Below are 59,922 nucleotides of genomic sequence, written 5' to 3' on the forward strand. Positions count from 1 at the left end.
AATGTCTTCAGACATTGCCAAATGTCTCCCTGGGAGGTTGGTGGCCCGCAGGGCGAAATCACACCCTCCTTGAGAACCAGTGATGTATATGAATTGTATGATAGCCCTTCCCAGTTTTCCTTTTGTTTCCTACAGACAGTAGCATTAAAACTCTCTGCTCAGGGTCTAGTTTTCTTCTTTTACACCACTTCTTGGCGATCATTCCACTCCCCTGCTTGTAGACAGAGGGAACTTCTCTTAAGCAGAGTAGTAGCAGGGGGTGGGGAAAGCGATGAGCTGCCCGCCCTGTGGGTAAGCCGGCGGGCCGACCAGAGTTTCCGGGGCGGGCAGTCAGCTGCCATGGATGCCCCGCCCCACAGCGCGGTCTGGAGGCGGGACGGGGGGCGCGGGGAGCGGCCGTGGGCGGACCTGGGGGCGGGACCACGTCTCGGACCGCCCCCGTGCGACGTCAGGGCGCCATGGTCCCGCCTCCCCCGGCCGGGGTGGCTGGCGAGCGCTGAGTCGCTGGGCACGCGGGGCTGCCGCGCCGTGCCTCTCGTGGTAGGTGTCTCCGGGGCAGCGAGGGGGGGCCTGGGCTGCAGCTCCCGGCAGGGGGCCGCCTGCGGGTCGGCCTCGGGCGGCGGGGAGCCCTCGGCCCTCGCAGCTTCTTCCCGGGCCCGGCGCAGCTGCTCGGGTTCCGCGGCTGGGTGCTGGTAGGGAGGCGGCGCGGGCGGGCGGGAGGTTCGCGGATTCTCACCCGCCCGGCGCTGCGAGCGCTTTCCCCCGGGTGCGGCGGACACCCGGCCCCCGTGACCGCGATTCTCGCTTCGGACCTTGCGCGGGGGAGACGCTCAGCGTGCGTGTGTTTTGGGGGGGAGGCGGCGTGTCTCCGCTGTCTGAGCCCCGGACCCCTCCCCGGCGCGCCCCACACGCGGGCGCCTGGACGCGCGGGGGACGCGTTGAAGTTAACTTGCAGCTGCTGTGGAGTTACGAGGCGTATCTAAAGTGAAGGGGTTGGGGGTAAGAAATCGCTGCCTGGGGAGGGGGGCGCCGAGAGCATGGGATAGGGGCAGCCCTGGTGAACTTGGGGGTCACCCGCAAGGAGGGGGGGCGGAATTTGACCAGAGGATCCCACCGCCCAGTAACCTCCCCTTCTCAGTGTGCACAGCTGAACGGGAGATGCCTTGTGAAGCTGGGACGTGAGTGGCAGCAAGGGAAAGGGGGCTTGGTCACCAAGGTTGGGCACGCCTGACCTGGCAAAGCCTGTTATTATTATGTGGGACAGAGGTCGAGGTCTGGCTTTTCCACTCAAAGGCTGGTCCCCTCGGGAGGAAGGGTGGGAACCATCCGATTGAGTGCAGTAGTTAGAAGGGCTGATCACCTTGTCTACTTCCCCTTTTACAGACGGGGAAACTGAGGCTCAGAGAGGTCTTGTGCCCACGGCCCTAGGTCCAACAGCTAGGATGTGGCAGAGCTGAAACTCACCCTTATGTGGCAGAGCTGAAACTCACCCTTAGGACCCCTGACTTTATGCGTCTTATAGAGGTGTTGGGGCAGGAGGGCTGGTAAACTCCTACTCATCCTTCAGAAGCCTCCTTGGGCAGCACCTCCTCCTGGAAGCCTTCCCTGGCACTCCCCAGGCATTGTTGGGTGCTTCGTGTTTTGAATCCCACAGATGTATCTGGCCCTTTCCCTCACTTATTAACCTCTTTGCAGGTCTGTCCCCCATTCTGGGCTGTGGGCACCTCTCCCCATATCCCATCTCAAATCCCTTCATTCAGCTGCGTGTCTAGATGGTTAGGCCAAGCTTCTGTGTTTGGACAAATTTTGGTGTGACTCACTCTGGTTTAGTAGTGATGTGGCCTGGGCGAGTCATTCCCCCTCACTCAGCCTCAGTTTCCATGACTGTGAAATCGGGTTTATTGTGTCATTTATAAATGAACCGTTTTAACTCGTCGAATCCCAATTGTATAATATTGATACTATTATTTACTTAATATATATATCACCTTTTTTAAAATCTCATGTAATTTTTTTATAGTAGCCTTATTGCGATGTAACTCATATGCCATACAGTTCACCCTTTTAAAGTATTTAATTTAGTGGTTTTTAGGATTTTCAGAGTTGTGCAACCGTCACCACTGTCTAATTTTAGAACATTTTCATCACCCAAAAGGAAACCCTGGGCCCATCAGTGGTCACTCCCAGTCCCCCCACCCCCCCACCCCAGCCCCTGGCAACCACTAATCTACTTTCCACCTCTGTGGATATGCCTGTGCTGGACGTTTCCTATAAATGGAATCATGCACTACGGCCTTTTGTGATTGGTGCTCTTCACTTAGAATGTTTCCAGCGTTTGTCCGTATGCTACTATGCAGTACTTCATTACTATTTTATTTCAGCATTTCATTCTTTTTAGTGGCTGAATAATATTCCATTGTATGGTTATACCACATTTTATTTATCAGTTGTTGGGCATTTGGGTTGTTGCCACTTACGGGGCTGTTACGAGTAGTGCTGCTGTGAGCATTCGTGTACAAGTCATTGTGTGGCGTATGTTTTCAGTTCTCTGGGGTACAGCCCTAGGAGTGGAATTGGGGGGTCATATGATAATTCTGTGTTCCACCTTTTGAGGAACTGCTAAAACATTTTCCAAAGCAGCTTCACCATTTTATAATCCCAGCAGCAGCAGATGAGGGTTGGGGTATAATCTTAAACAAATTTAGTCTTCAGCAGTCCTAATCTTTGAAATCACTGGCTTTGATGTGCTAGTTAGAAATTAACGTACATGAAATTAACATACATGAAACTAACACACATGAAATTAAACTCCTCCTTAGCAGAGTAACTGGGAATGCCTCTGGAACCATCAGTTAGGGAAACAGATCAAGCCTGTGGGCCTCTTAGCTGAGGTACGTGTGCACTGTGTCCCTTCTGTTCCTGAGCGGGACCAGAGGAGGCCATGAGGAACCCAGGGGCTCGCAGTGGCCAACCCAGGACCCAGCACAGGATCTGGTGGTGCCTTTAGGGACCTCTGCATGGGATGAAGGTAAAGCGGGGGCGGGGACAGCTCAGACCTTCCCACACCAGGCCAGCGGGGGTCCTTTGACAGCTGAGGCTCCATGTGGAGGCCAGGGAGACCCTTGGTGGGTTTCCTAGACTGCAGCCCTAAGGGAAGGCCTGTCCCTTGGCTCGGAAGTGGGGTCTGGTCCTGCCTGTGTTCCACCCGCTACACTATGCTCATTCTGAAGGTGACCTCCTCTGGTGGCCATGTGGTTCCCTTAGATATACCCTAAGTGAGCCACTGCTTATTTCCAGAGCTGCCACCCGTAGGCCTGAGGACAGCAGTCCTGAGCGACAGATGCCCCACCCGTGACACGCTGGACACACACACACCCCCGTCCCTCCTCTCGGGTGTCGTCCCCCCACCTGGGACGCCCACCTCTTCCCACATGCTCTTTGCCTTCCATGAGGCCAGGCTGCAGGGAAGATCCTTGGTCAGAGGGTGGCAGCATCACAGGATAACAAAGGGGCTTGAAGGTCATCCGTTCTTCACGAGGTTCAACCTATAACCTGCTGGTTCGGGAACTTCAACCAGCCTTGGGCTCTGCGTTCCCGGGTCCCAGCCACCGGCCTTCTCCCACCTGGGCAGCTGCCCTTTGGGAGGGCTGTGGAGACCAGGCCTTCTGGTGGCCGTGTCCAGCCCCTCCTGCTTTATTCACTTGTGCATACTTTCACTCTCTTGGCCTTTTAAAGTCCCAATTTCCTGTGCACGAAGAAGGCAGCCTGGGGAAACGGAAACAGGGTTGAGGAGGCTAGTCAAGGGGCTGCCCCTTGCTGGGCCTCAGTGTACCCTGCTGGGGAATGGGCATGGACTGAATGCAGTACCACTTTGGGAATCATAAAGTGTTCAGATGCTTTATCGACGTGACTCTGTGGATCAATTTGTAGCAGGAGTGGCAGATCAGAAGTGGCTGGTATTGACGACTTGAAAGCCCGGGTGTGGCCTGTGTGGCTTTGATTTGCCCTGTGGCGGCGTGGAAGCTTCTCTGGGTAGCTGGCTCCTGGCCTCCCCACTTAACGCCCGTTCCTACTGCCTGCAAAGCCCCTTGCTCTCTGCAGACACATCCACCCTGAATGGGGCTGCTCCAGAGAAGGTTCTGGGATGCCTGCCCCTTCCCATGCCCCTGCTTGGGTCTCCTCCACCCTGGGCTGCTGCGGCCCGAGGACGATTTGTGGGAATGATTCATTCAGAGCAGCCCGAGAGCTGGGCCAAAAATTGCAGGGAAGGACCGAAGAGGGCAGTGCCCACGTGCCCTGGGGGACATCTGGGGCTGCCGCCTGGAGAAGCTGCTTGTTATCCTGCATGCTCAGAAGGTGGGCAGCAAGGGCAGGGCAGCTGCCCTGGCTGCCAAGTGAATTTTGCATCAACCAGACTTTTGACCCACGTGGCTGTAGCCAGAAGGTGGGCAGGTGGCCAGAAAGTGGGCTTGGGTGATAGCATCCTCCAGGGCTCAGGCCTGTGTTAGAATCCGGCCAGTCCACTTAGGGGCAATGGGTCTGGGTTCCCTAGCTGCCTTCCTATGCCTCAGTTTTCTCATCTGCAGAATAGAAGCGCAAATGGGACCTACCTCCTGCAGTTGTTGACGGGAGGGATTGGGGATAAAATATTGCGGTTGGCCAAAATATTCGTTCGGGTTTTTCCGTAACATTTTTTTTCTTAATTTTATTTTATTTATTTATTTTTATTTTTGGCTGCATTGGGTCTTCATTGCTGCACACAGGCTTTCTCTAGTTGTGGCGAGCAGGGGCTACTCTTCATTGCGGTGCGCAGGCTTCTCATTGCGGTGGCTTCTCGTGTTGTGGAGCTTGGGCTGTAGGCGCACAGGCTTCAGTAGCTGTGGCACTCAGGCTCCGTAGTTGTGGCTCGCGGATTCTATAGCGCAGGCTCAGTAATTGTGGTGCACGGACTTAGTTGCTCTGCGGCATGTGGGATCTTCCCGGACCAGGGCTTGAACCCATGTCCCCTGCATTGGCAGGCGGATTCTTAACCAATGCGCTACCAGGGAAGTCCTTTTCCTTAACATCTTATGGAAAAACTCAAACGAACTTTTTCGCCAACCTAATACCTACCCTTCTATCGGGCAAAATGCAAGGCCCCAAGGTTAGACAGGATCTTCGGAGACACTTGAACGTGTCCCTTTGTGAGCCTCGGCTTCCCCATCTGTCCAGAGGCAATAATTATAAATAAAATGTCAACAGGGCTTACTGGGTGCCAGGCAATGTTCTAGGTACTTTATGTACTTGAACTCATTTAATTCTCCCAGCAGCCCTCTGAGATGTATACGCTGAGGCACAGAGAGGTGAAGTAATTTGCATAAGGTCACCCAGCTAGGAAGTGGGAGAGACAGGGTTTGAATCCAGAGTCTACACTCTTAATTTTCATCTTACCCCCTTCTTGATACCCTGTCTCAATGCCTAGCACACAGAAAACGCTCAGAAAATGTCAGTTGCTATTATTACATTATTATAGAATTATTCTTACATATTATGTGATTGTAAAATTATGTTATTAATAATTGTTCATCCCTTTTCCTGCCTCTTTGCCCACATTCTTTCCTGGACGGACAGAACAAGCAGGGTTCTTGGCTTGTGAAGACTAGATTCCTACCCCCCTCCCCAATGTCCCCCCACTCCCCCTACTCTCATGAGCAGTTGGGGGCTGGACAAGAGCTTGGAGGCAACTGAGTCCCAGCTGTGCTTCCACATTGCTGTGTGACATTGGGCAAGGTGCTTCCCCTCTCTGAGACTCAGTTTCCCCACCTGTGGAATGGGCAGGTAGGGCTGTAGCAAGCTGCTAGTCAATGGCTTTGCCCTGTAGGTTGGTTTTTGTGTAGCTCCCACAGTGCTGTATTTTATTTTATTTTAATTAATTTTTATTGGACTGTAGTTGCTTTACAATGTTGTGTTAGCTTCTGCTGAACAGCGAAATGAATCAGCCATACATATACACATATCCCCTCCATTTAGGACACTACCAGTGCATTAAGTAGAGTTCCGGGTGCTATACAGTATGTTCCCATCAGTTGTCTATTTTATACATAGTATCAATAATGTATATGTGTCAATCCCAATCTAGTGCTGTACTTTTTTTTTTTTTTTTTTGCGGTACGAGGGCCTCTCACTGTTGTGGCCTCTCCCGTTGCAGAGCACAGGCTCCGGACGCGCAGGCCCAGCGGCCATGGCTCACGGGCCTAGCCGCTCCGCGGCATGTGGGATCTTCCCGGACTGGGGCACGAACCCGCGTCCCCTGCATTGGCAGGCGGATTCCCAACCACTGCGCCACCAGGGAAGCCCCTAGTGCTGTATTTTAAAACGAGAAAACATTCAAATATTTTTAGAGAATAATTCCAGTGTCTCACTTCTTATGGAAACTCAAGAGCTTGGGCCAAACTAGAGTGGCTTGAAGCTGGCGTATCGATGGCCTGGGCTGTCCTGGTCGCTCCCCACGGTCCCCTGGCCCCGAGAGCCCCCTGGCCCAGTGCACGCCTTCAGGGCTCTGAGGACACCAGGGACCTGCCTGGGTGTCACTTGAACAAGCAGATCCATTGCTTTAAAAAATAATATAGGGCGTCCCTGGTGGTGCAGTGGTTAAGAATCTGCCTGCCAATGCAGGGGACACAGGTTCGAGCCCTGGTCCGGGAAGATCCCACATGCCGCAGAGCAACTAAGCCCGTGCGCCACAACTACTGAGCCTGCGCTCTAGAGCCTGTGAGCCACAACTACTGAAGCCCACGCACTACAGCTACTAAAGCCTGAGCGCCCTAGAGCCCATGCTCCGCAACAAAGAGAAGCCACCGCGATGAGAAGCGCACACACCGCAATGAAGGGTAGCCGCTGCTCACCGCAACTAGAGAAAGCCCACGCGCAGCAACAAAGACCCAACACAGCCAAAATGATTAATTAATTATTTAAAAAAGAAAGTTAAAAAAAATTGATATATTTTTTAAACCACTGGTTTTGATGTTCTCCAAGAGTCTTTCCAGCTCTGCTTTTCTAGGTTATTGGAGGCTGTCTGAGGCCTCTGATACCTCTTCTGCCACTGTAAACCCTCAAGGCTTTTAACACACCCTTGTCCCCATCCCACACTCCCCGGGTGAGGAGCCCCTGTCTCTGGGCCCCAGGGTCCCGCCTTACCTGGTCCAGGTCCCTGCTTAACCCACAGAGCTATTTGGGGCCGGCCGAGGTCCCTGTGCCATGAGCACTGGCGGGTGTGTGTCTGTGTACCAGCGCATCCACACCAGCTGCACAGCTGCTGGGACACCATCCCATACCCTCTCCCTGTCCTCACAGGGTACCAGGGAGACATTTTTGTTATTGACAGCTCCACTTCCTGGAAACTGAGACTCGAGTCACTTTCCCGAGGTCACACAGGCCTGAAGTGACAACACCGGGATTCGAACCCAGATCTGCCCAACTCCACTGGCTGCCCGAGCGAGTCATCCATCCATCCCATCACTGCACGGAGAGCCGCGGAGTGATGTCTGCAGTAATTGGCGTGTCCCCTGCACCTGGCCCTGGGCCTGGGTCATACTGGGCACTCAGTAACTTGCTGAATAGGGACATGCTACAGGTTCTCAGCTAGAGGCTGGGTGCAGGATTCAGGAAGCCACCAGGTCCCACTTTTTCCTCAGTGCACCTTCTGGTGGAGGCAGCAAACAAGAAAAAGGGTAAATCACATCTCTGACCCGAGGTGCTGAGCTGGGAAATTGGGGACCACACCTCTCAAACTTTTAAACACTTTCACGAATCCCCTAGAGCTCTTGCCAAAGTGTAGATTCTGATTGAGTCGGGTGGCGACAGGGCCTATGACTGCCTTTCTTGCCAGCTCCTAGCAGGCTCCAGTGCTGCTTGTCTAAAGACCACACTTGGAGCAGTGACAGCCTATATCAGAGGTCAGGAAACTACAGTCCCTGGGCCAAATCCGGCCCATTTGCTTGTTTGTGTAAGTAAAGTTTTATTGGAACACAGCCACGCTCTTACTTACATTTTGTCTCTGGCTGCTTCCACGCTACAACAGCAGAGTAGAGTAGTTCCAACAGAGACCCTGTGGCCCACAGGACTGAAAATACAGCAATTATTGGGCCATTTACAGAAAGTCTGGCAGTCTCAATCTACTCATCTCTTGGGTTCCTTCAAGTAATAATATTTTGTGATTTGGTGAGTATAAGGTGGTAATAAAAAGAATGATTGCAGTTAACATTTGAGGGCCTCCAGGGTACTTAGCTCTTTACGGGTAGTTCACTGCTGTATCCATTTTATAGGTGAGAAAACTGAGGTTCATAGGGATTGGGTCGCTGGCCCAGAGACTGGGGGCCAGGAGCTGGGTGAGGCCGGTTGGAACCAGGTCAGCTCATTCTTTTTACATGAGAGCTTCTGCCTGGACATTTTTTACGGAGCACAGAGAAGCTTTTGTTTTGATTTCAACCCATCCAGGGGTGCTCAGGTACCTTCATTTCTTTATTTGTCCTTCCATTGAGTCAACAAATACCCTCGCAGCCCATGCTGGGAGTTGGGGGCCTTGCTGAGTCCTGAGAAGATGTGGGGGATGCCTAGCCCTTCGCCTTGCGGTGCAGGAGGCCATGCAGGCTGCTAAGCACTTTGAGGGACATTGACACAAGAATGGGAGGCAGTCAGGGAAGGCTTCCTGGAGGAGGGGGTATAAATTTACCAATAGGAGTTAGCTGGGTAGAGGAAGGCAGGAAAGGTTTTCTAGGGGAAGGGAACCACAGCCACAAAACTGTGGGCTTTGTAGGTTAGAGTTCATGGCACTGAGATTTTAGTATGTTTGCATGTGTATGTTGGGGGTGGGAGGGTGTTAAAATTGGCCAGGTCAGAGAACCTGGATTTTACCCTGGAGAATGAAAGAGTTTTCCTCTCCAAGTCCCCTTCTACCCTCTGATGACTCCCTGGACAGAGTCTTCTCTAGGTGCTACCTCGATGTTTCTCTCCAGAGTCCTGTGGATTAACAAAGAGCAGACCCCCACTGGGCCCCCCTGGGGTCCTTGGGCAGGCGGCAGTCTCCAGCTAGAAGGCAGAAGGATCGCTTCCTTTGCGTGTGTTTTTGCAGTTACTTTTTAATTAGAGCGTGTTTTTAATTTAAGCTGGGGGGTAGAGTTTCCTTTGAAAATGTTTTAACGATATTGCATCCATCTAACAAAAAAAGTAGGTGAGAGTAAAGGGGGTTCTGGCTGTAGCCAGCGTCATGAATGAAGGTGGTCTTCAGCAGGTGGGAATTTGGGGAGCCCCGTGGCAGGAGGGGGCCAGACCAGCAGCAGCCTTCCTCTTAATATTCTGCTCTTTCTCTGAAGCCGCAGGGGCCTTGACCTGGGGTGGGGGTGGGGAAGGACTCCGTTAGCCATGGTGGTGCAGGCGCGGGTCCTGGTTCTCGCTGGGCAGCTGGGGTTCCTGTTCCAGGCTACTCCCTCTCCGCGTCTTGCTCCTCCCCCACGCCCTGTGTCTGTCTTCGTCTCTGTTTTTGTTGCTCCCTGTCTGTCTCTCCGATCCCTGTCTCCCTCTTGTTTATGTCTCTCCCCTGACTCTGTCTCCCCTGTCTCTGTCTCCCTTCATCTCTGTCTCTCCTTGTTTCTCTCTCCCCACATCTCTCTCCCACCTCTGTCTCTCCGCATCCCTGGTTCCCCCATCTCTCCCTGTCTGTCTGTCATCTCCCTCCCCCACCTACACTGCTTCCCCTTCTCCCCACACGCACACACCCTAACACCGCTCTTCCTTGTTTTCCCTTCCTCCATCTCCGTCCCACTTCCTTTGGCCGTGAGTGATATCCTGCCTCAGAACCATCAGAGCCCTTGCAGAGCCCAGGGACGCGGCCAAGCATCCCCAGTGGAAGTGTGGGAGACTTGGCATGGGCCACTTCCCCGGTGAAGAGAGGGAGATTAGGAGGTCTGTGGAGGCCATGCCGTAGTCCAGGGTTTGGAATCCAGCCCTGGCCCCGGGCCCTTCGCCCGGCCCAGCTGGCCCCAGGGCCGTGGGGGCCCGGGGTGCGGAGAGGAAGCCTGGGTTACAGCAAGAGGGCTGAATGCCGCTTTGGGTTTGATCGAGGATCCTGGCTCCCAGGAGTAGGTGCGAGGCCCATGGCATGTCGCCTTCGCCCTTCCTTGGGCCACCGAGAGGCTCTGAGCTCCATGGGCAGGCACCAGGCACACAGTAGGCCAGCAGTGCATATTTAAGGGCTGAGAGTTCGGGGGAGCATAGCCAGCTTAGAGGTTGGGTCCAGCCCCTTCCTTTCGCCAATGCAGAAACTGATGTCTAGAGAGTTGAGGTGATTTGCTGAGGATCATGCAGACAGGTTTGGAGCACAGAGCAGAGTCTGGGTCCCCGACCCCCAGCAAAACAGGGAGAGCAGGTGGGTGCTCTGGTGGCCCTCTGTAGGTGTCCTGTGAAAACCACCTCTTAGGAGGCGGGAGACTCGGGTTTGAGGCCACCTTGCCCTCCTGCTGGGGGACCCTGGGCAAGCTTTTCCTCCCTGGAGGTCCTCTCTGTCTCTACACACCCTCCAGGTGATGATGCACAGTCCTGAGGATTGCAGACGGGGTCGGGTCTCTGGGCTCAGAGCTGCTGACCTCACAGCGGGTGGACAGCGTGCTTGTTCTCAGCAGGGTCTGTGGCTGCCCTGGCCTCGGGAACCTCAGTCCTCTGGTTATATGTTGCCTGGTCTGCGTCACACGGAGGATGCTGTTGTAATCACAGGCCTGTTGTGGGTTCGCTGGGGAAACCCAGAAGGAGAAGACGTAGCTCCCTGTTGCCTGCAGAGGACTGAGGGATACTCCTCCTCCCCCGACTCCAGGCCCCGAGATCGGCCCCCGCCCGCCTCTTGCCTCCCCACCCCTTGTGAGAGGGTTCCTGGTAGTGCAGTGCCTTTGAACAAGCAGCAGCACCCCCTGGAGGGCTTGTTCTACACAGCTTGCTGACCCCATACCCAGAATCCCCCATCCAGCAGGTCTGCAAGGGGCCCGAGAATTTGCATTTCTTACCGGTTCCCAGGTGCTGCAGGATGCAGCTGTCTGGGAACCCAGTTCGAGAACCACCATGGTAGTGCATGCTCTAAAACCAGGCAGTGTAGGCTTAAGACCCTGCTCCACTATCTCCCTGCCTTGAGCTCTCAGGCGAGGACTTACCTCTCTGTGCTTCGGCTTCCTCGTCTGTAAAATGGGATAATAACAGCACCGGTCTCGTAGATTAGCTGTGAGAATTAAATGAGCTAATACGTGTATACTGCCTAGAACAGTGCCCGGGCACGGAGTAAGCGCTATATCCATGTTTGCTGTTATTACAATTCCTGTTGTTGTTATTTTTGTTACAATTATAATTTCGCTTCTCCCCCACTCCCACCCCCAGACTTCTGCTTACGGGGAATCCTTTGCCGGTCTCCTAATTTCCAGCGCAAATTCACACCTCCAGGCCTCTGTGATCAAGCTCTGCCCTCCCCCTGCGGTGCTTCCCCTCCCCTCTGCACCTGCTAAAACGCAGCCCATCCTTTTAGACTCAGCACAGATTCCTGCTTGGGCCTCACCACGCCCCCCACCCCCCACCCCCCCACGGCCCAGCCAGAATCCACAGCCTTCTGACTTCCCTGATCACATGACTTACTTCCCTAATCCAGCTCTCACTTCATTCAGCCCGTCATCCAGTTACTTGGGCATCAGTCTCCCGTGGTGACCCACAAGATCCCTCAGATCCGACTTCTCCAGGCTTTGATGGCACGAGGAAGGTCCCCTTGGAAACATTACCCCCAAAGTACAGCCTTGATGTGTTTCAAGAAGGCCGGCCCCACCGGCAGCCTCCCAGGTTGCGAGGTGGAGCCCTGTGTTGGATGTGAGATTTCCCTAATTCGTAAGAGTATGAACTTGGCGTCTGAAAGCCCCAGTTCACATCTGAGTTTTACCATTTAGTGCCGTGCCGCCTTGGGTAATTTTCTTAGTTATTTGTACCCTTCACAGCTTCAGTTTAAAGTGACACTATCATCATTGATGTCAGTAGGTTTTTGTGAGGATTCAGTGGGGTCTCATTTATGCAGCGAATATTGAGCACCTTCTGTATGCCAGACCCCATGCTAGGCACTGGGGATCCAGCAGTGAGCGAGACACACCATCCCTGCCCTTGGGGCGCTGACGTTTTAGGGGGAAAGACAGATGCACAGGGAGATGTATTAGGGTTCGCCAGAGAAGCAGAACCAATGGGACCTATATAGAGAGACAGATGTATTTTTTTATTTTTGCGGTACGCGGGCCACTCACTGCTGTGGCCTCTCCCGTCGCGGAGCACAGGCTCCGGACGCCCAGGCTCAGAGGCCATGGCTCACGGGTGCAACCGCTCCGCGGCATGTGGGATCTTCCCAGACCGGGGCACGAACCCACATCCCCTGCATCGGCAGGCGGACTCTCAACCACTGTGCCACCAGGGGAGCCCGAGAGATGTATTTTAAGAGGAGATTTATTGCAGGAATTAGCTCACCCATTTATGGGGGCCGAGAAATCCCATGATCTGCCATCCGCAGGCTGGAGACCGAGGAACGCCGGTGGTGTAACTCAGTCCAAGTCTGAAGTCCCGAGAACCAGGAGCATCTGTGTGTGAGGCAGGAGATGGATGTCAAGCAGGTGCATCTCCAGCAGAAAAAGAGCAAATTTCTTCCTCCACGTTTTTGTTCTCAGTCGATTGGACGATTCCCACCCACATTGCTGAGGGCGATCTTTACTCCGTCTAACAATTCAGACGTTAATCCTTTCCAGAAACACCCTCACAGACACACCCGGAATGTTTGACCAGCTATGTGGGCATCCCTTAGGTTGCCCGTACAATTAACAGGTTGACACATACCATTAACCATCACAGGAGAAGGACAGGAATCACAGTGGCATTGTTCCAGGAGGATGTGCTGGGAAGGAGGTGGTCCGTGTGAAGAACTCTGGGCACAGTCTGGCAAATAAGAGGCCCTCAGCAATTGGTCAGCAATTGGTAATTGTGATTATTGCTATTGTTATTACCGTAATTGTTAGAGGAGATGAGAAGGGAAGGGAGGTGTCATAGGAAGAAGGTATAGTGTCAGTGACAGTATAGGGACAAGAAGGCATTTGGTGTCACAATCATGATATTCGTAGCCAGTGTTTACTGATGCCCCAGTGTGTGCCAGGTATTCCGCTGAGGGCCTCCTAGGGACAGAAGTCATCTCACCCTCCAGGGAGGTGCATTTTTATCCCCATTTTCAGATGAGGGGAATTGGGTCTCTTAACTGGGGAAGTGGAGGGATGGGATTTGAACCCGGCCCTTCTTCGGGGGGCCTGCGGGCTCCATAGGTGAGTGGTGGGAGGTGAAACTGGTGGGGCCGGGGCAGGTGGGGAAGGCTGGACTCTTGCCTTGAATGCCAGAGGTCGTTTAGCATGTCTTCCTGCTGGAGACCCTGGGTGGTCCTGGGCTGCTTGGGGCGGGGAGGTCCACAGCACATCATCTTCTCATCTTATGGTCCAGAAAAACCAGTGTGGGGTAAAGCCCCACACGGATGGGTGAGAAGGGATGGCTCTTCCCTGGCCCGCTTCTGGTGAGGTCGGCTGGTGGGTGGCAAGTTCCCCATGGGGCTGGGGGTGTGGCAGGAAGTGGTGGGCACAGCCAGACCCATGGCGGAAAGCCCACATTGTGGAGGGTGAGGACACCCAGGTGTGTGCACCTTTACTGAAAGGATGTGATCGCTTGCCGTCACTGTCTCCCAGCTCTGCTGTCTGGGACCTTCTCCACTTAGGACTAGGGACAGCAGGAGCCCAGATGAAGCGGGTAATGAGGACTCAAGAGGTTTCTCTGTGTCTCCATCCATCCATTTCTCAAATACCTAAATCCCTATGACTTGCCAGTTTCTGAGCAAACAGCTGCATCGTTATCTTTTTGTGTGTGATGTCATTGACCCCTCACAGTGACCCATGAGGCAGCCATCGAGAGGAGCCCTTATTTGGTGGAAAGATGGGGCTTTTGGGCCAGACGCACTTGAGCTGGCTCGTGCACAAGCTGTGAAACCTTGGGCCAGCCCCTTCCCCTCTCTGGGCCTCAGTTTCCTCACCTGTAAAATGGGGATCATATTAGTGACCATGTCTTGAGTTCCTGGCACGATTATAGATAAGGTTATGTGGTGCCTGATGCATAGACATGCTCAGTAATTCACAGCGATCAGGATTGTGTTGTTCACCCATTTTATAGATGAGGAAACTGAGACTCAGAGAAGTTCAGGGACTCTCTCCACCGCATCTTGCCCCCTGGCTCTGTTCCTATTGATGTCTGGGCAAGTCTGCAGATTCAGACACTCTCCAACAAGGTCCCAGGCCCCCTCAGAGCCCCAAACCATTTTCCTTTAAGGAAAGGCCATTCACTCACTCTGAATCTGGCTTCCAGAAGTCGGTGGACTGTGAGGAGACGGTTCTCCTCATGGGTTCCTCCCTTTGATTTTTGAAGTGTTCTTGTTCTGAGCAGCTCTTGAAGCTCTTTGAAATTCTTTCTCTTCCACCTGCTTCAGGAGCACGTGAGAGGGAGGAGGGTCTCCCAGTCCTGGGCTGTGTTTGCCCAAGAGGGAAGCAGCAGGGCAGGTTGATGTCCCAGGAAACTAGATCCCCAGGGATGTGCTGCTTGCAAATTGTGCTCTTAAGACCCCCACCCCTGTCCCCCGCTCAGGACTAAAGACCTGTCTTATCTGGGAACATTACATCAGCAAGTATTTATTACCCGCTTGCTTTGTTCTTGGTCAAGCCTTTCTACCTTTTTGGCTGTCTGCCACTGCAAAACCTCTACAACAAAGAAATGCAATCAGAAAAGCCATAAACTACAATGAAGGGGCAGGGGAAGGGGGAAGTTAATCAAAGACTTTCTAAGCATGAAGTATCAGAGCAACCTTCTGACCTCTGGTAAGGATATTCTCTGGTTAGTTTTGCTTGAGGAAAACTCAGATCCACACCCTTGGGGCAGAAGTGAGAGTGGTTAGCTGGCTCCAGCCATCACTGTGAGTCTTCAAATAAGACTTTGGAAATCAATGTTGCTTAGATTGTCAAAACAAATTTTTTAAAAAGTCATGCTGGGGCCTGGGAGAAGACCACTTGAATGGTAAGTGTGCAAAGGTCAAAAAGAGCCTGTTATGTGTCTGTATCAGTTGGCTTTGAGTGGTAAAATCCGAATTTAAAACAGTTAAGGTGAAAAATAAGGGCATTTATTGAGTTAGGTAAATGGTTAAGTCCAAAGGTAGACTGCCTTCAGGTATAGCTGTATCCAGGTACTCCACTGTCTCAGAGCGCTCTCTCTTTTGCTCTCTGTCTCTCAGATGGGCTTTCTTCTGTGACGGCTTCTTTCTCAGGCATGCTCTCCCCAGTAACATCTCCAGGCATACATCCTGCTAATTTAGCTATCTCAGCTATAAGAGAACTATTTCTCTAATAATTCTTGCAAATCCTGGGATTGATTCCGATTCATCCACCTGGAGTCTCTTACTCATCCATGAGCATCTGTCCCCTCTTACTGACCAGACCTCAGCTGCTGGTCTTGGGCATGGGGTCAGCCCTACCCCAGTCACAAGGACAGATCCCAGAAGACTGGAGAATGCATTCTCAGCAGGCAGGTTGACAGATGCCCACACCAGTGGTGGAGCAACAATGAAAGGGAAAGGCAGGGTTTATGTCCTGGGGGAGAAAGTGGAAGCAGGCACCGCCCTTAATGGAGTATTTAATCTGCTCCAATATGGTATTAAAGCCTTTATGTGTATTTAGTTGCTCTCCTCTTTCACAGGAAAGAAAATGAGGCTCAGAGAGGTTAAGTGACTCACCTAAGGTCACAAAGCTGACAGGTGGAGAATTTAAACTCACCTCCATCTTCCTGCAAAACGCATTTTTTTTCACAGCTCCCTGATACCTGGGGAAACTTAGTAACCTGCAAAGTGAGCTCAAAAAATAAAATATGAATGCCTTTGGGTGGGCCAATCTCTGTGTTAAGGTTGGGAAGAGAAAAAAAAATTTTTTTAAGACTGCAGGACCCCTCAGTCCATGAGCTCCCGACATTCAAGGAGGTGCAAAGAGCAGTTATCATAGAGAATGGTAAGGGGTAGACATAGGGGACCGGGAGACATAGTGGAGTGCTTACTACAGGCTGGGTGTTCAGGGAAGATTTTCTGGAAAAGGTGATGCTTAAGCAAAGGCAATAACAAACAGGCCAAGGTAAGGATGAGGAGAGGGTATGTAGGTACCAGTTAGTTGAGGCTCTTGAGTAACAGAGACAGAAACCCAGTTTCCATGGAATTAAGCAAAAAAGTAAATTTATAGGCTCATGTAAAAAGTTGAGGGGTAGTGATGGCTTCAGGCATGGCTGGATCCAGGAGCCCAACTAATATCAGTGATTCATGTCTCTATCTCTCAGCACCACCTTCTTGGGTTGGCTTCAGTCTCAGGAAGGCTCTGAAGCGGTGACTAGAAATGGCCCTGTACCCTAATTGTCTCGCCTCCCCAGAGGATCTTGCAAGAGTCTCTAGCCAGCTGCCATTGACCTAGATTGAGTCATGTATCCATCCCTGAACCGGTACTGTGACCTGGGAGCAGAATGCTATCATTATCCAGGCCCGGGTCAGGTGTCTGCACCTGGAGTCTAAGGTAGACTGAGAATGTGGATAGGAAAATCAGGTGTGCATGCCACCCTCCGGGCTGATAGTAGTTCTGTTTGGCCAGAGCTCAGGGTCAGATGGTGAGGCCCCCATAAGCCATGTGAAGAATTACCTCCTGAAGGTAGTGGGGAGCCTTGGGGAGTCTGAGCAGTGTCGTACAAGCAGAAAGTGACAGGCCCGCTGTGTAGAGATGGGCAAGAGCCGGGGGCCAGATTTGGGGCGCTGGACAGGGCTGAGTGGTGAGCTGGACCAGGATCATGGAAGGGAAGGGGTTCACAGGGATCTTGTTCGACAGGGAAGCCTGGAAGGGAACCAAGGTCAGGAGATAACGTGGTGAGTTGAGGTCGCCCTGGGAAGTTGGGTATTTCTGTGCAGACTGCTGTGCAGAGAGGGGCCCGGAGAGGGGCCCAGGGCGAGAATTCTGTTCAGTAAGTATTTAGTGCTAAGTATGTATTATGCTCCACTCTGGCGAGCAAAGCACTCAAGGACCCCAGACAGTTAAGTATGGGAAGTCAGTTACGGGCCGTGTTAGCTACTGGGAAGTGCTGGGGAGGAAAGACAAATGGTGCAGGTTAGGGGGGTCTGGGGTGCTGTGTTGGTGGGGGCAGGTTGCAGTGTGAAATGGGTGATGGGGCGGGGGCATGAACGAGGACAGGAAGGCCAAGTGGATGTCTGGGGAAAGGGCATCCGGGCAGTGTGCCTGTGTGTGTGCACACACATGTGTGTACGGAACAGCAAGGGGGCCGTGTGGCTGGCGGAGAGCGAGGCAGGGCAGGTGCGGAATGAGGACAGAAGGCAGTGGGCAGGGTTGAGCCTCCAGAGCCTGTGGGCCGTGTGGGGACTGGCTTCTCCCGAGTGAAGTGGGAGCCATGGGAAGATTCAGAGCAGAGGAGGGGCCGAGACCTGATTTCCATGTTCATCCAGTCACTGGCTGCTCACTGACAATGGACGGAGGAGACTAGGGCGGAATCAGCGAGGCCAGTTAGGAATTAGGCAGACAAGAGACCTCGGTACCTTGGTCCAGGGTGATGAGACATGGATACACAAAATACAAACGCCCAGCAAGTGTGAGTGATGTGGAGCAAGTGGGTTCTGGCTCTGGTTTGGTGGGAGGTTTTTTTCTCTTTTTTTGTTGTGTTAGAATACGCACAACATAAAATTTATCATCTTGACCATCTTTCAATGTGCAGTTCAGTGGTATTAAATGTCTTCACATCACCACCATCCATGACCCCAGTAACTCTTTCATCCATCTTGTAAACTGAAGCTCTGTACTCGTCAAACCCTGGTTCCGCATCCTCCCTCCCCCAACCCCCGGCAGCCACCATTCTGCTTTCTGTCTCTATGAATTTGGCTGCTCTAGGGACCTCATATAAGTGGAATCATCCGGTATTTGTCTTTTTGTGGCTGGCTTATTTCATTTAGCATAATGTCCTCAAGCTTCATCCATGTTGTAACATGTATCAGGATTGCCTTCCTTTTTAATGCTGAATAATATTCCATTGTATAAACTACCACATTTCGTTGATATATTCATCTATCGATGGACACTTGGGTTGCTTCCACATTTTAGCTATCGTGAGTAATGCTGTGAGTAAAAATACCTCTTTGAGACCCTGCTTTTCAATTCTTTTGGGTAGATACCCAGCCCTGGAATTGCTGGATCATATGGTAATTATCTTTGTAATTTTTTGCGGACCCTCCATACTGTTTTTCACAGTGGCTGTACCACTTTACATCCCCACCAACAGTGCCCAAGGGTTCCAGTTTTTCAACATCCTGACCAACTTGTTATCTTCTGTTTTTCTGGGTTTTGTTTGTTTTTAACACTAGCCCTCCTGATCCGTGTGAGGTGGCATCTCATTGTAGTTTTGACTTGCATTTCCCTGATGAGTAGTGACGCTGGGCATCTTTTCACGTGCTTTTTGGCCGTTTGTATGTCTTCTTTGGAGAAATGTCCTTTCAAGTCCTTTAGCAGTTTTTGAATCGGGCTGCTTGGTTTTGGTTGTTGAGTTTTAGGAGTTCTCTGTAGATTCGGGATATGAATCCCTTATCCGTTGTGTGATTTGCAAATATTATTTTCCCGTTCTGTGGTTTGCCTTATTACTCGGTGGATAGTATCTTTTGAAGCACAGAGTGTTCTCATTTTCATGAAGTCCAGTTTGTTTATTTCTTTTCTTTTATTACCTGTGCCTTTGGTGTCAGATCCAGGAAATCACTGCCTGGCTCTGTTTTGAAGGTGCAGTTGACAGGATTGGCCGCAAGGTTGGGTTGGGTTGGAAGAGACAGAGAGGGGTCAGGCCTTCTTGCTGCCTCTGAGGCTTTTGGCCCGGGCATAATGAGCTGCCCACCACTGGAGTGGAGTGAGTTAGGGGGAGAGACGAGGAGATTAGCTTTGGATATGTTAAGTTTGAAGTCCCAGCTCAATGGCAAGTGGAGGTGACGCGGAGTCAGTTCCTGGCCAGGTCTGGTGTCGAGGAGAGAGATTTGGGCTGGAGGCGACAACACAGGAGTCATCAGCCTGTGGGGAGCAGAGGAAAGCCTGGCAGGAGGGAGGGAAGACGATGGCAGACAAGTAGCAGAGTACGAAACCTTTTCTACCTGTGCCAGAATGGCCAGGATTGGTCCAGCATAAGGAAAAAGCCTGAAAGCTTTCTCGCACCAAGCGGGAGAGAGAGAGCAAAACAAGCAGACGTCACCTCCTTGGCCCCTGATCAGAAGCCACCCGGCCTGGTGGTTCATTTTTTGCGTGTGGGTTTGGGGTGTATGTGTGCCAGGCACTGGGGCGTGAGTGGCAAAATCGGGGGCCGAGGCTCAATCCACGTTTCTGCCCCTGGCACCTGGCACCAAGCCGGGCCCCGGGAGAGTGTCTGGCAGCCAGAGGTCCTTGAATGAATGAATGGAGTCCTGTGTGTTCCTCTGGAACAGACAGGAAAGGTGTGTGGGTGGGAGGATGACCAGCTGCATTTGGCAAAGTGTGATTCTTTAAGACTATTTTTATTGAAGTCAAGCAGACATACAGAAACGTGCACACATCATAAGAGGACCGCTCGATGAATTTTCAAAAGATAAACATGCCCGTGTGTACCCAGATCAAGAAAAACACATGCCCGGCACCCGCCATCCAAGACACCTATACCCCCTCCAGGCGCCACGAAGGGTGACCACCATCCCAAAGTCTCCTACTAGAGATTAATTTCACCTGTCTTTGTACTTTATTTACATACAAAGTGCTTTACATACATAAAAATGTTTTACATACATAAAAGCTTATGTTCTCTTTTGTACTGGCTTTTGGGGCTAATATCTCAGCATAATATCTGAGCGATTTACCCATATTTTGTGAAGTTCTGGCTTGTTTTCTCTCCTGGCTGTTCAGCATGGATGGATTTATTTGTATTTGCTTATTTATCCATCCTCTTGTTAGTGAGCATTTGAGTGGTTTCCGGTTGAGGGCGGTTGCAAATAATGCTGCCAGGAACGTGACATGTGCTCTGCGGTGAACAGTTAGATGCATTTCTGATGATATATCCTTAATGGTGGAATTGCTGGTCATAGGGAAGGTGCAAGGTCAGCTTTTGTCTCTTATGCCAAAGAGTATTTCCAAAGAGATTGTGCCAGGTTACTCTCCCACCCGTGGAACATGAAAGCTCTGATCGAATCACATCCTTGCTAACACTTGGTATTATCCTCTTTTTTTTCTTTTTTTAAACCATTTAGAGGTATAGTGGCCCCACGTTGTACTTTTATTTTGCATTTATTTCCCTGCTGGATAATGAGATTGAGCAGCTTTTCACATGCTTATTAACTATATAGATAACGTCTTGGATGACGTGTCTCTTAAAATTTGCCCCTTTTCCTGATGGGTTGCCTTTCCTGTTCTTATTGATTTCCCAGAGTTCTTTATATATTCTGGATACAGATATCTTGTTTGCCATATATATTGCAAATATCTTCTTCCATGTGTAACTTTTTTTGATCAGTAAGAGATAGAACCAGGAGTTTTGAGCCTCCGAGTCATTGATTTGAACACAGGTCAAGCGCTCACCTGTCTGAGCCTCAGTTTCCCTCTCTCAACACTCTGCTAGGCTAGAGTGTTTAGCCTAGTGCTTGGTGTGTAAACAGAGCTGGGACCGTTATTAGCACCTTTGCAGGGATGAAAGCCCTGAACTAAAACAGGCAAAACTAGCCCCGTGGGGCTTTTCATAAGTCATCCCTGTTTCTTGCGTCAGTTCTATAAATATCTATTAAGCATCTACTATATACCAGTTGCCGAGCTAGGGATTGAAAGTATGGCAGTGAACAAGACCCAGTTCCTGCCCTTGGAGGAGGTTGCACCAGGGTGAGTGCGGGGGGCTGTGGGAGCCCAGAAGAACACTAACCGGGCGAGGGCATCATGGAAGGCTTCCCAGAGTAGGCGAGCTTCATAGTGGAGTATACTTGGGTAAGCCTGTTCTGTTTAGGTGCACGCTTGGGTGCCTTCTGTGTTCCAGGCACTGGTTTCCAGTCAGGAGTGATTGTGTCCCCAGGGGACACTTGGAGATAGTTTTGGCCGTCACCACTTGGGGAGGGGACGCTACTGGCATCTAGTAAGTAGAGGCCAGGGATGCACAGGACAGCCCCATAACAAGAATGATCTGGCCCAAATGTCGATAGTGGTGAGGTTGGGGAACCTCTAGATGGCCAATGCCAATGCCATGTGAAATTATTACAAGGGGGATGAGCAGAGGGACCGGGAATGTGATCTTGTGCAGTGGATGTCAGAGAGGGCTTGAAGTGCGGGATGCCGAGGAAGGACGCGGATGAAGGAAGTGGAATTGGCAGGAAATGGGGGACGCCGAGGAAGGACGCAGATGAGTCACGGTGATGGGAGCTCAGGGCATGCTTGGAGATTCCCCTCGTGTCTGGGCCAGGCCTGGAAAGGAGGTGTGAGAGGGCTGTGGGGACCAGACAGTTAAGGACTGAACCTGTGTGTCTGCTTCGAGAGCCACAAGCCCCTTGTGGCTGTGGAGCCCTCGAAATGTGGCTCATGCAGCTGAGGCACTGAATTTTCTATGAATATGATTTAAATGTAGATTTCAAACCAGATACTCCATTCCATTCTCGGCAAACGTTTACGTATGTGTAGAACTATTCGGGGATGTGGAGGTACTTTTCCATCTGTGAATTTTATGAACTTTAGCTGCAGATTGGGTATTTCTACTGACAGTGGGTCATCCAAATTGAGATGCATTGATGATAGAAGATACAGCCCCAATTCCAAAGAATTAGTACTAAGAAAGCAAGTAAATTGTCTCATTAATCATTTTTATATTGATTAATAATATTTTGGGATATACTGGGTGAAATAAAATCTATTATGAAGTTTTTAAGTTCACCTTTTTCTTTTACCTTTTTAATGCGGCTGCTGGAAAATTGACTTTCACGGGTGGCTGACCTTGAACTTCTACTGGATGTTGCTGTTATAAACCGTGGGGAGGAGCTGCAGCGTCGTGCCGAGGCTGAGGGCTCATGGAAGGGTTTAGACAGGGGGGGACATGGTCAGGTTTCCGTGGCAGCTACACCCTCTGGCCACAGTGGCGAGAGAAGATTCCAGATAACAGGTCAAGACCAGCCATAGGGAGACCAAATAGCCTGGAAGGCCTGAGCTCTGGCCGCAGAGGAAAGCTGTGATGTCCCAGACAGGTAGTGTCCACTGCCAATCCATGAACAGGTGGCCAGGCTGGGCCCCCAGGGAGGAGGAACGTTTGGGGAGAAGTGGGCACGTCCTGGGACTGACCAGTCCTTCAAAGGGGCCTCACTGCTAAGAGCCGGTAGGAGAGACCTCGGCCGGTACAGGTCCACCTGTTCCTGGTGGCCACTGCTCCAGACACCCACCAGCCCCGGCCTGGCCTGCACCCCTACGCTGGCTGCTGCCTGCACCCCACTCAGGTTGGATACCCCGCCTCTTGCTGCCTGGCCCTGCTCTCCACTGCTTACCAGTTGTGCGACCCTGAGCAGGTGGCTTTCCCTCCCAGCGGGCCACTGGCTCTGCCTGACCTCACCCATGTTGTACAGAGAGTACAGGAGAGATTATAGATGCTGACAGGTGACGGGTCTTCCTGGGCTGGGTCTTTTGGGGATGACAGCATGGAGCCCGGGGGGAGGAACATCTGGTACGTTCTCCAGTTTGCAGGGGTTTCCCGTCTCCGATCCCTGCACTACGTTCCCATTTCACAGCTTTGGAAGCTAAAGCTCAGAGAGGCGAGCAGCTTGCCCTGTGTCACACGGCACAACAGAGGCAGGGTTCTTAGGAGGAGTCTGACCTTATAAGGTCCGTGGCCACCGCTCTCATGGCCATAGCTCAGTGTGTGATGAAGGGCAGGCTGCGGCACCTCTCTGAGCCTCAGCTTCCTCATCTGTCAAGTGGGGAGGATGGCGATGCGGAGCACAGCCGATTGCCGTGTCGCGGTGGTGAGTTGAGTGCAGCAGCGCGGTGCCAGCCCAAGGCAGGGCTCCAGACGGCGGCTACGGTTTGTTGACTGATCTGCACATAAGTCCTCACGGCAGCTCTCCAGAGTGAGTGGCATGAGCCCATTTTTCAGGAGAGGAAACTGATGTGCAGCTAGTGAGAGCAAAGCTGGGGTCCCCACCAGCTCCTTGGCTCCAGAGCCCTTTCCTTCCCCCATCCTTGCCCTTATCCCAGAGTCCTGGCGTCACCTCCTGTGCATTAAAGGGCAGGTGGGCACCAGGATCCAGCTGGTCCTTTGTCCTGGATGACTGGACATGAATGGGCACAGGGCAGCCTCCCCGGTGGTATTTTCAAAAGCTCCCCTTCCCTCTACAGAGCTGCTCTCCCGCAGGACGTCTTCCTTTGCTAGGTAAGCAGCTTTTGCTCTCTGAGAGCCGGAGTGCTTGGGAGGGAAGCTGGCATGGAACATGCCCAGGATGTGGCCAAATCCTAAAAGCCAGAGATGGCAGAGGCCTTAGAAGTCATCAGCCCCGGGGTTTGGTTGTCTAGCCTCAGTCTGCACATTTGGAAAATGGGAGGAATCGTCAGCTCGGCAAAAACAGTAACATCTGACAATACAGAGTTGGTGCAGACGGGGGACTTGCAGACCGTTGGCAGGAGGGTCTTTGGAAGGCACTTCTGCTGAAACGTAGAGGATGCCTGGCCCCCAAGCCAGCCAACTGCTTTTAGGTGGCTACTTAGAGTGGGGCCGCGCTTCTCGAGTTTTAATGTGCGTGGGGATGCCTGGGGGCTGGGTGAAATGCAGACTCTGATGCTGTACCTCTGGAGTGGGACCAGCAAGCTTCCAGGGAACCCTGCTGATGCATCATCAAGGCCGTGGGGTGCCTCTCACTCACGAGCACGAGGAGGCATGTCCCTTTGTGATGGGGCATGTTGCGTCAAAGATGGAAATAGCCTCAATGTCCATCAGGAAGGCTTTGGCCAAATGAATGGTCAGCCATCCCTGCCGGGGATGCTCTGGAGCAATTAAAAAAGGGAGGGAGACCCACTGGGGTCCTGCACATGGATGTGTCTTGTCACCCGAGAGGATGGCCGGGGCTTTGCCTGTGTCATTAACTGATGTGGCCCCGTGCTAGAACAGGGCCTGGCGCACAGTGGGTGCTCAGGCAATGTTTACTGAATGACAGAATCAGTATGCTGACATGGGAAAATCTCCCCAACCTGGTGTGGAGTGAACCGATCCAGTTTCAGGTTACGTGTGATCCAGGACCTCTCAGCCCTAGTAGCATTACCGACACTTGGGGCTGGATGGTTCTTTGTGGTGGGTGCTGGGCATTGCAGCATCCCTGGCCTCTACCCATCAGATGATCCCTAGTTGTGACAGCCCAGACTGTCTCCGGACATCGCCAGTTGGCCCCAGAGGGGCAAAATCAGGCCCAGTTGAGATCTACTGTGTGATAGGACAGTATGTGGCTAGAGGGAGGAAGGGTGAATGGAAGGATGAAAGGATGGGTGGCAGGGAGGGTGGGAGAGAGGCCCTATGTGATTTCCATTCAGATATGATTTTGGCTGTAACTTCATAGAAAGCAGGTGTCGGGTGCTCCTCCCTAAGATGATAGACAGCGGTTACCTCTTAGAAATGAGGCAAGAGGACAAGACTGGAGATTTTGCTCCAAGGAGACTTAAGCCTTTTCTGTTATTTTTAAATATGGAGGTTATAAGTGTGACTTGAGTAATTAAATAAATTTAAAAAACAGGGATGGTCCAGGGACCCACTTCTAGAGTGCAGGGATTTAGTGAGGGTACACACCTGAAGTGCTCAGCACAGCGCCTGGCACCTAGCAGGAGCACAGTCAGAGGAAACCATTGTTGTTTTATTGTGTTGCATCCCTCTGGCAGCCCCTAAGCATATGAAGCAGTTAAGCTCTTCTTTCCATATGGGCAAACTTGAGCTCAGAGATGGGAAGGGACTTTCCCAAGGTCACACAGCAAAGTAGGAGCTCGGCTTGACTGAACATCGGTCTTCATGGCTCTGATGTAGGGGCCACTTCTCCTCTGCCACCCTGTGTTCCCTGCCGGGCATCTGGACCTCCTGATCATCACATGTGAGGCTGTGTGGGCTGCTTCAAGTCCCCCAGCTTGTTGATCACTGGATGTTCACCAGCCAAGCTGGCACCCAGGAAGCGGGCAAGGCCGGAGGTGGCAGGGCTGTAGCCTGTGGCAGTTGCACTGTGGTTTGGCCCAGCAACTCTGGGAGGACTGCCAAGGGTGTGGAGCCTGTGACGGAGGACCTTGGCGGAGACAGTCCCTGGAGGTGGGCGCTGGCTGCCAGCCCTGTGCAGCTGCAGAGTCGTACTGCTCCTCTCCTGCTCAAACACCTGCCATGGCTCCCTAGTACCCAAGTCGAAATTTCCTTCCTGTTGAGTTAGCATTCTATGCCCTACAAAAGATTCTCTATGACATTGCTAGATTCCAAATACTAATACTGATAGTAATAATAATAGTAACAACAATAATAATAATAATAGGGCCTAGAGTACCTACTGTTTGGTAGGCATGGTACAAAATGCTTTTCATGCATTATCTTATTTAACTCTTACAAAAGCCCTATGGCACTGCTGCAAGTCTGATTCTCATTGTACAGAGGAGGAAACTGATGCCCACAGAAGTTAAGCGTCTTGCCCAGGGTAACGTAGCTCATGGCCCCGCCAGGATCTGCAGCCTGACTCCAGAGCCAGGCTCTTAACCAGGAGGCCAGCCTACCTCATCTTACTAGGAGAATGAACCAGCATGATGCCAGCAGGGAGGAGCCTGGGTCAGGGTGTCTGGAGAGCTGGGCCCAGGCCTGGCTGCACCATGACCTTGCTGTGTGACCTTGGCCAGACTCTCTGGGCTTTCACCAAGCTTCCTCCAAGGCCAGCTCTACCTTCCGAGGCTTCGGGTCTCAATATTGTGCAACCAGCCTAGAAATCACCCAATTTCTTTTTTCCATTCTTTTATTTTACATCACACCATTGATAAACGTCCACTGTAGAATAGTTAGAAAATCCAGGGGGAAAAAAGGAGAAATTAGTGAAGCTCCAGTTAGCAGTTTAAGGTATACCTTTCTGGAGTATTTTCCCAACATAAATGTCTACCAGAGTGGGATCAGATAACCTTTTTATCACCTAACATCACATCCCAGATGACCCATAGGGTAATGAATCCTTTTTTTACGGTCGTGTCCGTAAAAAATACCAGGTCTGTTATTGTTGTACCGTGGAATATTTAATTAGGGTGTCTAGTTAGAAATGATGATAAATTAAGAGCTGACATTTACTGAAATCCTCCTCCTGCCGGGTCCTGCCCTAAGCACTTGCCTCAGTGGTCATCACAGCAACCCTCTGAGGTGGGCCGCTCAGCCCCATTTTACAGATGAGGAAACTGAGGCTGTTGACGTTAACCAGGCCCAGGTCTCCTGGCCTGTCCTTGGCAGAGCCGGATGCGGCCCCAGCCCCTCCCGAGCCCTCCATGCAGGCCCTTAACCACTGGGCATCCCTGCCATGTGCCTCACCTCCCGTGTTCTCAGATGCCCTGTGTCTTTGAGGTGGGTGCGCTGTGACTGTCCAAGGAAAGGGAATGAAGTGGCTGCCCACTGAGCCCAGTGTGTGGAGAGGTGACACATGATGTATACAGCCAGAGCTCAGTAAATGCTCATCTCAAAGCAGAAGTTGCAGTAGGATTTCTCAGGGCAGGTGGAGACAGAATCACTCCAGGAGGAGTGGGGCTTTGTGGGGACCCATTTCCACCACTCTACGTGGATTTCCTCAAGGGACTCCCAGCAGCCTCTGCTGTCAAGGCCGGGAGCGTTTTGGGGGGTGTCCCAAGCTCCCCGGCTCCTGGGTACAGTGTGAACAGAACTGTGTACTCAATTTAGGGTTTAGTCTGGAGGGATCCCGAGACCCAGAGCTGAGATTAGGTATATGAGGCGCTTGACTTGGGCACAGAATTTAAGGGAGTACCCCAGAGCTCAGCAGTCAACATAAATACTATTTTAATGCAAATTAAAAAAAAATCAAAACCAGCGGGTGAACCTTGAAAACATTATGCTAAAGGAAAGAAGCGAAAGACCCCGTTTTATGTTATTCCGTTTATATGAAATGTTCAGAAGAGGCAAATCCAGAGACAGAAAGTATTGGGTTGGCCATAAAGTTTGTTCAGGTTTTCCCCTAAAGTGTTATGGAAAAACCAGAACGAACGCCTGGCCTGAGGCTAGAGTGGGGTCTCTGTGTCACCTCCTCTGGCCCAGAGCATTTGGCCTCTTGGCCACCTTCTTCCCTCTGTCCTCCGTCTCCTCTCCTTTGAGGTGGTCCCTGGATCCCCCGGCACCTCTAACCTGGCCTCCAGCCCTCGTCTACTAAGCCATCCTACACTAGAAAAAGCCGTGTCCACCCCCAGAGCCCCAACCTCACCAGCACTCACCACTTCCCACTGCCCCCAGGATAACCCCAAGCTCCTTACTTACAGCCTGGGCCCCGCCAACCTCCTTTGCCCACCCTCTTGCCCCCCCATTGCTGACTTCTGCCTCACATGTTCATGTGGAACCCATATTTATCCAAGAGCTACAGCCTCAGCCCTATGTGCTTTCTCACAGATAAGCCTCCATCTCACTTAAATCCTCGCCGCAGCCTTGCTAGTAAGAGTTGGTGGACCCATTTTACAGGTGAGGAAACTGAGGCCCAGGGAGAGGAGAGGACACCGCTAGGGGCCTGGAGCAGAGGCAGGTGTACACCCGGGCAGACTGACCACATACCTGGGATTCTGTCCTCTGCTGGCAATGGAGATGCACACGCCTTGTTCTCCTTCCCCTCAGGGCCCTGTGTGCAGTGTCTGAGGCCAAGGTCACCCCCACTCCGGTCCCTGATGTCCTCCACCCACTTCTGACTGGAGTTACTCTCCAAGGTCACGTGCTGGCATGTGAGGCCAGCATGGGTGGACGTCACATGCCTTTCATAATAGTTCCATTGTCTCTGATTTTTATTTATTTATTTAAAATATTGATTTATTTATTTTTTGCTCATGCCACACGGCGTGTAGGATCTTAGTTCCCTGACCAGGGATCGAACCTGGGCCCCCTGCAGTGGAAGCGCAGAGTCTTAACCACTGGACCGCCAGGGAAGTGTCTTTTATTTTTTAAATAAAATCAAAACGGCTAAACCACACCCCAGAATATGCCATTGAGCTTTTCCTGGTACACACCCTTCCCATGCTCTCGTTTGATGGTGGAGTGAGGAAATGGGCAGGGAGAGGGAGGAATGGGACCCAGGGCCCTCCTGAGGCAGGGGTGCAGCTCTTGGCTCCCCGAGTCACAGACTTTGGTTCCCAGGGGCCCGGGAATCTGGATAGGAAAAAAAAATGACATCTTTATTTATATTAATTAACATCTCCAGGCATCAATGTAGGTGACAAATAGCAGTCATAGTAGCAGCAGCAGTAGTTGGGCCTTGGTCACCGACAGAAACCGCATGTATCTTCATATCATATTCCTGTTGCCGCAGACACCTGTACACATCACAACACGCCAATGACGGTCGTTATGAGGCCCACCCCTCGATCTGATTATTCATGGCTTTAATGAAGCAGCATGTAGGTGACAGTATCACAGCGTCTTCATCAGTGTGTTCTTAGCCGGACTCGACTATAAGTGGTTTCCTTTTACTCTTACGTAATTGATTCCATTTAAAAACACTCTTCTGGGAAGGGGTCCGTAGGTTTCACCAGATGGCTAACAGGGTCCATGGCAGCAGAAAGGTCAAAGACCCCATTGGGTGTGGGTTCGAGTCCTACCGCTGCCCGGCACCGCCAGAGCATGGGCAGCCGCTTCCCTAGTCTGCATTTCTTATTTGTGCCCTGATCAGAGAGGTGCTTTCTCCCTCCGGGTTGTGGGAGAGTCAGTGATGGTGCTGGACGCTGCCCCATGTGGGGTCCGTCCGGCTGACCGTTGGGTGTGGCCCTGGGAGCTCTAGCACCCGGATGTGCACACCCCCTGTCCTGGGGTCCTTCCCCCTCTGGGTGGCTTGTCTGTCTGTCCTGTGTCTGTTGCCCTGACACTCCTCACTGGCAGACCTGTGTCTCTCCTAAGAAATGATGTCACTTAAGCTCACACTGTGTGCCAGCCTCACGACAGCCCACCAGGCGGGTGCGCTTTGCACCCGTGTTCTGGAGAGGAGGCAAGTAAGGCCCAGAAAGGAGAAGTCGCTGGCTCAGGGTCACACAGCTAGTGGGTGGGTGAGCCCAGATTGCACCTGGGCCTGTCCGGCTCTTGGCCTCCATGCTGGGACCACTGCAGTCCCCGAGCCTGGCCAGTACATAGCCCTCAAATGCTGAATTCAGTGCCCACGCAGTGTTTCATAGCTCAGGGGGAGGGGCAGCGCTCGGTAAATGCAGATTCCTGGGCTCCGTCGGGGAGCTTCCAAATCAGAATATTTGGGGGCAGGACCCAGGAATCTGTCTTTTAAGAATTTCAGGTGATTCTGATGCACGCAGAGGTTTCGAACCACCTTAAAGGGGAGAAATAACAGTGATACAGTAACAAAGCTCTGAGCGCTATCAGTTCACGTTAGCACCCACAGATGAGAAAACTGAGGCACAGAGGAGTTAGGTAACATCGCTGTTTACCTCCCCTGCTCCAACCAAGGCTGCATTGCTAGTAACCACCAGAACCGGACTCCAAGCCCAGTGTGTACAACTCCCACTACAGTGCTCATCCCACCCCCCCACCCCTACTTCTGGAAGCTTCTAGACAGAGGAATGGAGACAGGTCGTGTGTGTGTGTGTGTGTGTGTGTTGTGTGGCGTGGGTGAAGGAAGCCCGGGCCTTGCAAGGTCACCCTGGCCTTTTCCTGTTTATACTCTTGATCAGGCAGGGGCCCGTGTGTTCCCGAACAGGAAGCCCAGAGGGAGGGCTGCACCAGGCGCTGGGGGCAAGGCTGGGACATGGGAGCCAAGAGGCTGAGCTGGTTACTGCCCCGGGCAGCTGCATGACCTTGGACATGCATCGCCCCCATCCGTGAGTTGGGCAGGGTAGAGGTTTGGGGGTGATGGTTCAAAGCTTGGCTTCTGGCATCAGACAGGGCTGGGTTCCACTTCAGGCTCAGACCGTTCCTGTCTGTGTGACCTCAGGCTGCACACTTCACCTCTCTGAGCCTCAGCTTCCGCCTCTGTCAAACGGGGCTAATAAGCGTGCCTCGCCCTACTCCCCGGGTTGTTAGAGGCAAAGTGCACAGCAAAGTGCCAGGCACACACAAGTCTCTCTCCTTAAATCTTTACTTGGCAACAGGCCAGACACCGGATGATTCTGTGTGTGCACATGCATTTCTTTTTCTAAAAAATATCAGAGATTTTCCCAAGTTGTCCATTTTTCTCACCAGAGTCCGGCTGCCTGAGTCCTCCCACTAGGCCTTCTGAGATTGGGCCCAGAACCCGAATATGCACCGGCTTCCACGGTCACCCACGGCATTTGCGTTTTGTGAGTTTGTCCTAGTTCCCCTAGGAGCTCGTACAGAGCAGGGGCCTGGCCCACGATGGCCTGAGGGACGCATCGAGGTTGCCGCCTGATTTCGTTAATAGTCTCGCTGGAATCCAGCCGTGTGTGTTCCTGGATGTGCTGTTTCTGGCTGCTTTCATGGTGCAGAGGCAGAGTGGGTAGCTGTCACAGACCCTCTGACCCACGGGGCCAAAATCATTGGCTTCCTGGCCCTTCACAGAAGTTTGCCAACCCCGCCTCACCGGGCCACTAGCTTCTTCGTCTTCGGGTTCCTTCCAGTCTTCATCCGCGTGCTGTGATGACAATGATCATAACATTCAGTGCTGACGTTTTTGCACGTCTGTGCTGGGCACAATGAAGTTATGGAATTCCTCATGACTCTCTTTGTCCCAAGTGTTACTCCCATTTCTCAGATGGCAACACTGAGGCTTGGAGAGCTGAATTGACGCAGGACACCCAGCCTCTGAGTACAAGAGCCAAGAAGTAACCTCCGCCCTCATCACTCCCCACCCTGAGCTTGTGCCAACAGGGTGCTGAACTGGGCCTCTTGAGAGGGAGGCAGGGTGGCACGTGGGGGTCCAGCTTTGATCATTTTAGGTTAAAAAAAATGCAAAGCTCGTCAGGAAGGAGAGATCTAGGAGCATGGGCTATGGAGAGAGAGGAAGATTTGGGTTTTCCTTTTACTCCCCTGCTTACCAGCTCTGTGGCCTTGGGCAGGTGAACCTACCTCTCTGAGCCCCAGTAAAGAGATGGTTAATAAGGGGGCTTCCCTGGTGGCGCAGTGGTTGAAAGTCCGCCTGCCGATGCAGGGGACACGGGTTCGTGCCCCGGTCCGGGAAGATCCCACATGCCGCGGAGCGGCTGCGCCCGTGAGCCATGGCCTCTGAGCCTGGGTGTCCGGAGCCTGTGCTCTGCAACGGGAGAGGCCACAGCAGTGAGAGGCCCGCGTACCGCAAAAAAAAAAAAAAAAAAAAAAGAGATGGTTAATAAGGGAGAGTCAGATGGGATCCCGGACAGGGTAGTGAGGACAAAATTCCGTGATACATGCAAAACCCTTAGCTCAGTACCTGGGGCACAGAAAGTGCTTGGTAAGTATGAGCTAATACTTCTGAGGCCGCGCGCCAGCCTGGCTTTTCTTCTTCCTCTTGAGCCACCTCATGGTGCTTCTTATGCCCAAGCATCATCCAGAACCTCAGAATTATTCTTTTGCCTCTTCCTCTTGCCCCATTGGATCCTGGCAGGCTCTTCTTGGCTGGCTTCCCTCCGGAGTGCGTTGGAGGTCTCTGATCCCCAGGGATCCTGAAGGGAACTCCGGTCTCCCCTAATCTGCTCGGGAGGCTTGGGGCAGTGAGGTCGCAGGGAGCAGGGGCAGGTGGTTGCCATGGTGATGGAATGTTTGGGAGTTGGTCCCCACTGAGAGGGCTTGCGAGGCTGATGGCTGAGCTTAGGCATGTGGCTACCAGGTACCCCTCCAAGGCTCCTCTGCAAGTGCCATGACCTGCCCCCTGGGCTGGCGTCCTGTGCTCCAGACCCCCACCCCTGCTCCCCAATCTTGGGAACCTCTTGATCTGCCGAGCTTGGAGAAATCATGCAGAATTGGAAAGTTCAAATGAGTCTGACCCCTTAGGGCATGTCTTCCCCTCCCACGGGGGGGCATTACACAATCACAGTCGTGATTATCTGATGTGCTGGTTTCCTGGATCCCCACTAGAACATCATCTCCGTAAGGGCAGAGGCCTTGGTGTGCCGCCCTTGAGGTGTTCCAGCATCTACTTGCAAGCATAGTACGTGCTCAGTAAACATTTGGGGAATGAATGAATCCGGCCTAAGAGCATCTTGAAGACTGACCAGCCCCCCTCCCCTCTCCTTCCTTCCAGTGGTCATTCAGGGCAGCCCATGGGTCAGTGAGAAGGGAGCGAAGTCCTCTCCCATCCTCTGCTGCTGCCCCTGTTTTATGAGCCATGTGACATGAGACCAAGGATGTTATTGTTAAGACAGAACCAGATTTGGAAACTGGCTTTCCCTCTTAGTAAGGCACACTTGCTGTGGGCCAGGTTCTGTTCTAACACGTTCTAACGTTTATACTTCCCAATACTCGTATGAGGCTAGTTCCACATTTACACTGGCCACATTTCTAGTGCCCTGGGGCCGTACATGAGCCTCCTAGGAGGTATTGTTGTCATCTCCATTGTACAGAAGGAAACTGAGGCTCAGAGAGGTTAAGTGACTTGCCAAGATCACACAGCCAGTAGCTGGTGGAGCCAGGATTTGAGCCCAAACAGTCTGACCCCCTACTATGGCTGGCATACAATTCAAAAAATACTAGCCATTTTATTATTATCTAGATCAAGGTAATATAACAACACCGTGTGTTCTTTTTGTTTGTTTGTTTTTTAAATAAATTTATTTATTTATTTGTTTTTGGCTGCGTTGGGTTTTTGTTGCTGCGCAGGGGCTTTTCTCTAGTTGCTGCAAGCGGGGGCTACTCTTCGTTGCGGTGCGCGGGCTTTAGGCACGCAGGCTTCAGCAGTTGTGGCTTGCGGGCTCTGGAGCACAGGCTCAGTAGTTGTGGCTCACGGGCTTAGTTGCTCCGCCGCATGTGGGATCTTCCCAGACCAGGGCTTGAACCCAGGTCTACTGCCTTGGCAGGTGGATTCTTAACCACTGCTCTACCAGGGAAGCCCAACACCATGTGTTTTTAGGAGAAAAATACTATCACCTACCACCCCTGTGGCATTTTGAGTCTGTTCCCTTCTCATTTTTCGTATGTGGGGTTTGTGTTTGCTGGTTGGTTCGGTTGACTTGGTGGTTTCGCTTTTTGGCACAGTCGTGCTTACCCTGAACCCCCATGGGCCTTTGTCATCCGTAAATTGGAGAACCAAGGTGCCCCTCCCCACTCCGCCCTGCCATTGAGTTATTGTGAGGAAAAAATGAGGTAGCGGTGTGGAACTTCCTTGGTCTGGTGTTAAATGTACAGTGGTGCTTAATAAATGCTGATGTTCCTCCTGCAAGAAAAGGAGGGCTCAGTGACCCCTCCCCATGCCTCTCACGTGTCTTCCAAGTCTGCGTTGTCCAGTAGAACTTTGTGTGAACGATGGGAATATTCTAGATCAGGGGCCTGAAAACTTTTTCTATAAATGACCAGATAGTAAATATTTCAGGTTTTGCAGAACACGTAGAATTTTTCTTATTGCTGCTGCTTCCCCCTCCCCCTCCCCCCAGCCCCGCCCCGCATCCTCTTCCTCCTCTTTCCCTTAAAAAAAAAAAATATGTAAAAGTCATTCTTAGCTTGCAGGCCTTACAAAACAGGCTGAGGGGTGGATTTGGCCCAAGGGCCATCATGTGCTGACTCCATCCTAAATCTGCTCTGCCCAGTATGGTAGCCCCCAGGGGGCCACTGGGCTGTTGAATTGTGACCAGTGCCAATGAGGAGCTGGATTTTAAATTTTATTTAATTTTACTTTATTTATTTATTTTTAATTATTTTATTTTATTTTGGCTGCGTTGGGTCTTCATTGCTGTGCACCGGCTTTCTCTAGTTGCGGCGAGCGCGGGCTACTCTTCATTGAGGTGCGTGGGCTTCTCATTGCGGTGGCTTCTCTTGTTGTGGAGCACGGGCTCTAGATGCACGGGCTTCAGTAGTTGTGGCACGTGGGCTCAGTAGTTACGGCTCGCAGGCTCTTGAGTGCAGGCCCAGTGGTTGTGGCGCACGGGCTTAGTTGCTCCGTGGCATGTGGGATCTTCCTGGACCAGGGCTCGAACCCGTGTCCCCTGCATTGGAAGGTGGATTCTTAACCACTGCGCCACCAGGGAGGTCCCCATTTTACTTGATTTAAATTTAAATACTGACCTGTGGCTAAAGCGTCATGTCGGAGTCTTGGCGTCACAGCTCTGAGTGACTGAAGGCTCTAACAGCCCCGTTTCACCACCCTGAAAGGGGCCGTGGGAGCTGCCCGCCTGGCAGGCCTCTTGAACTCTCTGGCATTTCAAGGGCCGCCTGAGGGCAGCTGGGTCTGAGCCATCTCGTCTCCGGAAAAACTTCAAGGGCCCTGGTCCCTAATTGTGTTTGTTGTTGTTATTCCAAGAACCAGGCTTCTCTTCACTGGCCACCCATATGCCCTGGGAATGCCAAGCCTGTGTATTCTGTAGCTGGGAGGAGGGGGAGGGTCTGGGAACCCTTCTCCTCCTGGGGTTAGATATACTAATCCCTGGTATTTCAGGGAGAGGAAAAAAAACTGTATAGAGGCAAGGAGAGAGCGAATAGGAAGGGAAAGAGGACCCCAAAAATGGTCCTACGCCCAATGTATTTGCATCATGGCACAAATAAAATAATTGCTGAGATTTTTGAGTATTTGCTATTGTCTTGTTTAAACCTCCCAATAGCCCATTTTACAGCATAGGAAAACCGAGGCTCGGAAGAACAACAATCTACCTAGTCAGGGAATCATCCAACTCCAGAGCTGCATCCTTAAACCCCGCCACCCCACCTCTTGGGCTGGGACTAAGCAGAGGGAAGTTGAGCCTCAGACTCTGTGACTCTGTGAAGAGATTTTTGCTCCCAAACCTCAATTTTCACATCTGTAAAATGGGAGAAGGTGAGAATTGGACTAAAAATCTGCCACCCACCCCCTCCCCCAGTAAATGGTAAGGGCATAGTAGTGACATGTACACCAAGATCCCATTGGTTCCCCATCAGCCAGGCTTCATGCCAGACCCCATGAATTCACGGCCCATTCCTTTAATGCAGTGGTTAAGAGCTGGGCGTTAGAGTCTCACAGATGTGGATGGCGATCCTGGTTCCCCGGGTCAGTTGCTCTTCCTCTTGGTGTCATTTCCTCACCTGTAAAATTGGGAGTATCGTACTTTCCTCGTTGGGGGATTAAATGGCACAAGGCACCCACAGCAGGCATTTGGTCAGTGTTAGGTGGCAGTGGCGGCACGGCATTGTCCAACTCCAGGGGGCGCCATATTTGTCATAGGCTGGGTACGCAGTGCCCTTTGGAGTTGAGCAGTGCGCAGCCTGTTCAGCCATACCCAGCAATTCCAGATGGTGATTCGTGGTACAGTGGTGGTGGTTGTTGCTTCTTGTTATATTTACTTTTCCTGAAGTCCAAGGTCCCTGGGCCAAGAAGAAGGGAGAGCCCGGTTGTAAGAGACCCATTACTTCCTAAGGCAGCAGTGCCTTAGCTCAGGTTCTCAGCTGACACCCCTCTGCCTGAGAAGTGAGCCAGTTCACTCCCTGGCTGAATCAGTGAATTTAGACCCCAGTTTCAACATCTTGGGCGGAGGTGGCCTGTCCCTGCCTTGCTGCTCGTCTCCCAGAGTCACTGTCGGGCACCCTTGGGAAGCCCAGCATCCCCTTCTGCCCCTCCGAGGGGGCCCAGCCCCTCTCCATAGCACCCACCCCTAATGCGCCTAATGCAGCGTCTCTTCTGCCTCTGCAGGGCTCAACCCGTGGAGAGTCTTAGCAAGCAGCCACGAGGGCTAGATCCCAGGGATGAGAGTGTCCAGGGGAGGTAAGTGCTTCCCGAAGGTCCCCCAGAGACCCGGCTCCTCCAGGGACAGCCCCCAGCCTCCTGATTGGGCAGCCGAGCAAACTCCCCCAGGCAGCTCTCTCCTCTGTTAGAAATCCAGACAAAGCTGGATCCCAGCAGCGTGGAGAGGGCAGGCCTCTGTTCTTCCTCACCCCTTAGGAAAGTGATTCTCCTGGTGGTGGGAGAAGGCCGAGTCCCCGAGCAGGCAGGACTTACCGGCATTCGTGGGCAGATTCAAGCACGGCCAGAATCCAGCCGTCTGCGTGCCACCTTCCAGCCTCAGTGTTCTTGGCGTGCGTGCTTTGCCCTTCACACAAAAGCTCCCTGAACCTCATAACAGCTCCCTGAGAAAAGCTTCTTATCATCCCCCCTTTTTTTGGAGGAGAAAACAGAAGCTCAGAGAGGCGAAGTCCCTTGTCCGGCTCTCCAGCTGGCAAGTGGCAGGGGCTGGATTTGAACCTGGGGCTGTAAGACTCCAAGTCTGAGGGTCTTAGCCACCATCCTCACTGCCAGGATGCCGGGACACCTCCCTCGACAGGGTCCAACAGGGTGGTGGGGACGGAGGGCAGGCCGGAGTCCCTGGGCTGGGCCCTCTGGCCCTTCCTGGAATGGGCGGAGTCTCTGATTCTGGGTGATCAGGAGGCCACCTTCTGCTTCGTAGGCTCCCAGCTGCTTTCCCTCTGCCAAGTGGCCCTGCCTTTGCTTCTCAAGCCATCCTCCAGGTCTGTGCAGTCTCCTCCTGACGGCTGACTTGCCCGCTTTGAGCTGTTTTCTCCTGGCGACTGAGATGAGCCCTTCGCTGGGTGCTGTCCAAGGACAGTGAACAGCTCAGCCGCAGCCTGGTCTGACCCAGGCCTGCCACTCCAGCCATGCCATCCATCTTGGGCAAGTTGCCTCTTCTCTCTGAGCTGCTTGCTGGGCAGGAGGCATCCCTACCCCAGAGGTGGCGGAGAGGATCCCGCTACGTGAGGCATGGCATAAGCTTTATTAGAGGACGTGCTCAGTCAATGTAAAAACACACAACTCAGTGCTTTGTTTTGAAGTGCTGTAGCCAGATGAATGCTCAGTATTAAGCAAAACTCATGAGTTGATAACATTTAAAAAAATTCTGTCTATCCCTTCTTCCAGGCCTTTTCCCCTGGTGTTTAGTATCCAAGTCACTTCCAACCCCAAACAGAAGCTCGAAGAGTACATAAACACACACACGCACACACACACACACACACACGCACACACACACACACGGGCAGGCACACTGTGTCTATCCTTTTTGGAAACCACTTTCCCAAATTATCCCCTTTTCTCCCTTCCTCTGCATCCCCCATCACCATCTGTTCCCCAAAGCTTCAGTCTCTCACTCCCCACCAAGTGTCAGGAAGAAAGGGTGATTGTACTAATTCAAGCTAAAGTGTGATTGACAGTCCCCCAGGGTTTTGACACTGAAATAATAATCATTGGCAGAATTCTACTCTCAGGTCTAAGGGGAGAATTTCAGTGAGCATTTAAAGAAGCCGAGAGCTCCATAGAGGGATTTCTGAGGGACTTTGTGTCCTGTCCAGCCTGCTTCCCCGCGGAAAGTAGCCCTGGAATTAGATTTCCCCATGCCAGACGTGAATCCAGTGTACACATTAACTGCCAACAGTTTCAGCAGCATATGATAGGCTCAGGTTTCTGGGGAGAGGGTCCCCCGCTATTTTCTGATGCTCAGAGAAGCCAGCAACCCCCGGATGAGACTCATCTTTGCTTTGTCAGTTGCTTCTAGAATCCTCACAGCAGCCTTTGAGGTCAGTGGACCCACCCGTCTTTGTAGCTGAGGAAACTGTGGCTTAGATGGAGGAAGTGACTCTCCCAAAGACACATGGCCAGGAAATGCTGGGGCCTCTTAGCAGTTTCGACCCCAGGCCCCAGGCTGTGTGCTTCTTCAGCTTTGATGTTTATTTTCCACTTGCTATGGCCTGAGGGGCCCCAGGCAGCCCAGGCCCTCGTGGGTGGATTGGTCCAGCTGCCAGCCGGGTCCTTTAGTGGTTTCCGGTGAACCTCCCATCCAAAGAAGAAGGCCGCCTCCCACTTCTTTCCCTTCAGACCCTGTCCCATCCGCCAAGCCACCTGAACCCCCCGGCATGCTGGGCTCTTTCCTGCCTGTTACTTTGCACTGGCTGTTCCCTTTGCCAGGAACTCCCTTCTCTCTCTTCTCCACCTGGCTGTTCAGAACTTCCCTGTCCACTGCTTAGAACTCGGCACAAGGGCTGCCTCCTACAGGAAGCCTTCCCTCACCTACACAGGTCGAACCTGTCACCCCCTCCCTAGTGTGGGTCCACAGTATGAGTGGACTCGGGGGGCTGAGGCTGTGTCTCTTAACTCCATAGCCCAACTCCCGCACACAGTAGGAACTCGTGAAATGTTGGGGTAAATGAATAACCAGTCAGTGATCATGGCTAATATTCTTTCAAATACTCCCAATGTGCCGGGCACATTCTTAAGTTCTTAAAGGGGGTCATTTAATGTTCATAATAGCCCTTTGAGGTGGACACTCTTAGACCCATTTTACAGATGAGGCTCAGAGAAGTGAAGTCTGTTACCCAAGCTCACACAGCCACACAGGAAATGGCAGAGCTGGGATTTGAACCCAGGTCTGTCTGACTTCTTGAATGCCCAGAGACCTCAGGCCCTCACTTGGATTCTAGAAAGAGGTGAGAGAGGAAACGAAGGTTCTGAAACACAGCGGGGGTGAGGCAGAGAAGGGCTGGGTGGTCGGAGGTGGGCTGTCTGTCCAGCATCTGGGTCTGCACCTTTTGCGTTGGGCTGAGGTTGCGTAATCAAAGGGCCTTGAGGGTGAATTGGGGAGGAGGATAGATCTGACATTTGAGTGACTAGAGAAGGGGTGGCTGGGCTGGGTGGACCCCTACTCTTTGAAACCAGCCCCTACCTAAAGAATTGGCATTGAGGTCTCATCATCTTTATTAGTGACATTTGGGAGGGGTGAGGAGCTAGGCTCAGGGCCATAATTCATGTCCTAAGTCATCCCCTACCCCTGTTCGCACGTCACCCCCCCAGTCTGAGCATCCCCAAGTCTCCGCAGGACACGGGCAGGAGCCTCCTGACTGACCTCCCCGCCTCCGTTCCCACCCCTGCAGGCCCTCTCCCCAGGGGCTGCCCGTAGAGTAAGTCCAGCTCCTTCCCCATCCCCTGAGGACATGCCTGGCAGCTGCACCCCATCTTCCCCTTCCCTCCGCTCCAGCCCCAGAAGCCTCCTCTCAGGTTCTTGAACATACCAAACCCTCTCTCTCCCATCTTGGGGTTTTGCACTCTCCGTTCCCTCTGCCTGGAGCACCCTTCCCACACATGTTCACACCGCCAGCTCCCTCTCATCCAGGTCTCAGCTTGGACGTCACCTCCTCCAAGAAGTCCTCCTTAACCTCCCTCTTCCTTCCCCTTCTTGATCTCTCTCATGGTGTCCAGCTTATTTCTTTGCAAGCCATTATCACGGTCTGGCGGTAGCTTGTATACCGTCCACATCCCCCACTCAGTTGTAAGCTCCTTGAGGCCAGAGGCCTGGCTGTCTCGTCCACTGTCCTGTCTCCAGCCTCGAGCAGGTGCCTGAAACCTTTTTATTGCTTCCGAGTGAAGGCTAAACGAACGGACGGCGATTCTGGAAGAAGCCCAGACCAGGATATTTTGCACCTTCTGAAAAGCCTCTCCTGCAGGGGCCGACTGTGGTCACTCAGAGCAGACACAGAGCCGGCTGATGAGCCTGCTGGCCTGGGTCAAAATCATGGACCCTGGCTTGGCCGCTTTCCAGCTGGACAACGGTGAACAGTCGCTCTGTACCTTGGTTCCCTCCTCGCTGTACCATAATCATTTCCTAGCACTTACTCTGTGCCAGGCCACGCTCATTGGACCCAAGCACGTTCTGTAAATATTTGTTAAGCATCTACTAGGGGCCAGGCACCGTGCTAGGAGCTGGGGAGACAGCCGTGAACAAAACAGGCAAAACCCATGTCTTTATCAAACGAGTGTGCTGCTGAAATCTGATGTTCTAGTGCTTTATTATTTTCACATTTCAAAGAATTCCACATAAATGTATTTCAAGAAAGTCCATTTTTGAAAGAATTATTACTCTTTCCATTTATCAGTTGGGGAAACTGAGGCATTGAGTGGTTAAGGAACTGGGCAAGATCTCACAGCTAGGAAGTAGCCAGGAGGGATTTGAACCCAGGCCATCGGGCCCCCTGAGGTCATAACAGCAGCTACGCTTACGGTTGTTGGAGGACCTCATGAATTAAGATGGATGCAGTGCCCCATAGCGTTCTGCTCTGAACGTCAGCACCCTCATACTTGGCGCTCTTGGGGTCTGGATGGTAAAGCGCCTGCAGCCCGCAGGCCTCCCTGACCGCCCGTGTCCCTCTCTCTCCCCAGATGTGAGCCCGGCGGGGCTCCCGCCCACCTGTCGCTGAAGCGCGCCCCCCGCCCCGGGCCCAGCATGCGCCTGTCGGTGCGGAGGGCACTGCTGGCAGCCGGCTTCGCCCTGGCCCTGGTGCTGGCGGTCCAGCTGGGGCAGCAGGTGCTGGAGTGCCGGGTGGCACTGGGGGGCCCCCGGGGCCCCCGGCGGGCCATGCGGCCGGAGCAGGAGGACCTGGTGATGGTGGGCACGGACCACGTGGAGTACCGCTACGGCAAGGCCATGCCGCTCATCTTCGTGGGGGGCGTGCCCCGGAGTGGCACCACGCTCATGCGTGCGATGCTGGACGCCCACCCCGAGGTGCGCTGCGGGGAGGAGACCCGCATCATCCCTCGCGTGCTGGCCATGCGCCAGGCCTGGTCCAAGTCGGGCCGGGAGAAGCTGCGGCTGGACGAGGCGGGTGTGACAGATGAGGTGCTGGACGCCGCCATGCAGGCCTTCATCCTGGAGGTGATCGCCAAGCACGGAGAGCCGGCCCGCGTCCTCTGCAACAAAGACCCCTTCACGCTCAAGTCCTCTGTCTACCTGTCGCGCCTGTTCCCCAACTCCAAGTTCCTGCTGATGGTGCGGGACGGCCGGGCCTCCGTGCACTCCATGATCACCCGCAAGGTCACCATTGCCGGCTTCGACCTCAGCAGCTACCGTGACTGCCTCGCCAAGTGGAACAAGGCCATTGAGGTGATGTACGCCCAGTGCATGGAGGTGGGCGAGGACAAGTGCCTGCCCGTGTACTACGAGCAGCTGGTACTGCACCCCCGGCGCTCCCTCAAGCTCATCCTCGACTTCCTCGGCATCTCCTGGAGCGACTCCGTCCTGCACCATGAGGACCTCATCGGCAAGCCCGGCGGCGTCTCCCTGTCCAAGTGAGTGGAGCCCCCACCTTCCGCTCAGACCCCTGATCCCAGAGTCAGAGATGCTCAGTGGGAAGGTCGGCTCTGCCCCTCCAAGCTGTGTGGCCTTGGGCAAGTCACTGTGCCTCTCTGAGCCTCCTCTGTTCTACTGGAGAAGATCTGGGAAGGGAGTGGTTAAGAGCACAGCCTTGAACCAGATCTCCCAACTCATAGCTCAGTGGCATTGAATAAGTCACTGTACCTCTCTGAATTTCGGCTTTATTATCCAAAAAATGGGGCAGTCACTCCTCTCCAAACTGTGAATATGCTTTGTAGTGAGCTGTAGCAGGTAAAGTTTGAGAGTATAGTTTCTGGAACCAGACTGTCTGGGTTTGAATCCCAGGTCTGCCACTTTTTAGCTGTGTGACCTTGAGCAAGTAACTCTCCCTCTCTGTGCTTTCATTTCCTCATCTGTAGCATAGGGATAGAATCTATCCCTATTAATCCCTATTAATCAAATGGGTTAATACACGTTAGGTGGTTTATTCCCGTTATCATCGTTTCAGTGTTGATCTTGCTTTTATTGGAATACTCATCAGGCTCACCTTCACTCTCGTTTATTGAGTGTCTGCTGTGTGGCCAGCACTGAGTGAAGCCACAAACAATCATTATTCCTTTAATCCCCACAGCCACCTAGAACATAGGAACTGCTCTTATCCCCATTTTACAGATGGAGAAACTGAGTCTCAGGAAAGTTACTGGCCTAAGGCCACACAGCTAGCAAAGGGTGGTGCCAGGATTTGAACGCAGGTCTGTTGGACTCCAGTGCCTGTGTTCTCAAGCCCTCCGTGGCTGGGACCTATCCTCCCTCCCTTTCTGTCCCTTGCTGTCTGCCTTCCTCCTTTGAGGAGGCTGTCCCTTTCCTGAGACAGTGCAGCACCAGAGTGTGCCATCCCCACGTCTCCATCCTGGTCAGTTGCAAGCATCTTTAACAGCCCAGTGGAAGGGCGGTCCTTCCTGGGACAACGCCTCCCATTTCTTTCATGGCTGGACCCTCCCAGGCTCTGCCCCCAAGAGCTCCTGATCCCTGAATAGAGCGGGAGGCTCTCAGCAGCTCCTGGCAGCGAAGTGCCCATGGGCTGGGTACCCCCACCAGTTGGTGCTGGAGCCGGGATTTTTGTAAATCATCATGACAAGACATCAGATGACCAAAGGAATACATCCTGATTGCAGGAAATTGGGAAAATACATAAAACGAGAAAGAAAAACCACCCATAATCCCAACACCCAGATTTTGATTTGTGGCTTGCTGGTCCTTGATCAGGGTATATTGATAAAACTGGAGTCCTGCTGGTCATGTTCCTGTGTAACCTTTCTTCACCTTGTATTTGGGACGCTTGCCCATGGCCCCCAGCACTCTGCAGTGACATCATTTTGAATGGCTGCATAATATTCCACTACACGATCACCATATTCTATTTAACATCTGTTTTGGACACTTTGTTTATTGACTCGTATCAAGCCTGGCTCCTATCCAAGTTCTGGGATGTATCTATGTGATTTCTGTCCTGTGAAGTCCTGGAGACACAAGGCTTGTGGCAAAGGCCAGGCACACGTTTGATCGTGTCTGGTATGTCCACTGTAAACATCTTCGCAACAAGCGTTTTGTTATAAAAGATGAAATCACTGGTTGATTGACAGTTCCAGTTTCATTACTCTAGGAAATGATAACATATCAGTTTCTGCAAATACTTCACTGAGCACAGTTATCCCTCCCACCTGTCAAAACCAAAAGGTTACTGAGCTGTGGTTCATAGGAAAGGGGCAGCTGCCTTCGAGCGCATTAATGACGACCTTTTAGCTAATTTAGATAGACTTACGTTCTCTCTCCTGCCATCTTTGCCAGATTTATCACACAGTGTTAGACATTGGAGGCCATGTTCATAGCAGCACTACTCACAGTAGCCAAGACATGGAAGTAGCCTGTGTCCATCGACAGATGAATGGATAAAGGAGATGTGGCGTATATACAATAGAATGGTACTCAGCCACAAAAAAGAATGAAATAACGCCATTTGCAGCCACATGGATGGACCTAGAGATTATCATACTAAGTGAATTAAGTCAGACGGAGAAAGGTAAATACTGTCTGATATCACTTATATGTGGAATCTAAAATATGACACAAATGAACTTAATTCATGAAAAAGAAACAAACTCACAGATGTAGAAAACAAATTTAGGATTACCAAAGGGGGAAGGGTGTAGGGGAGGGATGGATTGGGAGTTTGGGATTAATAGATACACACTACTGTATATAAAATAGGAAAACAACAAGGACCTACAGCATAGCACAGGTAACTATATTCAATATCCTGTAATAACCGTAATGGAAAAGAATATGAAAAAGAATACACACACACACACACACACACACACACATATGTATAACTGAATCACTTTGCTGCATACCAGAAACTAACACAACACTGTAAATACTTCAATTAAAAAAAAAAAAGAGGCAAAAGAAGAAGCAAGCTCCTCCTGTCCCCTCAGAAAGGAATGGTTACTGGATCCCTGATGTGTCTTGAAAGCGGTGAAAATTCTAACAATCTGGCTTAGATTAGCTCACCGAAGGATTTGCAGAAACTGATATGTTATCATTTTTTCGTGTAATGTAGCTGTCAACCAGTGATTTTATCCTTTATGGCAGAATGGCCTTATGGCCAATTGTGGGGTGAAATTGCTTACAGTGAAGATGTTTATGGTGAAAATACCTAGAACCGTATTTGTGATTTTTTGACACACTGGCTAGAGTTGAGATTTAAATCCGGGTCTTCAGACTCCAGATCCATGCCCTCCCCACCAGTCCACACCCTCTCCCCTCCCCAGTTCCCCTCACCCCCCTTCCCATCTTCCTTTTGCTCCATCTGTTTGCTTCTGTTCTTTGTTCCCAAGTTATCTCTTAGTTGGGATGGAAGCATCTAGAAATAGGTCCTCGATCCTAGGAGTTCCCCACCCTGTATCCTATAAAGCCTCTGAACTATAATTGATAAGATCATCATGACTCACACAGCTTGGTAACCCTGTTGTATGGGAGAGCAAGGAAGCACATATAAGACGATGACTGTTTCATCCTAACAGCAAAATGGAAACAACGTAAATATCCATCTTTAGGGGAATGGAAAAAGAATGAGGTATTGAGAGAGCAGGGAAAAAAAAAAAAACCCACCTACAAACCAGTACTATGTATAGTATATAATTTCTGTTTTTAAATCTGCAAACAAAACCACAGATTTTCAGTGTGTATATGTGTGGGAGAGAGAGAAAGAGAGAGCTAACACTGAGACCTTAAAATGTACCAGATACTCTTTTATTATTAACTCATTTACTCCTCAGAACAGCCCCGTGAGGTAAGTACTATTATGATTCCCATTTTACAGGTGAGGACACTGAGGCTCAGAGAGGTTCAGTCAGTCTCCCAAGGCCACACAGCCAGTGTTGGTAGAGCTGGCATCTGCACCCAGGCAGTCTGGCCCCTGAGTCTGCGCTTAGCCACTCTGTTTTTAAAAGTACAGAAAACAGATTGATAGGGTACGCTTCAGAATGCTATGGTCAGGTCCCTGTAGGGAGCTGAAGGACTCAGAGTGGTGACCCCAGGGGCTATTTGCCTTACCATTTGTGTCTTAGAATTACTTCTCAAGAACAAAATACTCATCTTAGTCATATAAATAAAAAGTAATTTTTAAGAAGTCAGAGAGGTCAAGGAAGCAGAATTTCAACACCACTGAAGTGGTGGGCCTTGTCTAGCCCTTTCTCCCAGCTTCCCACCCCATGCTTTTATCCCCATTGTACAGAGCAGGTATGAGGAGGCCATATGACTTGCCCACATTCTTATACTTGAGAAGAGCCGAGTGGGCCCTGGGGACCAGTCCCCCCAACCTTTCCTGCTGCCCCAGAGTCCCTGAGCAGGGAGCCCACCTGAGCACCACCTGGGTCTGCCCATGCCCCGTCCAGCCCGTCCTCTCTCCCCAGGATCGAGCGATCCACAGACCAGGTCATCAAGCCCGTGAACCTGGAAGCTCTCTCCAAGTGGACTGGCCACATCCCTGGGGATGTGTTGAGGGACATGGCCCAGATCGCCCCCATGCTGGCTCGGCTTGGCTATGACCCCTATGCAAACCCGCCCAACTACGGCAACCCCGATCCCATCGTCATCAACAACACACACCGGGTGAGTGCACATGCACACGGGGAGATGCGTGCTCAGGCTGTGGTGGGGGTGGAGGCTCCAGCTACCCCAGAAAACACTTAGCTTCTTGAGTCCTATGCGGCTGGTCTGTTTCTGTCTCAGGGACACGGTGATTCGTATGGCTGCTCGTATTTCCATTTTTGCTTGGGCCACAAGGAAGCTCAAAACCAACTGGTAGCCTGCCTCTCACACTGTATAGCATCTCACGGCAGGCCCATTCGTGCACTAATTCCATCCTATTTCTCTACTTTGATTTACCCTTTTCCCCCTGCTTCCCTGGCTGTTTGTTCGTCTGTTTGTAAAGCACTTCAAGTCTCTGTTGAGACTGGGTGTGAATAAATCAACGATAGGTCCCTTTATTGCCCCCGTAAGGTTTACTTTTTAATTTTATTTATTTATTTTTGGCCCTGCCTCGAGGCATGTGGGATCTTAATTCCCCAACCAGGGATCGAAACCACGTCCCCTGCAGTGGAAGCACAGAGTCTTAACCACTGGACCGCCAGGGAGATCCCTGCCCCCATAAGGTTTAATATTTACTTCTCAGACAAATGTAAGTTTAGGGTGGTTTAAATTACTTTTTAAGTTCTCCTTAGTGTAGGTGGTCAAGGGGAAATGACTTTGAGATGATGTTTTTGGAGCATAGAAGTAGGCTAATCCTGGGTGTGGAACAGTTACCAAGTCGATATTATTTACATGTCACTGTCACTTCTCCTTTACTCTGGTTGCTGTGTTCTGACTTCCTCAGAGACACGAAGTTAATGAAAATATCTGAACGTGGGACCCAGGCCTGAGGAAGAGCCCTCCTACCCCTTATGTCATTGAGACCCAGAGTTTTAATTTAAGCTGAGTTTGGCATTTCTTTTTCTCTCTCTTTTTTTTAAAAATTAATTCTAAAGTCCTCTGATTCTACTTTCAGAGAACTACTTTGTGTTTGGTCTGTTGAACTAGAGAAGAAAAGGCACGCATCTTAAATTTGTTTATTTAATTTATTTATTTTTGGCTGCATTGGGTCTTCATTGCTGCACACAGGCTTTCTCTAGTTGCAGTGAGCAGGGGATACTCTTCTTGCGGTGCACGGGCTTCTCATTGTGGTGGCTTCTCTTGTTGCGGAGCACGGGCTGTAGGCGCACGGGCTTCAGTAGTTGTGGCACATGGGCTTCAGTAGTTGTGGCTCACAGGCTCAGTAGTTGTGGCGCACAGGCTTAGTTGCTCTGCGGCATGTGGGATCTTCCTGGACCAGGGCTCGAACCCGTGTCCCCTGCACTGGCAGGCGGATTCTTTACCACTGCGCCACCAAGGAAGCCCGAGTTTGGCATTTCTGAGCACGTGCTGATTTTAGAAAGTAAACAGTTCTTTTTTTTCTTTCTCTTATTGCCTTATAACTGACTTATTATATTATTGTAGTTTCAGGTGTGTGACAGAACAATTTGATATTTGTGCACATGGCAAAACGATCACTACAATTTGAGTCTAGTTACCCACTGTCTGTCACTGTACAAATTTACAACACATGCAGTACAATATTACCGACTATAATCACCGTGCTGTACATTACATCCCTGTGGCTTGTTTATTTTATATCATCTTGACCCCCTTCACCGATTTCACCTCCCCTGCTGCCAACCCAACAGTTCTTGTATTGAATCAGAGAGGGAGAGAGTCATTACTCTTTATTCTCCTTTAATTCTTCAGTGGACTCAAGGAGAAAGACTCCATTTGATGCCAACAAGTTCTTAACACGTGCAAGCTTTCTCTCTCTCTCTCTCTCTCTCTCACTCTTTCTTTTTCTATTTTTTGGCCACGCCGTGCGCCATGTGGGATCTTAGTTCCCTGATCAGGGCTTGAACCCGTGTTGCCTGCATTGGAAGTGCGGAGTCTTAACCACTGGACCACCAGGGAATTCCTGCAAGCTTTCTTTTTAACGGAGAGAATTTACTAACACTGAGCGTAGGCAGCTCTGCCCTTGTCCTTGAAATGCAAGCCCATCTATAGGTCTCATTACTTCCTCTTCCCCCGACATTAGTTGATTTTGTAAACATCTACTTGTGGAAATACTCAGGGATCCAAGGTAGATACCCAGAGTGCATGGAGAGCGTGGGTGTTGGCAACCTGGATGTGGCTTGTTTTTATGATTCTATTATTTTTGTTTTGAATATTATTAATTTCAATGTTTACTATTTAATAATAGTTATCATTCTTTAAACTGTACTTAGGCGCTTTACATACTTTCCTGTGTACATGCTATATTTCATAATAAAAAATTCATTAACAGGATTAGGGACGTCCCTGGTGGCGCAGTGGTTAAGAATCCACCTGCCAATGCCGGGGACACAGGCTTGAGCCCTGGTCCGGGAAGATCTCAAATGCTGCAGAGCTACTAAGCCCGTGCGCCACAACTACTGAGCCTGCGCTCTAGAGCCCGTGTGCCACAACTACTGAAGCCTGTGTGCCTAGAGCACGTGCTCCACGACAAGAGAAGCCACCGCAATGAGAAGCCCGCGCACTGGAACGAAGAGAAGCCCCCTGCTCACTGCAACTAGAGAAAGCCCGCGCGCAGCAATGAAGACCCAACACAGCCAAAAATAAATAAATAAATATATTATTTTTTAAAATTCATTAACGGGATTAAAAAAGCAGCAGCAACTGGTGATGACCTTGAAATCCAGCCCCCAAATGCTTCTCAGAAGGGGTGGCTGGGACAGGATGAGGGCATCAGAGAAAGCTGGCCTCTCCTTACCTGCTTTTTTAGCCAGGGGCCCAGCTCCTCTGAAGTCCCTCTAAAAGGCAGAGGCCCCTGGCAGGTCCTAGACTATGGGTCAGAAGCTCCCAGAGTAAGGCCTGACCTTGGGTGTTGTATAAAAAAAATTCTGATGAGCAGTGATGGGTAGGAACAGCTGTTTGGAGCTCTGTTGTTTATTTAAAACAGAAGATGTCTCTGGGTTTCTTCCAAAGAGGTTTACTCCCCAAAGAAAAACTCTGTTTTCTACTAACTTATTTAATGACACAAGTGTTAAGAGAACCACAATTCCCTGATTCACTTATTCTCATCCCTAACTGTGAATTTTTGTGACAAATACACTTGTACTACTGAGAAGAAATATTTTGACACTTCGTCTATCTATGCAAGTGGAGAATTGATAGGGTCACTTTCAAAAGTGATTTTTTGTATTTCAAGTTTCTGGCTTAAATATCCAACGGGGCAGATTTTTACATTTGTAAGAACTAAATTTGGTTTAAAAAAAGCCAAAAACTTGCTCTAGTTTTGTGACCCTGTGTACTTTTAAAATAAAATCAAGAAAGCAAAAAAAGGAAAAACGAAACAAAAGAGCTTTACTCCTTGGGGGTTCCACAAGTTTTAACAAGCGCCAGACACCTTATTTAGTCTTTACAGTGGTTTTGCTGTAACTACAAAGATAAGTCCCCTCGTTGAAAGCCACAAGGGTGTGCGTGTGTGTGTGTGTGTGTGTGTGTGTGTGTGTGTGTATACTGAAGGCACAGAATGTTCCTGTACTGGATCCTAGGCAGTACACTCAGTTCTGAAATGATCCCAGTGCTAATGAAACTGTCTGTACCTGTGCTGTTCATTACAGCCACTAGGCTTGTGTGGCCACTGAAATGTGATGAGTCCAAATTGAAAGGTGCCGTGTAAGTGTGAAACACACACTGGATTTTGAGGTCCTCGTACCCCCCAAAAGCATGTAAAACTTCTCCTTAATCATTTTTATATTGATTACATAGGGAAGGAAAACTTTTCCCTTTTTCCCTTCTAGGTTCTTTGGCTGGTCTGATAATGAAATTGACATAAGACAGATTAATAGGAGACAAAACAAATTTAATATTGTACATACAGGGGCTCATAAAAATAGGAGATTCATAAGAAGGGGCCAAAGCAGGCATCTTTCATACCTTTTAGACGAAGAAAGAATACATTTGTGAAGTACTGATAAGACAAAGACATCTGGGCTTGGGGTAGTAAATTACTGAAGAAGTAACAAGGTTTGTGTACACAGCCCTTTTGGCCCTGATTTCTCCATCTCTGGTGATAAGGATGGCTCTCTACCTCCTGTTGCGGGGAGGGTACCTTTCACCTGGGAGATTTATTCCCTGCTCTCAAGGGCACTAAGGAGGGTCAGAGTGTCCTTCTGGCACCGGCTGTTTCTTAAATAACTTTAATTCAAAATAATGAATATGCCAAAGTGGTAGATTTGGGGGCGACCTGCCCTGAACCCCATCAATTACATGTTGAAGTATTAATGTTTTAGCTATATCAGGTTAAATAAAAAATACCACTATAGGGAATTTCCTGTAGGTCCGGTGGTAAGGACTCCACGCTTTCACTGCTGAGGGTCCAGGTTCCATCCCTGGTTGGGGAACTGAGATCCCACAAGCTGTGCAGTGTGGCCAAAAAAAAACAAAAAAAAACCACTAGAATTAATTTCACCTGTTTCACTTTGTTTTTAAATGTGGCTACTAGAAAATTTTAAATTACAGACTAGGTTCACATTATATTCTATTGGACAGTGCTGGTCTATCCAGTGCCTTGTATTTCGAGAGATATTGGAAAGGCCTGGAATTTTCTGGTTCCCACCTCAGGGCCTTTGTCCTCTCTGTGCCCTCTGGCTGGAATGCTTCTCCTTCAGAGCGTAGCCTGGCAGGATATCCTTGTCACTCAGGTCTCAGCACAAAGGCCATGCGTTCCAAGGGGCCCTTTCTGACCACCCATTCAGAAGAAGCCCCCGGGCACTCCTAATCACATACTTTCCTTGTAGTACTTCCCATGGTTTGATATGTTCTTGTTTAATTGTGTTGTCACTTGTGGATTGTCTGGCCCTCCCCACTCCAGAACGGAAGCTCCAGGAGGATGGGACTTCTAATTGTCTGGGCAGTGTTGTAATGGCCCCCAACCCCCTCCCCACCCCCGAGCTTAGAATAATGCCGGAATAAGAGGAGCTTATTAATACATGTTTGTTGGGTGGATGCATGGATGAGCAGGTGGATAAGTGGATGGGTGGGTTGGGTGGATGGATGGATAGGTGTGTAGATGGGTGGGTAGGTGGACGGGAGGGTAGATGGGGGGCGTGGATGGGAGGGTGGATGGGGGGGTGTGGGTGGATGGAGAGGTAGATGGATGGGAGGGTGGATGGGTGGGTACCCGGATGGATGGGTGGGTGTGCAAATGATGGACTAAATTTTATTTTTTGATCATTTCTACAATAGCGATAATTTTTTCTTTCCTAGGTCTTGAAAGGGGACTATAAAACACCAGCCAATCTGAAAGGCTATCTTCAGGTCAGAAACCTCAGGGGGAATTCTGCGTCACCACTAGCTTCCTCTGTGCCCTTGAACACTTCACTTCTCTCATATGGTTGATGGTTTGTCCATCAGAAAATTGGATGGGGGTGGGATTCCGGTCAGAGGCTCTCAAGTGTCTGATCCACCTGGAGCGACATCTCAGTAGCCCTTCAGCCTGAGTCCCTTCCTTGTCCCCTGGCTTGAAAGCAGTTGGAGGAACTTAGTGGGGACTTTCTGTCAAACTTTCTGCCTCTAGCCTTAAATTCAGCTTCATTTAAAGTGGCAGTTCCTGGACTTCCCTGGAGGTCCAGTGGTTAAGATTCCATGTTTTCACTGCAGGGGTGTGGGTTTGATCCCTGGTCAGGGAAGTTCTGCGTGCCGCACTGTGTGGCCAAAATAAAAAAGTATGAAGTGGCAGTTCCCAGCCCAGCACAAAAATTTCATCAGTCTACCAAAAAATGAGGGTCATGTGATGCAGGTATGTGTGCAAAAGTAGACATAATACAGTCCTGTGTCCCCACACGCATCCCCACAGGCTGGCCTCCCATGCATCCTGGGCGTGTCCATGGAGGCTGTCCCTGAATCTTGTCAAGAACCGTTCCCAGGACTGACGTAGCATCCTCCTTTTGGTGCCAGAGTGCTCCTTTTTAAATGAAGGGTGGTGATGCTACAATCAGTAGTTTCAGTTTGTGTGTGTGTTTTATTTAACTTGGCCAGGAAAGGGTGGGGTCACCCTACGCTAATCCCCAGTTTAATCATCAAACTTACAAGACTCTCATGGGTCGGGCAATGAGATTTTGGTCCTTTGGGGATGAGTCCACACTCCCTTTGTGGGAATCAGAAACCCATCTCTTGCCACTGTGAAAAAATATTGCCAGACTTAATCAGCACTAATCTATTATTTGTTCTAGCCCAAAGAGGATGTAACAAGAACAACAAACAGAAGTGGGGTAAGGGGAATTAGCCACAATCTGAAACTCTTTTCATTTTTACATACAGCCTTTTTTTTGCCCACCTGGATATGCATTTTTATGTTCCTTGCAATTCCATTGTATGAGCTGCTTTGTTTTACTTTCTTACTGTTTTTCCATCCTGGGGGTCTCACGTGGCCATTTCGGATGGCTACCTAGTTTTCTCTGGAATGCATGATGAGTCACCAATTACTTAACTGTTGCCCTATGTAACTTTTGCAATATTTTGCAATATTTCAAATGATGTCATGCACCTATCATCCTGATTTTGCCTCTCTTCTGTGGGGCGAGGGCTGGGGGGGCCTCTATGGAATTGTTCCCTTCGAATACAATTTTTTATATAAATTTATTTATTTTTGGTTGCATTGGGTTTTCATTGCTGCGCATGGGCTTTCTCTAGTTGCAGCGAGCAGGGGCTACTTTTCGTTGTGGTGCGCGGGCTTCTCATTGCGGTGGCTTCTCTTGTTGCGGAGCACAGGCTCTAGGCTCACAGGCTTCAGTAGTTGTGGCACTCGGGCTCCGTAGAGTTGTGGCTCACAGGCTCTAGAGCACATGCTCAGTAGTTGTGGCACACGGGCTTAGTTGCTCCGCGGCATGTGGGATCCTCCCAGACCAGGGCTCAAACCGGTGTCTCCTGCATTGGCAGGTGGATTCTTAACCACTGCACCACCAGGGAAGTCCCCAGATACATTTTTAAGGAGTGGAATCAGAGGATGGGAGGGTCTTTTTTTTTTGGCCGTGTGGCATGTGGGATCTTAGTTCCTGGACCAGGAATCATACCCGTGCCCCTTGCAGTGGAATCGTGGATTCTTAACCACTGGACCGCCAGGGAATTCCCCATGGGAGGGTCTTTTTTGAGACTCTTGAACTACAAGGTTAAAATTGCTTTACAGAAGAGTTGGACCAGTTTACACTCTCCTGCACTGTGTGGCGTATTCAAGCTGGCCTGGGACTGTTTTTTGCTCTCTTAGAAGCAAAATGTAAAGGAATAGCATATGCTCTGTCATCGTGAGCAGTCCCACCTTCTGGAGAGCTGCCCCACAAATTACATCAAACCCCTACTTTCGGCCCTTTTCTCCTCCACTGTGCACGTGATCTCCTGCAGGATATTGCAAAACTTGGAAACAATCTTAGGGCAACAGTTGAGTAATGGTGGTGTGTACATTGTATAGAATATTATGTAGCCATCCAAAATGGTAATCGTGAAACCCCAAAAATAGGAAGATAGGAAGCAAGCAAAACAAAGCTGCTCACACGTTAGAATGGCAACTCATGCAAAAATGTATACGCAATCCCTAAACTCCAAACACCCTCTCCTTTCCAGGGCTTTGCTAATCCCTCTGCTGGGAATGCTTTTCTACCCACATCCGTGCATGGCCGGCTTCATTTTCATCTTTTAGCTCTTTGCTTATGGGGTGTTTTCCAACACCAACAACTAATTCTCTGATTATCTGGACACCAACTAGGTGTTGCGTAATTCAGTTCAATTCTGACGCTGATTTCCGGAGATAGCCTCTGACCCCACAGGTTAAGGGCCCAGTCCCACAAAACTGCCCCCACTTCAGATGCCCAGGCTACCTACCTTTCTGCCCAGCCAACTATACATTTGCGGGGTCCCCATGCCCCACCCCCACTCAGGTTTGGTAATTCACTAGAACAACACACAGGACTCAGGAAAACACTTTACTTCCTAGATCACCAGCTTATCATAAAGGCTGTAAGTCAGGAACAGCCCAGTGGAAGAGATGTGTAGGGCGAGGTATGGGGGAAGGGCGTGGAGCTCCCATGCCCTCTCTGGGGGCACCACCCTCCCGGCACGTCCCTGTGATCGCCCACCCCGACTCCCTGAACCCTATCACTTATGGATTTTTATGGAGGTTTCATTAAGGAGGCATGGTTGATTAAATCATTGGCTGTTGGTTATTAACCTCCAGCCTCCTCCCTTCCCCAGAGGTTGGGGTGGAGGGCGCTGAAATTTCCAACCCTTTAATCATGCCTTAGCCTTTTTGGTAACCAAGCCCACATCCTGAAGCCGGGGGCCCCCAGCCACCAGTCATCTCATTTGCATACAAAAGATGCTTTTTCTCACTAGGGAGATTCCAAGGGTTCTAGGAGCTTGGTGCCAGGAACCCAAGGGCAAACACATGTAGGTTTTTCATTACACTCCACCTTAAATGTCATCCCCCGGTAGTGGCCTCTCCGAACCACTTTATCTGAAGGAGCCCCAACACCAGTCACTCATATCAGCCCATTGTATTGCCTGGACTTAATAGTGTCTTACGGATGTGTTTGTTGAGCAGGCTGTCCCCACTAGAATGTGAGCTGGGTGGGGATAGGATAGGGTCTATCATGTCCACAGTAGCCCCAGCACCCGGCACATAGTAGGTGTGCGGTAGCTACTCGGTGAGGGAGTGTGCCCGATTCAGTGACGCTGAGGGCTGAACCTCAGGGCAGTGAGGCCCTGGTACCACCACTTGGCTGTGACCCTTCCTCTGTGTGTTGTCTTCCTCCAGGTGAACCAGAATAGCACCTCTTCCCACCTAGGAAGCTCATGATTTCCAGGTAGGCCTGCGGACTTTGCCGGGACCTTCTGACACTTCTGAGCCCAGGAGTCACTTTTCTGAAAAGCTTGTCCTTCCTGAGCCTCCCTGGGGAGGAGTGGCCACCAAGGTGGGCTGACCCAGCCCCATCAGGAGGTTTCCCTGGCCCCAGCCTGGGGAGCTATTTATAGAATCAAGGCTTAGTCTCCTAGCTCTGGATCAGGGGTGTGGGCAGGGATCAATGCTGAACCAGCCAGAAAAAGGTTTATCTGGCGTTGGGGAGGGGGTACAGAGGACAGGTGTGATGGGGGGATTCTAGAACCATTTTGCACAGAATGCTGTCTGCCAACCCAGCTTCTATAAACAGCATCAGGTTGGCCCAAAGCAATTAATGTTGTAATAATAGTCGCAAGCAGTTCTGGTCTAAGAATAACCCCTACTGCACTGGGCTGAGTGCTCTTCCTGTGTTACTCCTTTAACCCTCAGCATCCCTGGGAGGCAGGTGACATGACTGTCCCATTTTATGGAGGAGAAAACCAAAGCCCAGAGAAGGGCGTTGATTGGCCTAAGGCCACAGAGCCACCGAAAGTCATCTCCCCCAGAGTTTGCTTTTAACAAACGATTTTAAGTGCATATTTACCCATCCATGTTTTGCCAAGGGGCAGGGAAGCAGGTTCTGAACTTGGGCAGTCAAAGATTTAAGGACTCACTCGAGGTTCAACTCCTGTTGGCCTCTGTTTTCCCCATCTGGAGAATGGGGATTCATCACTGTCCGCCTGCAAGGGTGGTCGTGAGATGAAGTGAGCCGGCCCGGGTGGGAGCGCTGGGACCTTGCGGCAGACGTGGGCCCTGGAGTTAAGGCTCCAGCGAGTGAGCGCACTTCCTTATGCTCCCCAGCCTCTCTGATCAGGCTCAGGGAAACCTGGGGGAGTCAGAGAGGCCAGGACCAACTTGCCTGGGTATTTGGCCTATGCTTTTAAACTGTAAAAGAGCTTCTAGCCTCTAGTCGATTTTTAGTTTCCTTTTCTTATTTTTAAATAATCAGCATATTTTTTCATTTTTCTTGAAATCCACTTTGCACCAGCCCACAAGGCTGGAGACACAAAGTCACCCTGACTCTCAGCATTCCCATCCTGAGTTGTGCTAAGATCCAGGACTTCCGTTTAATTCCTAAGAAGTCTCACGTTGAAAGCAGTCTTTTTCCAAGTTTTTCCCCAACTCGATTTCCCTCTCTCTCTTTCTGCAGGTTCATTAGTAGAATCCTGAACCTTCTCGTTGACGAAAGCCAGATCTATTTCTCGCTTTACTCTTTAGATGAGGTCCCAGAGACAGGGTACTTTAGCTAATCATTGCCATCTGCTCTTCATAAATCAGAAAAGTGATATCTTTGGGGTCAGGTGGCGACAGGTTGAGATGTGGGTAAGGACCCAAGAAACATTTTTAAAGGTAAATTCTCTCCAGCCATCTGGATGCTATAGAAAATCTCACATGCTTACATGAATGCATGAAGACCATCTGTCCTGCAATCGCACATATAAATATACAAGATCTCTTTCAGAATTGCGACTCTGGGCCTAACACCCGTTTTTCTCCCCTTTCAGATCTTTGCAAGTGGCTTTGTTGCCAGAAGAGAAGAAACTTTGCATTTGAGTGGAAATCGGACCTCAAATCCAAGCATATTGCTTGCTATTAATCGCCGAAACAGGACTGCTCATGAGGAATGTATTTGCATATGGTTGCAAAAGCTGAATCATTGAAAACTTAACCTTGAAACATTCTATCTTAGGATAGTCTGGGGTAGAGAACCAAGAGTGTGGAGGTAGTCCGGCTTTTGAAACTTAGGTATTTTATATTATTCCCCTCGAGAAGTTTTTTTTAAGAAATGGATTTGCCATCCTCCTTAATTTGCAGGACTGCCTTGGTGGCTTTGTTTGCTGGGACAAGGCCCACCACCCGTGCCTCTCCTGTTGACCCTTACTTTTGAATTCAAAGAATCTATTTAAGAATTTAATATATGAGACTTTCTTTGATTCCTCCTCAGTTTTACTCACAGAGAAAAAAATATATATATATTATTTGAATAAACTGAACAGGGACTCATTTGTCTGTGCCTTACTTTACAGAGTGAATAGATTTTTTTCTTCCATGTCGAGTTTCGTCAGGTGGATTGATGATGAACAAAGGCTGGAGAATAGGTCCACACAAGGGCGCAGCTGAACTCCTGTGTCAGGGAGCCCCAAGGCCACCCTTGGGTTTGGCGATTAGCTACAAGGACTCAACGGAACTCAGAAAACCTGGTGGACTCACAGTTACGGTTTATTACAGCGAAAGGATACGGATTAAGATCAGCAAGGGAAAAAGGCGCATAGGGCAGAGTCCAGGAGAGCCCAGGCACAAGCTCCCAGATGTCCTCTCCCACTGGAGTCTCACAGACACGCTTGATTCTCCCACCAACAATGTGTGATAACATGTATGAAGTATTGCCAGCCAGGAAGGCTCACCTGAGGCTTAGTGTCCAGCATTTTTTACTTGGCATCAGTCACAAAGGTATGCAGCAACTGACCATAGTTACTTGGTCTCCAGCCCTTCCAGAGGTCAAATGATACAGTGTGATCCAAGACCCCCCATAAATCACATTGTTAACATAGACTCTATGGCCTGTTGTGGTCCAGGGTCCTAGGTGTTCAAAGGCACTCCTTCTAGTGAGGACATCCCAAGGGCTCAGAGGTGAGCTCCCAGGAGCTGGTCCAGGCTGGTCCTTTGTCACATGCAGGGTTTGTTGGAACTCTCCAAGCCTGCTGAGTTCATCTTTGGCTGCTCAAATGCTTAGGGATCAACCAGGCCCAGAATAGTTTGTTATCTTTTAAGGGTTAACTGTTTTACCCACACTGCCTTGCCTTAGCTCTCATGACAGTAGTGAGGCTTTGGGAAGGTAGTGACTCACAGTGGCGTGGGGTATGGAGTTTTGGAGTCAGGCCGAAGTACCAGCTGTGTGGTTTGCTCCCCTGTTTCTTCATCTGTCAAATGAGGAAGGTAGAACTTCCTGGGTTTATTGGGAGGGGCCGATGGGTGACGTGGGCTGTGGTGCCTGGTGTGTGATGAGCCCGCAGTGTGAGGCAGCTCTTGTCTCTCCTTGTCTTGAGACAGAGGTGGGATGGGTAGTTGATGGAGTCATGGACACAGGAAGCTCATGATCACCCCTCAAGGGTTAGCAGAAGACATCCGGCCTCATTCACTCTTCTACACATCTATTGCTGCATGACTCAACAGCCCCCAGCTTCGTGACTTAAAAGCATTTATTGTTGAATCTCTCAGTTCTAGGAGTTAACTAGAGTGAGCTCAGTGGTTCTCACAGTCAGATGGTGGCTGGGGCTTCTGTCCACTGAAGGGTCCTGCAGTCACATGTCTGGTGCCTGGGCTGGGGACGGTTGGAGGATTTGGAGGCGTCATTATCGCCTTTCCCCACGGCGAGCCTGGACTTCCTTGTAGCATGGTTAGGCAGACTCCTTATATGGCGGCTGGGCTCCCCCAGAGTAGATGCCGCGCAGCTAAGGGATACGCCTGGAGCTGGTGCAGTGTCACTTCACCTCACCTGTGTCCTTTTGAGGACGCCTGCTTTACAGATAATGTCCCAGGCCTGCAGAACCTTGTCCCAGCTTGCTATCTAAGGATACTGGTCACAAATTCTTGGAAGATAAGTAGGGTAGAAACCATCTGTAAGAAACACTTGAAAGGAAACCAAATTTGCTAATCTCAGTTGATCTGGATCTTCAATTCTGCCAAGTTCAGGACATGATATATATATTTTTTGAACAAAACTCAAAATAAGACTAAGCCATGTGCAACTGTAGAATGTCAATGTCCCAGAAAAGGTACTTGTGCTAGGCTTTAAATATATCGTCTTTGAAATGCCACTTACAGATTGTTTCTATGGTACCAACCTATTTAAAGTTGTAACTGAGTGAGGATTCCCCCCCCGCCAAATCTTTTGAGGGCAATATGGAAACAGTGCTGTATGGTGTGAGCTGCCTAAGGGGTGATTAGGAGTGTGGATTCGGCTTAGAAACGACCTTGGAAGGTTGAGGAATCGAAGAGATGACATATGCAGAGGTCTTTGTGACCCTGAACAGACAGTAGTCACCCTATAAGTATTAGCTCAAGTAAGTGGACAGAAATGATGTGGGTGGGTGCATGCACCGTGTAGCAAAGAAAGGACTGGTCTGACTGTGTCCTTCAGTCGTCTGTGTGGCTCTGGTACCTCCCCTGTGGCGTGGCCTCCTCTGTTGCCTCTTCTGTGAGAAGGGAGGGCTGGACCAATGATTGTCCGAGAGCCCTGCCAGGCTTCTGCTGAGGGACCTTATTGCCTGGCAACCCCCTCCTGGGAAGGCTACATGTCTGAGCACCTCATTGGGAATCTAGACATGGGCCTGGATGTCCCTGGGTCCCAAATCAAGGGTTTATCTGGGCAGTGCCAGGAGACCAGGCTGGGTATGAGATCATGAAACTACACCTCTGGCTACCTCTCTCCTTTCTTTTCCTGAGGCTGTGCATTTGAGTCCAAAAATCTGGAAAAACCACTATCTTTGAGGCTAGAGACCATCTATGCAGAGAGATGAGATTGGGTCTTTTAAATGAAAATAGCCACAACCATTTAAGAAGATCTTACTATGCCAGGGGCTTTACATGCATTAATTAGCCTTCCGCCTTTTTATTTTGGTCCTGGGAACAAACTTTTTAGAGCAGTGCTATCTTTATCTCCATTTTAGAGGTGGGAAAACTGAGGTGTAGAGAAGCAAAGCAACCTGCCCCAGGTCCCCTATCTAGGAAGCAGCAAAGTGGAGATTTGGATCCCTAAACTTTTACTCCAGAACCTTCACTTTTAAAAAATTCTAAGTACATAGAGAAAACATTATTTCTCTTAATCATTTGAGACTTAGTTGCCTATGTGATGCCCCTCCACCCTGCACCAAATACTTTAGTATTTCCAACAAACAGTGACATTCTCCATTGTAACCACAGGACAACCATCAAAATCAGGAAATGAGCATGGACACATCACTACCATGGAAACCTCAGCTTACCCCATTTAAGTTTTGACAACTGCCCCAATAACTTCCTTTATAGCAAAAAGATCCAGTTCAGACTCATGTGTTGCATTTAGTTGTCATGTCTCTTCAGTCGCCTTCAGTCTGGAACAGTTGTAGGGTCTTTCATTTTCATGACCTTGGCACTTTTGAAGATGACAGACTGGTGGTTTTGTAGAAGTCCCTTTAATGGGGTTTGCCTTCTGTATCCTCATGATTCCATTCAGGTTATGCAGCTTGGCAGGAAATCACAGGAGTGATGCTCGCATCTTCTCAGGACATCCTATCACGTGATTCCCATTCGCCCCATTCT

The 59,922-nt window shown here is 50.7% G+C and overlaps 1 protein-coding gene and 2 long non-coding RNA genes across 9 annotated transcripts; 1 reads left to right on the forward strand and 2 right to left on the reverse strand.

Moving 5' to 3' along the window:
• Window positions 1–410: 410 nt before the first annotated feature.
• On the forward strand, window positions 411–56,625 carry TPST2 (tyrosylprotein sulfotransferase 2). 7 transcript variants are annotated; one of them, XM_067700395.1, is made up of 8 exons: window positions 433–540; window positions 36,092–36,163; window positions 40,598–41,503; window positions 45,488–45,704; window positions 50,961–51,011; window positions 51,926–51,964; window positions 54,499–54,547; window positions 56,127–56,625. In XM_067700395.1, exons 3-7 carry the CDS (start codon window positions 40,662–40,664, stop codon window positions 54,538–54,540), a joined length of 1,191 nt encoding a protein of 396 aa, XP_067556496.1. In that variant the 5' UTR covers window positions 433–540; window positions 36,092–36,163; window positions 40,598–40,661; the 3' UTR covers window positions 54,541–54,547; window positions 56,127–56,625. The 7 variants fall into 7 exon arrangements, with proteins under 7 accessions (XP_067556497.1, XP_067556496.1, XP_067556495.1 ...); XM_067700396.1 differs by lacking the exon at window positions 36,092–36,163 and having other exon boundaries at window positions 411–540; XM_067700390.1 differs by lacking the exon at window positions 433–540 and having other exon boundaries at window positions 45,506–45,704.
• Window positions 34,091–36,103, reverse strand: LOC137203712 (uncharacterized). Its single transcript, XR_010933256.1, has 3 exons — window positions 35,317–36,103; window positions 34,498–34,703; window positions 34,091–34,418 (listed from the first exon to the last, which is right to left on the reverse strand). It is a non-coding gene; the product is annotated as an uncharacterized lncRNA (long non-coding RNA).
• LOC137203713 (uncharacterized) lies at window positions 46,690–48,599 on the reverse strand. The gene is made up of 2 exons (XR_010933257.1): window positions 48,460–48,599; window positions 46,690–47,051 (listed from the first exon to the last, which is right to left on the reverse strand). It is a non-coding gene; the product is annotated as an uncharacterized lncRNA (long non-coding RNA).
• Window positions 56,626–59,922: the final 3,297 nt, after the last annotated feature.

This window comes from Pseudorca crassidens, chromosome 12, assembly GCF_039906515.1.
Source record: "Pseudorca crassidens isolate mPseCra1 chromosome 12, mPseCra1.hap1, whole genome shotgun sequence".
NCBI classification, from domain to species: domain Eukaryota; kingdom Metazoa; phylum Chordata; class Mammalia; order Artiodactyla; family Delphinidae; genus Pseudorca; species Pseudorca crassidens.

Bases quoted from the DNA above. Each gene is read 5' to 3' on its own strand.
- TPST2 (XM_067700396.1), top strand. From the start codon at position 40,662: ATGCGCCTGTCGGTGCGGAGGGCACTGCTGGCAGCCGGCTTCGCCCTG. The intron at 41,504-45,487 runs GTGAGTGGAGCC...TGCCCCGTCCAG, and splicing joins GGCGGCGTCTCCCTGTCCAA to CCCGTCCTCTCTCCCCAGGA. The intron at 51,012-51,925 runs GTCAGAAACCTC...TATTTGTTCTAG, and splicing joins ATCTGAAAGGCTATCTTCAG to CCCAAAGAGGATGTAACAAG.